The 72,089-nt window shown below is 34.2% G+C and overlaps 2 protein-coding genes and 1 pseudogene across 3 annotated transcripts in view; 2 read left to right on the top strand and 1 right to left on the bottom strand.

The window, feature by feature from the left end:
• Positions 1-19,187: 19,187 nt before the first annotated feature.
• Positions 19,188-31,639, bottom strand: LOC147391263 (uncharacterized). The gene is made up of 4 exons (XM_086458763.1): positions 31,177-31,639; positions 20,443-20,601; positions 19,847-19,955; positions 19,188-19,700 (listed from the first exon to the last, which is right to left on the bottom strand). The coding sequence occupies exons 1-4, from the start codon at positions 31,528-31,530 to the stop codon at positions 19,495-19,497; spliced, it is 828 nt and encodes a 275-aa protein (XP_086314889.1). The 5' UTR covers positions 31,531-31,639; the 3' UTR covers positions 19,188-19,494.
• An 11,670-nt stretch (positions 31,640-43,309) lies between these two features.
• On the top strand, positions 43,310-48,672 carry LOC147391262 (potassium transporter 7-like; annotated as a pseudogene). The gene is made up of 8 exons (XR_015182951.1): positions 43,310-43,366; positions 43,734-43,964; positions 44,322-44,402; positions 45,832-45,946; positions 46,024-46,117; positions 46,185-46,930; positions 47,604-47,661; positions 47,793-48,672. The product of XR_015182951.1 is annotated as a potassium transporter 7-like (transcript).
• A 13,056-nt stretch (positions 48,673-61,728) lies between these two features.
• Positions 61,729-72,089, top strand: part of LOC147391261 (peroxisomal acyl-coenzyme A oxidase 1-like) — a 23,027-nt gene continuing 12,666 nt past the window's right edge. The window contains exons 1-5 of the mRNA XM_086457243.1: positions 61,729-61,972; positions 62,474-62,582; positions 62,744-62,805; positions 71,686-71,895; positions 72,049-72,089. The exon at positions 72,049-72,089 is cut by the window's right edge and continues 47 nt beyond it. Of these exons, the coding sequence (XP_086313369.1) occupies positions 61,835-61,972; positions 62,474-62,582; positions 62,744-62,805; positions 71,686-71,895; positions 72,049-72,089 (560 nt within the window). The 5' untranslated portion in view covers positions 61,729-61,834. The remainder of the gene's footprint in view (positions 61,973-62,473; positions 62,583-62,743; positions 62,806-71,685; positions 71,896-72,048) is intronic.

Below are 72,089 nucleotides of genomic sequence, written 5' to 3'. Positions count from 1 at the left end.
ATTTTTTAGTTAAATTTATAATTAATTGTTACTAGAAATTATATTTGAAAAAATAATTAAAAATATTTTTTAATATTTAATTGTTAATAATTTAAATTTTTATTAGTTTTATAAATGAAAAACGTAAAAAAGATGTAAATATAATAATTATTAAAAATATAATTTTTAATTAATTATTTAAAAAGAAATAGTTAGAAAATTACTTATACCATTTTGAAGAGACGTGTCTACTTAAAGTCAGCATAATATTTAAAAATGCAATGTAATAGTAAACTATCAAAGGGGGTATTTTAGTAATTTCAAAAATAATTTTCTATGTGGTAAATGGTTTTGAAAATGACACTTTGCCTACTATGTAGATATATTTTCATAATAAATTGACCGTCAAAGTATCATATCATTTCAAAATTATTAGAAACCCAATGAATTTCACACTTTTTTCTACTTTTTTATTTTTATTTTTATTTTTTTTATTGATAACTTCTCTATTTTTTCTACTTTTTTGGTAATTAATTTGTCCTTAAATTTGTCATCCATTTTTTTAGGATTGTAACATTTTTATGTTTTGTGTTTTAAAAGATATTTCAAAAATGGGTGGTATGAAGAATTAAAAGGAGTGGACGAGCAGAATGGTCTGAAGAGGTCAACCATAATGGATCAATTGTGAGCTCAAATTTTGAAGGAAGAGATGCAAACAATAATGCTCCATTGATTAATGTCGAGCAACTACGACAACAAGAGCATTATACTGATGTTCAAGAAAACAACAAATCTGGTGTGATCTCAATGGAATTTTTTTACTAATGAAGAAGAGGTTTTGAACCTTTATCAAGCTTTTGAGTTTGCGGGGCAAAGTGAATTAGCAAAATTACCCTCATTAGGTTTTACGTGGTGAGTGACTTTTAATAGACAACTATCCAAAATATTGCTGAATTTTAGAAAATCTTCTTCTTAAAAAAAGTAAATGCACATATAAAATTTATAAGTTAAAATCTATATTTAGTAATAGTATTATTAATAATAATAGTTGATTTTTGAAATTGACATTGAAGTTTAAATATTTATTATCTTTAATTTTCGGAGAGCATCGACATTACATTTCAATAATCTTTCCACCTCCGTATCAAATAGTGTCATCCAAATTTTATCAGTATCATTAACAACATATAAACGTAACATATACCTGTTAAAATAATAAGATTAAAATTATATTATTAAATGATTAAAAATATATATAATTATATGAAACAATAACTCCAATATATTCTTATTTAAGTTTTATAAAATTTACCTATATAAAATATTAACATTCGTTTTGTTGTATTGTAATCAGAACAACTTTTTTATTGCAAATCTTGCATGCAATATACTACTAGCCTTCAGTGTTGTTCAATTCCATAATTTCTATCTTAACTTGGAATAAAATTTAAAAAAAATAAACTAATAAAAATAAATATAATAAATTAAATGAAAAAATAATTAAACTATCGTAATATTATTTTACTTATATGTTTTTCTCTTTCTTCTAAATTTAGATTATTTCATGATTGTCTATTTCCTTTTTAATTAATTTTTTATAAATAATTTTTTTTAAAGTATTAATATAATAATTATTAAAAATATAATTTTTAATTAATTATTTAAAGAGAAATAGTAAGAAAATTACTTATATAATTTTGAAAAAATCATTTTACTTTGAAAAAGTCTTGAAAGTCGGAATCACAAAAGATTTTTTTTAATAAATTTAAATTTAAATTAATTAATTATTACTTCAAAAGAAAATATAATATTTATTAAAATTTTATTTATAATTAATATTTTAAAATAAAATCATTTAGATAGCTTTAATTTTCTTATTTTTAACAACATTAAAATTTAAAAATATTTGTTAATACAATAATTATTAAAATTTTAATTTTTAATTAATTTTTTAAAGGAAATTCATGTCCATATCTTCATTTTTCTTATTTTTAGTAATATTAATATTTTAATATAATAATTATTAAAATTTAATATTTAATTAAAATTTTAAAGAAAAATCCGTCCATATCTTCAATTTTCTTTTTTTTATTAATAATAATATGTAAAAATATTTTTTAATATAATAATTATTAAAATTTAATATTTAATTAATGTTTTAAAGTAAAATCACGTCCATATCTTCAATTTTCTTATTTTTAGCAACATTAATATTTAAATTTTAAATTTTAATTAATTTTTTTTAAAAAATACCTCCATATCTTAACTTTTCTTACTTTTAGGAAATTTATATTTAAAAATATTTATCAATACAATAAATATTAAATTTTAATATTTAATAATTTTTTTAAAGGAAAATCGCGTTTATACCTTTAATTTTCTTATTTTTAGCAACATTAATATTTAAAAATATTTGTTAATGTAATAATTGTTAAAATTTAATTTTTAAGTAATTTTTTAAAATAAAATCACCTCCATATTTTCATTTTTCTTACTTTTGGTAACATTAATATTTAAAATTATTTGTTACTATAATAATTGTTAAAATTTAATATTTAATTATTCTTTTTTTTAAATCATGTTCATATCTTGAATTTTTTTAATTTTTAGCAACATTATTATTTTAAAATATTTGTTAATAATTAATTGTTAATAATTTAATTTTAAAAAATAGAAAACATAAAAAGTTGTAATTATAATAATTGTTAAAAATATAATTTATAATTAATTATTTAAAAACAAATAGTAAGAAAATTTCTTACACCATTTTGAAGAGACGTGTCTAGTTAAAGTCAACATCAAAAAAAGATTTTTAATAAAATAATTGTTGAAAAAATATTTTTTAATTAAATTTAAAATTAATTGTTGCTATAAATTATATTTTAACAAATATTTTTTAATATTTAATTGTTAATAATTTAATTTTTAATTAGTTTTTTATAAATAGAAAATGTAAAAAGGGTGTAAATATAATAATTGTTAAAAATAAAATTTATAATTAATTATTTAAAAAGAAATAGTAAGAAAATTATTTACACCGTTTTGAAAAGATATGTCTACTTAAATTCAGTATCAAAAAAGATTTTTTAATATAATAATTGTTAGAAAAATATTTTTAATTAAATTTACAATTATTTGTTGCTATAATAATTTTTAAAATTTAATATTAAATTAATTTTTTAAAAGAAAATCATGTTCATATCTTCAATTTGTTTTATTTTTAACAACATTAAAATTTAAAAATATATTTTAATATTTATTTGTTAATAATTTAACTTTTAATTATTTTTTATAAATAGAAAATGTAAAAAAGGGTCTAAATATAATAATTGATAAAAATATAATTTTTAATTATTTATTTAAAAATAAATAGTAAGAAAATTATTATTTAATATAATAATTGTTAGAAAAATATTTATTATTTAAATTTAAAATTAATTATTACAATAAATAATATTTTAACAAATATTTAAAAATATTTGTTAGTATTTAATTGTTAATAATTTAATTTTAATTTTTTTTTAAAACTAGAAAATGTAAAAAGTGTAAATATAATAATTGTTAAAAATATAATTTATAATTTATAATTAATTATTTAAAAATAAATAGTAAAAAAATTACTTACACCGTTTTGAAGAGATATGTCTAGTTAAAGTAAGCATTAAAAATTATTTTTTTAATATAGTAATTGTTAGAAAAATATTTTTTAATTAAATTTAAAACTAATTGTTACTATAAATTATATTTTAACAAATATTTAAAAATATTTATTAATATTTAATTTTTAATAATTTATTTTTTTTAAAATAGAAAATTTAGAAAATGTGTCAACATAACAATTATTAAAAATAAAATTTCTAACTAATTATTTAAAAAGAAATAGTAAGAAAATTACTTACACCATTTTGAAGAGACGTGTCTAGTTAAAGTCAACATCAAAAAAATTTAATATAATAATTTTTAGATAAATATTTTTAATTAAATTTAAAATTATTTGTTGCTATAATAATTTTTAAAATTTAATATTGAATTAATTTTTTAAAGGAAAATTATGTTCATATCTTCAATTTTTAACAACATTACAATTTAAAAATATTTGTTAATAATTAAAATTTTTAATTATTTTTTTATAAATAGAAAACATAAAAAATGTGTAAATATAATAATTGTTAAAAATATAATTTTTAATTAATTATTTAAAAATAAATAGTAAGAAAATTATTATTTAATATAATAATTGTTAGAAAAATATTTTTTAATTAAATTTTAAATTAACTGTTACTATAAATTATATATTTAAAAATATTTTTAATATTTAATTGTTAATAATTTAATTTTTAATTATTTTTTATAAATGGAAAACGTAAAAAAATGTAAATATAATAATTATTAAAAATATAATTTTAATTGGTATTTAAAAAGAAATAATTAGAAAATTACTTACACAAGAGACGTCTTAAAGTCAACATAAAAAAAATGTATTAATATAAAAAATTTTAGAAAAATATTTTTTAATTAATTTTTTAAAAATAAAACGTAAGAAAATTCATTTACTTTTTAGGAGGTAGAGGATAAGACAAGTCAAGAATAATAATCAAACTGGATGGATGGCCGAAGCCACTTTATGGAGTTTACGAGCTGAAGGAATGAAGCCAGGATGGAATTGCTTGGTAAGGGGTGATCTTAATACTATTTTTTTTTACCCTTCTAGTTAGATTGTACTTTTGACCTCAAGATTGGATCTCACATCGCACTCCATGATATGAAAGTGTATGGGAACCATAGATGCTTTTTCTTGGGATATGAATGAAAAAGCATGTATAATACCTATCCACTTTCACATCAAAGATGTGCCATATGAGATCCAATCTTGAGGTCACTCTAGCACAACTCATATTTGGTATTTCTGTATGATAGAACAAAGTTGGTGTGCAAGTATAAGCTTTCAAATTATTTGGTATTTCTGCTCTCACAAATAACTGCAGCTGGATATGTTGTGATGAATGATATGTTGGATGAATATTGAGATACCCATGTTTTCTAGCTAATGAATTCTCATTTGACCTTCGCCTTCTCTAATAGATAAATTGAAAATGATCTAGGTCAAAGCCTATTTTTTTAATTAAAATATTTTTAAAAGGGGCCAACTAGTTTCACACCACCAATCGTTGGTTGCACACCAACAGTTAAATTTATTTTTTATAACCAGTTTTTTATCCTACTGATTGCATTTCAATAAGTAATCTTTTAGGGTTTAAAGCTTATTCATCTTCCTACAACTGTGTTGTGTATTCTCTGTTCATGCCCTACTTTGCTCGTGATTTCTACTTGTGCTCTATTTTTCTTGTGATTTATTTTGCTCATGTTCTCTTTGGAATCAAAGTATTTCTTGCAAAATTATTTTTGAAATGTGCAACTTTGTAGCTATGGTTTAGAAACAACCCAGTATCCATCACAAAAATTACTAAACCAACAATAATTTCTATGAACATGACTGAGGAAAAAGAAAAAAAAAAAAAAAAAAGGAAAAGAGTGCAACATTTTTTAATTATTTTTGGAGTGTAATCATCCAAATGGAGTGCAAATGAGAAATTTTTTTAAGTGATGGAAGAGTGCAATTGATAATGGATGGTGTGCAACTAGTTGACCCCTTTTTAATATTAGTCATGAAAGGCCAACCATTAACTTGTCAGACTGCAAGAAAAATAACAGTGACAACATGCTGGTTAACTCAATAGGTAACTCGGCCGAGATTGAAATAGATTGGTGAGACATTTTAGTATTGGAGGCAACTTAACGGGAAAGTTAATATGAATTGCCGATCATATCATATTGACTCATTTGGAATCAGAGTCTCATCCAATATTTTCAAAATCTTGGCCCAACTTAATGTGATGTTCTCTACATTTTTCCCTTACCATGGAACTAGTGACATAATTCTGGCCCCGATTTCATTTTAGTCTAATATAGAAGATGAATTAAATACTCTTATTTTTAATCTTTACTAAAACATCTTTGGTTTTTCTTTTAAAAATCCTGCATTTTCAACCTCTTCAACTTATAGTTTAAATATTTTCTAATTTAGTAGACCTCATTTCCAACTCAACCTCTTGAACAAAACCCTTGATTTTTCTATTGGAAAATCCATTTTCTTCTTTCGTTTGAAAACAATCCATCTTAGATGCTAAATGTTTGGGATGCGATTTTGTTATGGTTGTTGAATTGATATTTGAAAGTCAAAGGATAGAATGTTAAGGTTAGAGAAACCACAAATTTTTACACTAAAAGTTGAAGGTGAGCTTTGGAGAGAGAAAATAACATTTTTTTTTAACTAGACATCATGGTTTTAAAATTCGTCTTACACCGAGATGACTTGTCAAAGTTATCTTGGTATAGTTTGTGAGCAATTAGGATATCAAATGGAGTCGTGCTATTGACGTTCACCATATATGCTCTCTACGCCAACTTAAGTTCTAGAAAAAACAAAAACAAAAATGAAAGTTACCCTAATACCCTCGTCGAAATTACTCTACATACCCACCATGGTTTTCATCTATCTATCTACCAAATGAAAATCCCAACCATCCACCTCTCTCTTTCTCAATTTTCTTTTTCATATTCATCTCCTTTTAAGTTTTGTGAGAGGTTAAATCAATGGAGATTATGTTTTAGGATTTTATATTTTTTTTTTCAAAAATCTTACTATTTTTGTTTTTTTTATAATCATCAAAGAAGATGAAAAAATCTACTATTAAAACCTTCAAAATGACGATTTCTAATCGAAGAACTGGAAGTTTTTCTTACAGATTTTGTTCGGTAAGTTCAGCCCGAACTTGTTTTAGTCGATTTGACAAGTATCCTACCGAGCATTACAAAATCAATTTAGTAGGAGTTTATTGAAACACTCGTTCTTCTATTCTTCCTATAGATACATGAGCTTCGAAATTTTTTTGGAGGTTTGAGCTCATCTACGTGGGTTTAGGAATCACCACCATTAAAAAAGTTTGGGTGTGAATGTACACCACAAAATATTTTAAAATTATATTTTTCTTGACTTATAGTGATTCACATATCCAAAAGATAAAAGGGATTTTGGTTTACCTAGAGAACTAAGGTAAGGAGGTTCGGTTGAGAAACAAGAGAAGTGTTAGGCACCTTGTCCTTCCTATCCTAAGATAGTTACAGATATATTGATTAATGGTGAAATGAAAACTCTTTCTGGATTTTGAAAGTAGAGGAGATTATAGTAGAAATTTAAGGAAAATTGACTATGATCTAATTTTGAGAAATGAAAAAATTAAAAAAATAAGCAAGCTAAAAAAGGAAAATAGTGCTTGCTGGAATTTTTTATGAGCTTGGACTTTGGTGGGAATCCACATGGATTCCACCATTTTAAGTCCTAAAACTCTTTTTTTAAGATTTATGTTCTCACTTTGAAGCATCTTTTTGTTGGTTTAGCCTTTAGGAGATATCCATGATTTAAACATCACCATGGAAAGACTAGGGACCTTTATACATGATTTGTGTCCTATTTGAGATTATTTTTGTGTTAGTTTAGAGAGTTAGGTGGGGAACTAAGAAAATCACCACCTTTGATTCTTAACCTCTTTGAAAAGAAATGGTGTAATGTGTGCAAATGTGTATGCATGAATGGACTTACAAAGAGAAGATCACCTCAAAGAGGGATTACTCATTAGCTCTTAAGCCATTGAAAAAAAAATTACAATTAAGAAATGTAAATTGTATAAAAAAGGAAATAAGCAAAATTACATTTATTAAAAATTAAGATGCTCTCAAGGAGCTTATTCAAGACTTAAAAGGGAGAGATTACGTCTCAAGGAGGAATCCTCAAGTTAAGGAAATTATAAATCTACATTGCATGAAAGTAAATGAACATAAAAGTAAAGCTACTTGAATGTAAAATAAATGGATTAGATGGAAGTGGGGGAGTGAGAAAGGGTTTCTACATTAAAAAAATAGAAAATAAAGTCTTTTACCCACCTTGGTCTCTTCTTCTTCTCCTTGGTTTAGGTTTATTGAAAGTTTAAGGAATGATTTTAGCAAAGTTTTGATAGGCAAAAGGGGAGAGACTTGGAAAGAATTTTGGATCACTTGAGTTCCTCTGTATTTGCCTTGGATGGGTATATTTATAGGATTTTGAGAAACCCTTGAGGATAGACTTGTCCTAAATCTTAGAATTCTTAATATTATCACTAAAACCTTAATGAAAGACACTCAATACCCCTTATCACCTAGGCCTTGATGGTCTTTAACACCTTTATAAGTCTAATCAATCTTTATAATCACAGAATAAGTTGGTAAAAATTCACTAGTTTTTAGAGAAATTTATGAGAGGGCTAAAAGGGTCATAGGGTCTTGGTTTTGGGTCAAATCCTAGATAACTAAGCTAGATGACATGTAATTATGTGGTGGGATTTTGGACTTTTTAGACATTTAGCCTAACTAGCTCTCTAACCATCTAGAGGTAATCTAGTCTTTGCACATAAATTTTAAAACATTCTCTTAAATGGACAAAATTGCCATAACCTCTTGAGTTGAGTTAATTTATATTGATCTCTCTTGAATTAAGGTTAAGGCTAATGACCATAAGAGTTAAACACCTTTATTTAAGCTAAATATGATGAGATTAGGGTGGTAATAACACTCATGTGGGAACAAACACTTGACCAGGAGTCCTTGTTAGAAGAACTATAAAATTGCTAGAAGACTAAAGTGGTGGGATTATTAGAAGGATAAAAAGGTAAAATGGTGGGATTTATTGAGGACAAAGTCATTAAGGAGAGGGATTAGGGGGTCATTTCCCTTAAGAAAATTATAGCACACATGGGTTTATAACTGCCCAACAGAATTGGCATGGGATGAGCCTTGACCTGCACAAATTTGTACCTGGCTGAAAATAACCCTCATTTTATGCAAATATTAACCTTGGCTGAAGGTAAAGATCGGCCATGCTTAAAATTCCCTTTGAAAATGGTCTTCGGGCCATGTGATTACTTGATTGATGGTCCTTGAAGCCTCTTTGAAAATTACCTTGGGTCAAGCCCATTTTCAAAATATTTTTGGTGATCTAGGGCTCGTCTCAAGCAAAATGGGATGTATACAACTGTCCCTCTTTCTAATAGTGCTTGCAGCGAATCACAAAGACGTAGACTAACTTTTTTTTATCTGACCGAGTTTGAGTTTGCTTGTTTGTTCGCATTTTACTTTAGTGAACTCAAATTAAATCTGTTAAAATGAAAAGTTGGTCTTCCCACACTTGAAGTCTGACAGGGATTAGACCTAAAATTCTAGGCTTCTTGGCTCGATGTATGGTTCTCAAAGCTTTTGAAAATAGCAAGTTTCTTGGTACAATGTAGGGTTCTTGAAACTGTTCAATAAAGAAAATGGTTTGAAAGTAAAAAAATTCAATTTGTGTTTAGTTTGGTAAAATTTTACTTCGCATTTAGAGTTGATAAATTTTCTATGACTGGGTTTAATTTAGGTATTATGTTGATGATCGAACGTCCATGGATGGATTCTAAATATTAAAAATTTGCTTGAAATCTTGTTATTTTCCTCTCTTTTGACTTTGGCATTTTAACTTTTTATTATTTTTGAAATTGTTCTTCACTTTTTTTTGAATTTTTTGGATATTCTCTCTTTTTTGAGTTTTTTATTTTGAATTTTTCTTTTTTTTAATACATCCATTGTAATAATTATTTTTTTGTGTACCTATAGGGGAAGATATTTTTCGTGTATCCTATATTGCTCACTTATCTCCCTTTTTTGTTCTTGGTGAGTATAATGTGCCTGCAAGAATAGTCATTTAGAAATTAGGAAGCTCCATTAAGAATTAAGTAAGACTAATTTGCAAGAATTTATTATGATCATTAATCGAAAAGTGTAAGTGATATTTTAAAAAAATCCAATTAAATGGTCATTCAAAAATTTAGGGAGCTCCACTAGGGATAACACGATTTTTTTTTTTTTTTTGAAATGAGCATTTACAAGTTCACCCGCAAAATAGGGTGCACTCACTAGGGATAAGATTTTGTGTTTTTTGCAATAAATGTTGTCAGGTTTGACACAAAAGGTAGGGGTGTGCTCCCTAAGGAAGAAAAATCAATTTTTTTTTTATAGAAAAGGGTACGAGGGATACTATTGGCACTTTGGTAAATCAAATACTAGTAGGAGCTTGTTCTAGTCTTTGAGAAGCCTACTCTAAAGAGTTTCTCAGATATATCGTAACATTTTTTGACGGCTGTGGTTAAAAAAAAAAGATAAAAAAGGGTGATCTTCCCATGTTTTGAGTCTAATAAGGAAGAGATCTATTGTAAAAATGATTTCCCAGGTGCGGAGTCCTACAGGGATTGAACCGCTTGTAAAGAAAGAAATGATCTCCCACGCACGAAGTCTAATAGGGATAGGATCATGTAAGGAAAACGATTTCCCAAGCATGGAGTCTAATAGGGATTGAACCGTTCTTAGAGGCAAAATGAGGCTTGCAGTCTGAGTGCGTTTTGGTCTGATTGATTTAGAATTTTTTGTTTTAAGCATAAACTAGCTAAAATAGGGGTAAATTAAAATTATTTTTCCAAATTTTCTTTTATTTATCTTTTATTTTTTTATTTTTATTTTTATTTTTACTTTTTGAAAAATAATTTGATTTTTTTTAACAATTTATACCCATGTTAAGGAGTGACATGTAGTCTAGGCTCGTGTTGAGAAGCTATCATGTAGTTTAGGCTCGTGCAGAGTACCAATCAAGCAATTTATGTCTCTTACTAAGGAGTATCATGCAGTTTAAGCTCATGTCGAGGAGCAACATGCAATTTAGGCTCGTGTTAAATAAACACATGCAATTTATGCTCGTGCTAAGGAGAAGCATGCAATTTAGGCTCGCGCTAAAAAACAAAAATGCAGTTTAGGCTCATGTCGATGAGCTATTGATAGAGGATTCCTTTCGAGGTATTTGTGATTTTTCTAAAGAATTCACTTGTAATCAGGTTGTCATCATGAGAGTATGCTCCACTAGGGATAAAAATACTCTTCTTTTCTACAAAAGTTAATAGGTTAGATCTGAAAACGAAATGGGACTCCCTGGAGAATTGAATTTGATCATCATATTAGGGACCAAAGATTCTTGGAAACCAAATAACATAGAGATGGTCCTTCGCGTGATCTTCGTCCCCTTGCGCACTTAAACAAATATGTGAAATTTGTGCAATGTGTGAGGAAGATAATTTTATATATTATTGGTCTCAGATATATCTAAACTTTGTTTGAAAATTATTGTTATAGATTTAAACTCTAGACTTTTCCTCATATGCCAAAAATATAGTTTTTATGATATATATATATATATATATATATTCTTATTTTTGATGTGAAATACAATGCTTAAAACAAAGATTTTTTTTTTTTGACAAGTTCGTAAAATTGCTCGAGTTAGAAAAATTTAGGATGTGGGTACGTGAGTTTGGCCTAAACATTTTGGAGCCTCGAGGTGGTGTGTTTCGTCCGAATAGATTGAATCAATTCTCAATCCTTTAGATTCATTCCCAAACAAAATTGTCTTTGAAAAGCGTGAAATGGTCAAGTAGGTTGGGGAATTTTCTTAGTAATTAGGTAGGCTTGAAAGAATGAACAAAAGGATGTTCCTGGACTTGTGGAGTTGGGATTCTAAAAATTTTGGACGCTTGACTTTTGTTTTTATTTTATTTTTTTTGTTTTAAACATTTTTACCCTTGGTGCTTGTTACGATTTTCACCAAGTCTGGTCTTCTACCCTTTTTGCATATCAATGCATTTTTTGGGATTTTCATCATGTCGGTAATTTTTTATCTTGCCATAGTTTGATTTTTTTTACTCAAAACACTCTTTCACGTTTTCACTATTCCCTATCAAACTATGTTTTATTTTTTATTTTTTATTTTTTATTTTTTATTTTTTTAATATCCAATCTGGACTCTCTTCTCTGTACCACTAACTTTCTCTATGATCTTGGGATTTGAGTTGAGCTACAACATTGAAGACTCTGCTTCTCTAATTGCCCATGCTTAAGAGCACTTCCATTATTGATTTTTCTTCTTTCTATGAATTACCTGATCTAAATTATTCTCTCGATATGACCAATGGCGTTAGAATTTGAGTTGAATCACGAGATCGAGAACTTCTGATTTTTTTGCTACCAAACTTGTTCAAATTCTGTAATCACCGATAAATTGATCATTAGATCCTACCTTCAAAGCTTCACCTGATCATAGGTCTTTATTGTGGGACGAAACGTAAGATGAGGTTAGGGTTAAAAAAATGGGATCAAAGGCTCAAAACTAATATTTAAATGAGATAGTTGAAACTGGAACATGTCCTTATTACTCCCCCTAATCTACCCATTTTTTTATTTCTTACTCTACCATTTTTTTATTTCTTATTCTATCATTTTATTGATTTTCTATTTTTTCCTTTTTTTACTTCTTACTCTTCTCTTTTTTCTTAGAACTATCAATCATGTTATCGTTTCGACTTTCTCTTGGTCTTCGAGATGCGAGTTAAGCCTAGGATTGAAAAATCCATTTTTTTGACTTTTTGACTTTTTTTTTTTTTGTATTTTTAGTCGTCACAGTTTATACTCGTGTGGGCTAGGAATTGACTAGAAATTTTTTGTATTGCTCTTTTTTTTACTATTTTCTTTTATTGAAAAACCTAACTATTCCCTCAAACTACCCTAGTGTATTCTTTGGCTTGCCCCAGTTCTGGGTAGTCAAAAAGAAATGATCAGGCTTGAAGGGGTTTGACTAAAGGTCATTTTAATAAAATTTTGAAAATGAAAAATGGCTTCTTGTCCTTTCAGGTGTTGGATCTTAGGCATAATACTTTTTAATTATGTTAATGTCAATCGATTCAAGAAAACTTCACTGTCCATTTCTGTAATAGTTGGTGCACCTTATGTTTCTCTTTTGTTCTGTTTAGCTTATCAAGCCTAGTTCAAATCCATTTGGCTTCTTTCATTTCTGTTTCTAGTAGGACTCGGAGAGAAGGAATTTCAACCTCGACTTGCGAAACAACTTCCAACCCTTAAATCAAAGATAATGGTACTGCACCAGTAGATGTTCTAATTGACGATTTGTATGCATGAAGAGTGAATAACAACATCTCATCACAATCTTTATTGGTTGATGTCATCTTCTATCTCAAGTAATAAACAGATTATTCTTGAAAGTGCATCCTCAAAATCAAAAAATTAATGGTCATCTCTTTAGAAAGGATGATCATTGATGCTAGAGTTGCAAGTGCTTCTATGAACTAATTTTTGGCCCTTGGCATGTAGTTGGAAGTGATGAAAAAGAAGTTGGGACTCAACTTTTCAATATACTTGTGGTACAATTCTGGTTTATGTTCATGTGTCTATCATTACCCGACAGTCTGATAGACAACTAAATGTTAATTATCGAATGGTTCGAACTCATCAACTCCCTTTTCTATCACTAATTTAAGATTCACAATGTATGCCCCACACCTTGCCTTGTTGTTCATGCATTGGAAGAGCAACCTAAGGGGGTGGGTACGTGGGATCCATCTTGCTTGATAGGGACTGTCCCAATCTCATTACCTTTTTGATTGACTGCTCTATCAAAGTATTGTTCCCAACCCTATTCAAATTTTTTTCTCATCCCTAGCTTAAAATAAACAACATTACTTCATCTAAATGAGGATGTTCTGTTGGGTGATCTACGATGACATCCCCCTAGATTGCCTTCTGTGTGACATAAGCAATATTGAGCTTTAATAGGAAAAAACAAGAACTTCAACGGATCCATTCTGGATATATGGAGATTGTTAGAAAATCATCATTAAATTGCTTTATAACATCATTTTTTTTCTTTTAAAATTTGCTCTGGTTTTATCGACGAAGCTTTTATTTGGTGGCTTGGATTCAAAAAGATAGGTCTTGGTACTGTTGCAAGAACTCAATTATTCTTTTTTTATTAGGGGATAGAAAGGTTTTGATTTTTGATAATTTTTTGTCATCTTTGGCTCCAAGATTAACTGATCTTGTCTCCTTAATATTCAATTGAACACTTTTCTCTTGACGTTTTACGAGATTGAAGTGTAGTCATACTCATCTTGCTCAAGTTCCGTTCTTTCTAGCTTGAATACTCTGCAAACTTTTGAATTTTCTGAATTTTTGTTTTTGGATTTTTTTTTTTTTTTTAATGAAAGTAGACATTCTAGATAAAGTCCTCTTGAGGACAAAAGTCTATTAGGATCCTTGGGAGGAATACAAGAATTTAACAAAGTTTTTATTTTTGAATATATATATATATATTTGGAGGCTACAGAGACCTCATAGGTGATCGAGACGATGTCCCAGTTGCAAAGAGCATATGTTTTCTTTGCATGGTCTAATATAAGAAAATAGAGCGTTCCCCAAGTCAGTAGTAACAGCCATTACTGAGTCGCAATGGTGATAAGATAGTAGTACCTCAAATAATGGTGGGGTAGTAGTAGAATCCCAGTCCACATTGGATGTGAAAATTTGGCCACCATGGCTAGCGTCATCCACTTCTATGGGCTCTCTTTCCTCGAATCCTGCCTTAAACAAATTGCCAATACCATCTTCAATTTTATCAGTGATTTGCACCAACAAAGAGAAATGTGTTGCTATGTGACATATGAGGTAAGTGTAATAATATTGCCCCAATGTCGAAATGAATGTTGCGTTCATCTCGATCTTTGTCGTAGGGGGTTTCACTTGTGACACCGATTCCCTCCATTTTTGTGTGTGTTCTCTAATAGTTTCTTTCAGTTTCCTCGCCATCTTGGCTATTCCCTGCTTGTTTATTGCAACATTAATGTTGAACCTGTAACTACCTATAAATATGCTCGTTAATTCTCTGCAGTTACGAATCTTATTGTGGTCTAGCCAAGTGAACCATCTTCATGTCACCCCAGTCAAACTCCTATGAAGTATTTGCACTAACAGCTTGTCATTTCTTCCAAACTGGCACATGATGCCACAATACAGATTGAGGTGAGTAAAAGGGCATCCAATGCCATCGTATTTTTCAAACTCCGGATACTTAAAAGTCTGGTGGCGATAGAAAATTCAAATAAAAGCACAGATCTTCAAATCCGAAGTTTTCTTGGGACTCTCCCTCTTTTAAGTGGTTTAGTTCCTCCATAATCGCATCCATACGACTTGATACTCTATCCTCAACATAATTCCTCTATGGCTTCTAACCCAATTTGAATCCCTTTCATGAGCCACCTCAACTTGTAGCGGAGGTTGATGTTGAGTAAGGATGAGATGAGGGTTCATAGGGATATTTGCAATTGATGCTGGTACATTATTTTTAGCTTGTGCCGATGTGGGGTCGAGAGTTGGTGCCACTGGAGGAGGTATGACCATTGGATTAGCTGTAGTAGGGGTTTGTTGACTCGTATGCCTTGAACTGGTTGCTTGATTCTAAATAGCCTGTGTTACCCCAGGGATTTGAATCAACACTGACAGTAGGTTCCCAATAGTTGTGACCTGATCATTTAACTTCTTGAAAGTTTCTTCACTAATCGGTAGACTGACAATTGGATTATCTATTGCAAATGAATTCTCTGTGATTGGAGGTTCTATTTTGTATGTCGGATCCATGATAGTAGTTATTAATCTGTGTTGTAGTCCCTTTTTTCATCCTTTCTTGTTTGATCACCCAATGTTCGCCATTGGATACCGTGAGATTTCTCAAAATGTAGATACCTTGATAACATGAATGGTCGGATTAGCATTAGTAACATCATATAAGAGAGAAATTTTCGTTTATCTTGGTAAAATTATAGTTAAGCTTGTGCAGTAGCCCCTCTCATAGTGGAATCAGAGGAGATCCTAGAAAGCTAAGTGGGTGGAATGAAGACCCTACTTGTGACCCGTTTTTAGGTACTTAAAGGAATGTAGAAGAACTAACCTAAAAGAATCTAAGACGCTCTACTAAAGGCCCTTAAGCGATTAAATTTCGAAATGAATAAGGGGGTCTTTAATAAACCTAAACTATGAGTAGGAAGACGGTCTAATTTGACCTTTAAGAAGTCTAGAGATCTTTAAAATATCCAAAACTACTAAATGAGAGACGGCTATGGTGACCTTTAAAAGGTCTAAAGATTTTTAAGAGATCCAAACTACGAAATGAGAAACGCCTAAGGTGGCCTTTAAGAGGTCTAAAGATCTTTAAGAGATTCGAACTACGATCTAAAATGACTTTTAAGAGGTCAAGAATATTAAAGAAATTTAAATTTGCAATATATGAAGAAAGGTCCATGTCTGAACCTTTTAACAATGAGTGTGTCTAATCTAGAATGACCTTTAAAGGGTTGAAGATACTTTTAATGATGAAGAAAGGTCCATGCTCGAACCTTCTAGCATTAGAACACGTGATCTTTAAGAGGTCGAGGATTTTTAAGAGATTCGGATCTACAAGTGTTTAAAGAAAGATCTTTGCCTAGATCTTCTGACATTGAAATGAATGTATGAGACAATGAGAGGAAATGAGTGCCTCATATGTAGGAGACATAAAATGGATTGCGTGTCTCAGATGTAGGAGACACAAGATAAGAAGGTCCTTTGAATTGGGTGTCTCGTGTGTATAAGACAAAACCCAGAAGACCTTGGAAGAGAATCGTTATATAGGTCACCTTGCCCTTAAACCTTTGAAGTGGGTGTCTTGAATGTGTGAGATTTGAACCTGAAAGGTCTTGAGAGAGGTTCGTTGTATAAGGATGTTTTGCCCTTAAACCTTGAAAACGAATATCTCGAATGTATGAGATTTGAACCCGTTAATGACGACCTAGGAAAAGGTCTTGGATTTGAATGAATTGCATAGCCCTTGTCGGCGAGGAGTTTTTGAAGTGGCCCATGAGTGGGGTCAAGCTTAGGAGGTTCTAACAAACTTAAAATAGGTATGATTTGATCACATGCATGCCCTTGCCGATGAGGAATTTTGGGATGACCCACGAGTGGGGTCGAGCATTGGAGGTTCTAATAAACCGAAAATAGATGTGGATTGATCACATACACAACCTGTGCCAGCAAGGAATGTTGGAGTAACCCACAAGAGGGATCGAGCATTGGATGTTCTAACAAACCTAAAATAGATGTGGATTAATCGTATTATGTTTCCTAACAATCTTAAGAATTCTAGGGAAAGGAATTGGGGTGCGAAAATTTTCACATCCCTTAGATTGAAGTGCTCTCTAGGATAACACATAATGAGATATATCTTATGGATTCGGATTGACTTGAGGGTAGAAGAATACTTTTAGGCCTATGAATACACCTAGGTCTAAAAACTTAGATGATATTAGGTCTAACTCGAAGAGACACCATGAGTTTAAGGGCTGACTCGATCAAAGATGCGAGAGCAGGCTCCTAACCCCCCTTAGGATCTTCTTAGATTAGATTATTGAATTGGGTCGACACGAAACTTCATGTGAGGATTTACCACTTGAACAGGTAAGGATTGACCTATTGTGATTTGGGTAATGACATTAAGCACTAATCCCATACTTGAGAGGAACGGGAAAACTTCAATGGACCTTAAGTTATGACCTAAAGATAAGGGTGACCTCCAAACCTAACAAATCTTCGACTTAGCACTAAGTGGGAGTGGCATTTGGAATGTGAAAACACACTTGATTTGAATCTAGACTCACCACAAGAAGTTAAAAGGGGAGGATAGTCAAAGGGTTCTTGTTCTGGTCCATGGGTCAGCAAAAGACCCTTTCCAAAAAGTCACAAGTATGTGGGTGAAGCGAGGACAGACCAGTGGATTGGCCATGGGTGAGGTTCCCATAGGACAAACATCACATACGCATGTACTTAGATTCATGTGCATATACATACATCATCGTTTTGTTAATTAAAAAAAGAATTTCAAAAAAATAGTCTGAGTCTTCACATTTGACCATAGCCTAGATAACCACCACCTTGGAGTGTAGGATGGGGTGCATAACACCTTCCACATCCTTCAACCGAACCTCCTTACCCGAATCTCTTAGTTAAAACTAGTTTGAAGTCATTTTCAAAAAAAAAAAATTTATAGGTGACCATTCACACCTTGCTTTTATGAATTGTGGCGACTCCAAAACCCAAGTATAAGTGAAGATTTCTTGAGTGAAAAAAATTATAAAAATATTCTTTTTTTCCCATGTAATCTTCAAAAACCAATATCTTAAAATACAAGTAAAACCTGTTAATACATGTGCATTTGCATGTATCACCTTCTAGTATAGATAACAAATATTTATAATTATTAAGAGTAGTAGCTATATTACCAAAGAATACAAAGCCCTATCACATCACAAAATCCTTCAAATTTGTTTAATAAATTTGTAGAATTCTATATATAAAAGACTAGCCAATTAAATAGGTCATTCAATCAACAAATTTATCAATTAATCATGAAATATGGTAACATTTCTATCCTTGACCCTAAAATTTTTAAATTTTCAATATTCAAATCTCAAGAACACTAAGGAGATTTTATGGAGGTTAAAGATGAAGGATTTTGGCAAGAAACACAAAAACATCATTTGTATATTCACTGAAATTATTCTGATTCTTTTAAGAAACTTTTTCGAATTTACACGAGTTGAACCCACATTGAATATTACCAAATTCAAACTTTTTTACTATGAACCCAATTGACCTAGACAAATTTTCTTCAATCCATTCAATATTTTTAAGATCGAACAAGTTATCTCAAATGTTGAAAAAGTCAATCTGATAGACGTTTCACCTTCACACTCTAAGTCTTGGTTTGAACCAATGGAGTCGGTTTTAACTCGACCAAGTCAATATCTCACAAATCCATTCAAACATCAGTCGATAAATGCTTGTCAAATCTATCTATTTAAGAAAAAAACATAAAAATGATTTTCTTGTGTAAAAAAAATGGCTTGTTCAAAGCACCCCATATACTACGCAAAATCTGTTGTAAATGTATAATGTCCCAGGACTACTTATATGCAAAATTTACCCAACCTTTCAAAATTTTGGTATATGATCTGGATAATTAAAAAGAAAATGAGAAAAAAAAATAAAAACTAATTTTTCTCCACGGCAACTACCCAAAGATGTAGTTGCTACTATTTTTTAACCCTTGTCATGTGCATTTTGGATTCAATGCATAGTAGTACAAGAAACGAGATCTACACGAACACTGTGATACAAAACTGTCAACATGGATACTGGATGAAATTGGTCATTGAGAAGTATTTTAGAGTTCAACAAGCGCATAAATTTTCACTCAAGCAATCCAAACAAGAAGCATAAGCAGCAAATAAACAAACTAATCCAATTGTCACTCCTAAAAATTTCCATTGTAAAAAAGTCAAAAACAAAAACAAACAATTGTGCGCTTATTGATGAGGAACTTCGACCTCTAGAGCCTTAGGCTTTAGGACTCGTCACCTTGTGAGTCTCAATTTAACGCGTAGCAGAAAAACATCACTATATCCCTGGTTTGAATTAGACGTCAGGGGTCAAAGCACTTGTGGGGCAAAAATGGATACCAGATTGGCCATTCTTTGTTAATACTTCGAAGTCTCCAGCAGTAAATTCCTTGTTAGGGCTAGATGAGATGCGTCTTTGTGAGTGTGAATATGCACAATATTCCACTTCGTACACACTTGTGTCCTCTAAGAATGCAGAAACTGCAATCCCAACTCCTTCACCTGCAGAGAGAGAGAGAGATAAACTTGGGGACAAAAAGACGAAGGACCGTATACCATTTAATGATCTCGAGTCTTGGGGTCCATTTTTATGATGAAAATGACATTGGTACTGAAATTAAACAATCTTCATAGAGGATGAATATTACCATGTGTAACTAGTAACAAGTTCTCATAAGGAAATTTATCTGCAAGTGCCCTAATAATGTATTCATATCGAGCTCTTGCATCCATCAGTGATTCCTCCCATGGTGGTAACTGCAATTTCCCACACACAATGTCAATAAATGTACTAACACACACACACACACACACACACACACACACAGATTTATGATAGACTAGAGTTCGCCCGTGCCTCTTTTGGGGTTAAGGGGTAAAAGAGGAAAAATAATAAATTGGAAGGGTATTATTAAAAAAAATTGGGGTTAAAAGGGTAAAAGAGGAAAAATAGAAGTTAAAGGGGTATTATTGAAAAAAGGGAGGGGGGAGGAGAGGAAATACAATAAAGTGGAAGGGTGAAGAGAGAAGGCAATACATTGGGGCCCACACAAAGGGATGGATGGGATGTTTAACTGTAGCAACGATGTGCCTTACTTGTGTTTTATTATATAGATATGTGATTTCCATCCAAATCAAGCAGTGGCACCAGATCATTTATGAAATCTCTCAGTGTGAATGTGCGCAAGTAGACATCTATACATAGAACTTCCTTTTAAAAGAATTGAAGTATAGATATACATACCTCTTGGTACACGCGTTCCACGGATCCATCCACAGTCCCAGCCGGTAGCAGAGCTTCAACTTGTGAGATATTGAAACCCCACTTCCCATCTTTAGGAACCAATTCAAGTCTTATAGCTTCCCTACATAATGCCTCACATAATCCATACTCAATAGAGACCTGTGCAATGGAAAAAAGGTACTACCATTCAAGCATGAACACAAAACGAATCAAAGAAAGGTAGACAAAAGGTGATACACGATCTAATACAATTCATTCCCAAATTTCAAGCTTGGTAGAAACCTAGTGAAGAATTGGTTCTCACTTTCCATGTGACATGTATCATTTCTGCAATTAGAGGTGGGATCATGCATCCAATGACTTAGCATTAACTTGAAAAAAATGAGGGTTTTTTTCCCTCAAGTTGTATTGTTCTTTAGTTTTATCAGGTAAATAAACAAACCTGCTACAAGAGAATCCTATTACCCTAGTTCACAATTTAGAGGGAGAGAGAGAAAGAGCACCAAAAATTCGAAGTTAAATACGAGCTCTAGTATGAAGGCCATGCACTACGACACCTAGAGTTAGGTGTAGCTTGCCCCGGAGTCACCAAGGAGCACCCATGTAAACCCATGCAAAGCTCACATATGAAGCCCTATTAGCCCCATGCCAGAGCATATCTCTTAGCTTAATGGCATTTTTGTAATAGAAGAGTATGACTGACCTCCACTTTTGATGTTTCCTTTTGGAAAACTAGGAAAGACTTGGCGTACTATTTGTAGGAAGGGTGTCTTTGTGCCCAATCCCCAGCTTACACCCACGATGACTTTGAGCTCTCGCCAAAGCTACGTGGCGTCCTGCGTGTACGAGATCACCAGTTGCTTGTAACACACCTTATTTGCTTTTGTAACGTGTTATTCCATGTAATTGCATATTATATCAACAAAGTTGCCTCTGGGCTTTGCCTTGTGTTGCCCCCATTCTCTTGTATTGCTAGCTACGTTTTGTGTTTGTGAACTATTTGACAAGTTTGCTTGTGGGATATCACCCCAAGCGTTACACCACCTCGCTTCAAAAGAACATAGCCGTGACAGTTGGTATTAGAGCTTAGCTCTTCCCCAGTTCAATTTAGTTTACACGAACAATGGCAAGAGGAGAAAAAAGCCCCCCGGACCAACCCGCTACAACTCCACCACCCTCAAGTACCAATAAATGACGTATAGAGCTACTCGAAGCTCAGATGGCCCAGCTATCGGGTCTCGTTGATGGTATTGCTCAACTAGGTGATCGTCAAGATACGTTGGATAATGAATCCGTGACCCTCAGCGCTAGATCGAGGAAGATACCCGAGGATCCCTAACACACGTACAGGAACAGATCACGGAGCTCACTACTAAGGTAAGTCTCCTGGTAAGAGTCATTGGTAACGAACGGAGTACCGGTGGTGAAGCTCCTCCCTTGCGTATGCGAGTCCCCAAGCCACGCACCTTTAGTGGTGTTCTTGATGCGAAAGAGCTCGAAAATTTCCTATTCGATATGGAGCAGTACTTCCGTGCTACTCGCCCGGATTCAAGAGAGGTAAAGGTCACCATGGCCTCCATGTATCTAACAGGTGATGCCAAACTATGGTGGCTTACCAAATACTCCAAGATGAAAATTGACTAATGTTCCATCGATACATGGAATGACCTCAAACGAGAACTGAAAAATCAGTTCCTACCAAAGAATATGAAGTTCATTGCCCACAGAAAATTGAGACAACTCCGCCAAACAGGTACCGTGCACAATTATGTCAAGTAGTTTTCCACCTTGATGTTTGATATTCGTGACATATCTAAGAAAGACAAATTGTTTTCATTCCTAAAAGGGCTTAAGCCTTGGGTTCAAATTGAACTCCAAAGGCAATGTGTGCAAAATCTTATATCTGCTATTGCCACAACCAAAGGGGTACTCTCAACAGTGTGAACACACCCAGGAGTCCTCCAAAAGTACGAATGGAGAACCCAATCCCAGTTCTAGCCAGGGATCCCAACGGAATTCCTCCCATTCGAAGAACATAGGTGCCTCGTCTAACAATCTCCACAACAAGTTTAAATGCATTTTGTTTGGTGGTCCTCATAAGACATTCAAGTGTCCATAGCGAGCCACGCTAAATGCACTATTAGCCTCCCAGAGTGACCCTAGTCACGAAAGTACAAGTGGGCAAGAGGATGAAAAGTCTCCTCACATGGGACCCTTGCATTTGCTGAATGCACTCAAACAGACCACTGAAACTCAGAGCCATCAACGGAATGGTCTCATGTATGTGGACATTGAAATTGGTGGTAAGAACTCTCAGGCAATAGTTGATACAAGAGCTACACATAGCTTCATTTCCCCTGTAGAGGCGAAGCGCCTCAATATTTGACTCGAGAAAGATTCTAGCCGCATGAAAACTGTTAACTCGTAGGCCACTTCTATCCAAGGGTCGGCCAAGGCCGTATCCATCAAGATAAGCACATGGAAGGGTAAGTTTGACTTGCTTGTAGTTCCACTCGATGAATTCAGAGTCATCATTGGGATGGACTTCTTGGGACAAAGCAGGACCGTTCCAATGTTATTCGCCAACACACTAGGCATGCTAGGTGAATGCCCAAACTTCATTCCCGTATCCACAGGCAATAAAGAAGGAAAGATGATATCAGCCTTTCAGTTGAAGAAAGGGTAGAAGAAAAATGAGCAAACTTACCTTGCAACCCTATGAGTTGAACCTGATGATCTGATCAAGACTATAGTTCAACTCCTACTCCGGTTCAACAAGTATTGAGAGAATTTGATGATGTGATGCCGAATGAGCTTCTTAAGGCCTTACCTCCGTATAAGTCGATTGACTATCAGATTGAACTAGTACCTGGTACCACGCCTCTTGCGAAAAGGCCTTACATGATGAGTCCCCCGAAACTAGCTAAGATACGCAAGCAACTTGATGGACTTCTGGAGTCTGGGTTTATCAAACCTTCCAAGACACTTTATGGGGCACCTATTTTGTTCCAGAAAAAACATGATGGGTCATTGCGACTTTGTGTTGATTACCGATCGTTGAACAAGGTCACTGTTAAGAACACGTACCCTATCCCACTAATTGTTGACTTATTTGATCAACTTGGGGCAGTCAAGTACTTTTTGAAGTTGGATTTGAGATCAGGTTACTATCAAGTTCGAGTTGCAGAAGGAGATGAGTCGAAAACTACCTATTCTACCAAGTATGGTGCCTATGAATTCTTAGTCATGCCCTTCAATCTAACTAATGCATCTGCCACATTTTGCACCTTGATGAAAGACCTTTTCAGATAGTACCTCAACAAGTTTGTTGTGATATATCTTGATGATATTGTGGTGTATAGCTCCATTCTCGAAAAGCACGTCCAGTATTTATGCAAGGTGTTCCAAATGCTTCGCGACAATTAGTTGTATGTCAAGTTAAAGAAGTGCTCATTTGCTCAAGAACAGATCATGTTTCTTGGTCATACTGTGGGCAGGGGACAAATTCAGATGAATATGGATAAAGTGCATGCTATTGATGAATGGAAGACCTCCTCAACCATCACAAAACTAAGGTCATTCCTTGGTCTGGTGAACTACTATCGACGTTTCATCCAAGGGTATTCCAAATATGTCGTACCTCTCACAGACCTGTTGAAGAAATATTGTACTTGGTCTTGGTTGGACTAGTACCATGAGGCGTTTGAAGGCGTCAAGTTAACTGTCATGCAAAATCTTATCTTAGCTCTACCCAACATCGCCAAGCTGTTTGAAATTCAGATTGATGCATCTAATTTTGTTATTGGTGGAGTGTTGTTACAAGAGAGACATCCACTTGTTTGTGAAAGTCGTAAGCTTAATGATGCCGAAAGACGTTACACCACCCAAAAGAAAGAATTGTTAGCCGTCATGCATTGCTTGAGAATTTGGAGACATTATCTACTGGGATCACAGGTTCAAGTGAAGACTGATAATGTGGCCATAAGTCATTTTTTGACTCAAAAAAAGTTAATCCCAAAACAGACTCGTTGGCAAGAGTTCCTCGTAGAGTTTGACTTGGCCTTGGAATATAAGTCAGGAAAGATCAATAACAAGGCTGATGCCTTGAGTCGCAAAGCAAAGCTAGCAGCCCTTCAACATCATGTTTCTCAAGTCACCAGTACTTTACAACAGAGAATTCAGAATGGTTTGAACAGTGATCCCCAAGTAAAGGCCATACTCGAAATGGTGAAGAAGGGGAAAACACATCGTTTCTGGCTCCAGGATGGGTTGTTATATACCACCAAGAGCCGCGTATATGTTCCACGAGCAGACAGACTAAGATAAGAACTAATAAGAGAGTGTCATGACACTCCATGGGCTGGCCATTCAGGCTGGAGCCGCACGTTGGCTCTTCTAAAACGAGGATACTGCTGGCCGAATATTCGAGATGATATGTTGGACTATGTAAGGACCTACTTCATTTGCCAGCAAGACAAAATCGAGCGGGACAAACCTATTGGGTTGCTGGAACCTCTTCCAGTTCCTCAAAGACCCTGGGAAAGTGTCTCTATAGACTTTGTCTCAAGTTTGCTAAAAGTTACAGAGTATGGTTCCATCCTAGTGATTGTGGGTCATTTCTCTAAATACACCACGTTTATCCTGGCATCGACACATTGCACAATAGAAGAAGCCATTCACTTATTTCTCAAGCATGTCATCAAGTATTGGGGTGTGCCCAAAAATATTATCAATGATAGAAATTCAAGATTCACGAGGAAGTTTTGAACCGAACTATTCAGATTACTTGGGTCTCAACTTGATTTTTCGACAAATGGACATCCTCAAACAAATGTGCAAACGAAACGATTTAATGATATGTTGAAGGAGTATTTAAGGCATTTTGTCAATGCCAACTAAAAGGATTGAGCAAATCTTCTTGATGTCGTGTAATTCTATTTCAACCTTCAGAAAAACTCTTCCTCCAACAAGAGTCCTTTTGAACTTATTACTAGCCAACAACTTTTAACACCTCACATAGTATTGCAAATTATCAAAAACAATGTTTAAGGGCATATAGGTTTGTTAAGCTTTGGCAAGACAACAATGAAATTGCCAAGTCTTACCTTGAAAAAATGTCCAAACGAATGAAGAAATGGACTGATAAACATCGTCGACTAGATCCTTTCAAAGTTGGTGACTTAGTTCTTCTCAAGACAGATCAGTTGAGAAGGTTCAACCGAATTTAGCGAGCACACAGAGGCCTAATACAACATTATGAAAGCCCAATGCTCATCCTCTCTCGAGTTTGCAAAATTTCCTTCAAGTTGAAGTTACCGCACTGGGTACGCAACATTCATCATGTCTTCCATGCCAGCTGTCTCGAGCTGTTCCATGCAGATCCCGCACGCAGCATTCCAACATGCACACCTTCTCATTCAGCAATTTCACCAGAGCATGTTGTTGACAAGGTCCTCGCAGAGCGTCAAGTAAACAGCAATTCAAGCAAGCAACAGTACATGAAGTACTTCGTCAAGTGGAAGAACATGCCAAAATGTGAAGCTACCTAGGAGAGTGCAGAGAACTTACTACCTTTCAAGCAGAAGATCGAAGAGTGTCTCAGGGATAATGCGACAAGGACGTCTGCAGAATAGGTGGGGGAGACTGTGAAGGTCATACACTACGACACCTAGAGTTAGGTGTAACTCGCCCTGGAGTCACCTAGGAACACCTATGTAAATCCATGTAAGGCTCACATATGAAACCCGTGACAAGGCATATCTCTTAGCTTAGTGGCATTTTTGTAATAAAAAAGTATGACCGGCCTCTACTTTTGATGTTCCATTTTGGAAACCTAGGAAAGACTTAGCGTACTCTTTTTAAGAAGGGTGTCTTTGAGCCCAATCTCCGGCCTACTCCCACGTTAACCTTGAACCCTTGCCCAAGCTACGTGGCGTCTCGCATGTACTAGATCACTAATTACTTGTAATACACCTTAATTGCTTTTGTAACATGTTACTCCGTGTAATTGCATACTATATCAACAAAGTTGCCTCCAGGCTTTACCTCGTATTGCTCTCGTTCTCTTGTATTGCTAACTACGTTTTATGTGTGTGAGCTATTTGAAAAACTTGCTTGCGGGATATCACCCCAAGCTCCACACAACTTTGCTTCGAAAGAACACGGCCGTGACATCTAAGCACCACATTTTGTGTGGCCTGTTAGTTTTGGCCACGCACACGCACGTGCCTTGAGTAACCGTCGATCTCTTATTCTCTCGGGAGTGACTAGAGTTGTGACCCACAACTTGGTAGCTTGTCTCCACATCTTCTTCTAGTTGAGGAACTTCACCAGCAACTACCTAGGAATGTGGCACAGCAACAACCGAAGCTTTGATGGAGAGCATCGATTATAAATAACTCCATTTTGGTCCCCAAGCTCACTCATCCGATTCTCAATCAATACACCATCTAATTGCAGTGAGTAGAGCTTGGAAGTACCAAAAGGAAACAAAGCCAAATAAGGATAGTGTTTATGCATCAATGGCAGGTTAGTTTTTGGGGCATTTCAAATTTCAATTCTTTTTAGGTTTTTATTTCCGCATTTTTGAGAATCGATTTTCAGATTTAACATTTGATATCAGAGCTTGAATAGCCTCTGCCTTGATATTTTTTAATCTCAACCCTTGTATTGCTCTGTTTTGGCCGAAATTTTTTTTTAATGCGTAATGAGGTCGAAAATCATTAGGATATTGGATTTCTAAATTTTTTGTGTTCTTAAACTATAATTTTTGGCATTAAAATGGTGATTTTCAGACTAATTTTGGCTGTTGGGATGCGTCGGATCGAAACCAAGTCGAAACGACCCGGTTGAAGGTTAAAGACAACCAATTGTTTATGTATATTTTTCCGTTTTGTGCAAAAACTTTTAGCGTCATTTCTAGGCAATATATTTGTACTTGAATTTATGGGAATAATTATGCATAATAATATGTTAGTTTTATGATATATATATATATATATATATAGTTCTCTTATTATGTTATTCTTTATGCTTAATATATTGTTTTTTGCATAATATTATGTTTAATTACGTAAATTATTAAGTTTTATTATGAGAATAATTAAATGTACAAGGTTAACATAATATACATTTAATTATAGTTAAACTATGCAATATAGGAATATTCTCATAAAACTTAATTTTTTATTCATAAAAGAAATAATGTCTAAGTGATCCATATAATTTTAGTTAATTAGAGAATAGCCACAGCATCTTTAATTAAATAAAACTATAATTAATTATGATCACATAAAAATTATTTAGACATTAATTGTAATTAATTATACTTAATATAATTAAAAAAATTCTCACAAGAATTTTTATTATATTTATATAATTAATTAGGATAAAATATCAAATTATTCATAACTTACCCACAAGAATTATGAATTAATAATTTGGTAGTTTTATCATAAAGTTTAATCTAAGATAAAATATATATTAAATTTATAATAATTATATACCCTTTATAATTATGAATTAAGTAAACAATTTGATAAATTCTATCATAAAGAATGATTGAATCTGTTTGAATTAAAAATTTAACTTACAGACAATTCTTTTGTCATTAGATTCAATTTTTAAGCATGATTTACATTGGTAAAACATTAAATTTTATTTAGGCCTCAATTTTAACATAAGCATGTAATTTTTAATTTATGTTTCACAAACTGCAAATTTTTCTGATATCCAATGTGATATTCCCAAATTAAAAGGTGATAACTATAAAGTCTGGAAAGAGAAAGTTCTCATTTATTTAGGGTTGAATAGACATAGACTATGCTATTAGGAAAGACGAACCACCAATACTTACTGATACTAGCACTGCAGCGGACGTCACGCTTTATGAATGATGGGAGCGATATAATCGCCTCAGCGTGATGTTCATTAAGACTAAAATTTCTGCTGGTATTCGTGGTTCTGTTGATCACCATGAAAAGGTCTAAGACTTGTTGAAAGCCATTGATAATCAATTCATCACTTTAGACAAGGCACTCACAAGTACTCTAATAATGAAGTTCTCATCCTTAAAGCTCACTAGTGTGAAAGGTATGCGCGAGCACATCATGCAAATGAGGAACATTGTGGCTCAATTGAAGAAACTCGAGGTTGAAATGTCAGAGTCCTTCCTGGTGCATTACATCCTGGACACTCTTCCGCACAAATACGGACCTTTCAAAATCTCATAAAACACACAAAAAGATAAATGGTCAATTAATGAACTCATGGCCATGTGTGTTCAAGAGGAAGGGAGATTGGTGATGGAACTGGAAGAAAATGCAATGTTGGCAATGCGTGGAAATGGCAAATCTCAAGCAAATCAGAAAGGAAAAGGTAAAATACCTCCCCAAGCTGAAATCAAGAAAAATTTCAAGTGTTTCTTTTGTAAAAAGAAGGGACATGTGAAGAAGGAATGCGTCAAATTTCATAAATGACTTGAAGACAAAGGTAATCTAATTTCGTTTGTTTGTTATGAATCTAATATGGTTAATGTAAATAATAACACGTGATGGATTGATTCTAGATCAACAATCCACATTTTGAATTCCTTGTAGGGTTTGCAAAACCTAAGGAAGCCAGTGGGAAGTGAGCAAAGCATCTTATCTGGAAACAACCTCTAGTGATGGTGAGCAATTGGTTTGCAAGCTCAAGAAATCCATATATGGTTTAAAACAAACATCCCGCCAATGGTATTTAAAATTCCATAATGTAATTTCTTCATTTGGTTTTGTAGAAAATATTATGGATCAATGTATATACTAGAAAGTCAGTGGAAGTAAAATTTGTTTTCTTGTTTTATATGTGAGTGACATTTTGCTAGCAACCAATGATAAAGGTTTACAGTATGAGGTGAAACAATTCCTCTCTAAAAACTTTGATATGAAGGATATGGGTGAGGCGTCTTATGTCATTGGCATTAAGATCCATGGAGACAGATTTCGAGGTATCTTAGGTTTGTCGCAAGAAACCTATATCAATAACGTTTTAGAGAAATTTCGGATGAAGGATTGTTCACCAAGTGTTGCTCTCATTGTGAAGGGTGATATGTTCAATTTGAACCAATACTCGAAAAATGACCTTGAGAAGGAACAAATGAAAAATATTTCATATGCTTCTGCTGTCGGAAGCCTAATATATGCTCAGGTCTGCATAAGACCTGACATTGCATTTATTGTGGGAATGTTGAGACGATATTAAAGTAATCCAGGCTTAGATCACTAGAGAGCTGTAAAGAAAGTGATGAGGTACCATCAAGGAACTAAAAACTGCATGCTTATGTATAGACGGACGGACAATCTGGAAGTAATTGGCTACTCAGATTCTGACTTTGTTGGCTATGTTGATTCACGTAAATCAACATCAAGTTACATTTTTATAATGGCCGGTGGAGCTGTATCATGGAGAAGTGTCAAACAAACCTTGACTGCAACTTCCAGTATGGAAGCTGAGTTCGTTTCTTGTTTTAAGACTATTTCGCATGGTGTATGGCTTAAGAGTTCAGATCTGAGCTTAGAATCATGGATTCTATCTCTAGGCCATTGAGGATGTATTGCAACAATTCAGCTATTGTTTTCATAGCTAAGAACAACAAAAGTGGAAGTCAAAGTAAACACATCAACATTAAGTATTTAGCTATAAGGGAATGTGTTAAAGAAAAGAAAGTGGTCATTAAGTACGTTAGCACTTAATTGATGATCGCTGATCCTTTGACTAAAGGCATGCCACCGTTGAAATTCAAGAATCATGTAGTGAATATGGAACTTGGTTCCATTATGTAGTTTTTTTATTGTATGTACAATGTTATTTAATGAAACTCTTATGATTGTGATGTTTTCTCATATTTATGTGCACCATAATTTATTTTAAGAAACCTCATTTGTGTTGGACAAGAATAAATATAGGATTTACTCATTAAGAAATTGTTGCTACATAAAGTATAATATTAAGAAATAAAATACATTGTAATACATGGAAGATAATAGTCATTATTTAGAGGACTTATCGTCATGATTCATGTATTTTGTTATTTAATAGGTGTTATTATTGGATTTAAGATGAGACATTAAGTTAAAAATGTGAGCCAAGTTGGAGAATGTTAGCTTTGGCCACGCACGCACACGTGCCTTGAGCAATCGTCGATCTCCTATTCTCTCAGGAGTGACTAGGGTTGTGGCCCACGACTTGGTAGCTTGTCTCCACGTGTTCTTCTAGTTGAGGAACTTCACCAGCAACTACCTAGGAATTTGGCACAGCAGCAACCGAAGCTTTGATGGAGAGCATCGGTTATAAATAACTCCATTTTGGTCCCCAAGTTCACTCATCCGATTCTCAATCAATACACCATCTAATTACAGTGAGTAGAGCTTGGAAGTACCAAAGAGAGACAAAACCAGAGAAGGAGAGTGTTTGTGCATAAATGGCAGGTTAGTTTTTGGGGCATTTCAGATTTCAATTTTTTTTAGGTTTTTATTTCTGCATTTTTGAGAATCGATTTTCAGATTTAACATGGCCTCCTCATTAAAATGGATCCCAAGTATAGTCAATTACTAATCTCATTAAAACTGATGGATTTTTACCTTTGATAAAAATTGTTTTTATTTAATAATTGTTCTTGCTATGTACTTCTTATATAAAACCAAGATCACATAATTAAAAAAAAACATTTAGAATAAAAATAAGATATGATCTAACCTTGATCTTGGAAGGATCGATTGTTACATTATCCCCAGTCATCTCAAGAGGGTTATCTTCGATGGCGCAAAGAGCAGAAATGACCTCTGAAGCAGTTTGGATGCATCGAAGGAAAGGCGAGACTAAGACTCTGTCGATCCGAACCCCTAGATGGTTCCTTAGTTTTCTTCCAGTACAGAACGCTCTCACTCTTCCAGATTCTGTTAATGGTGTGTCCCACGGTCTTGCAGCCGTTGTTACCCACAGAGGCTCGAAATGGTCGATTCGATCACCATGCCTCATCACAACTACGTGTTGTTGGAATTCGCTTTCATTTTTATGCTCATCTAACACTTTTCGTGACGACGAATCCATTTTTTCCGTTAACTCAAGATCACAACTTACAGAACAGAACAAGAGAGATACAGGCTTTCTTCCTCGCTTCGTTTCGTTTCGTTACGTTGGAGAGAGAAAATGAAAAATAAAACTAATTTGTGGAGATACGCTTTTATCGAAGAAGCTGACGTGACTTTTTAAATTGCTGATTGGGTCAACAGTCTGACCACCGTACTTTAGGTTCTTGAGAGAGAAACATAGTTCGGATTTTTCTTGGTTTCCATTGAAGAACGGATGAGATTTCCTATAAAATCTTAGACAAGTCCCCAATGGGCCCATAAGGATAACAAACCAGCTCGGTCCAAGACTATCTAATTAAAACTAAAGAATGATTGAATGGTTGAGAATAAGTAAAAGTTGTGGTGCCAATAGAAATTCTCTGATTTTTTGTTTTTTCTAGATTTTTATATTGAATGATGCTGAAGTGACCTTAGGCTGGATCCTCATATCGCACTTCTTTACGTAAAAGTGTATGGGAACCATAGATGTTCTTCATCAAGATACAAGTGAAAAAGGATCTATGATTTCTATCCACTTTCACATCAAGAAGTGCAAATGAGATTCTAACTTGAGGTCAGCACGACTCTTCTGTATTTTGGGTTAGGACTTTTTGAGGAGCCTAATTATAATTGTAAATAGCTATTGAATTTATTTGAACGAGTATTACAATGTTTTGTAATGTTGAGATTATAATTTGAGCCAATGAAGATTGAAGAGTGCATCTTAATCTTTAAGTGGAGTGTAATGAGTAAAAGTTGGGGTGCCAATAGCAGCTCTCTTATGATATGAGGAGTATTTGGGTTGAATAAGAAGCAGTCGACATGGCCAATTTATATGCTCAATGGATTTTACCCAGAATTTAATATCTCCCAATGTTTCAAGTCGGCCTCTCAATGGGCTGGGTTTCAGCCTGACCCGGCATGAGCAAGGTTAGGTAGATAATTAGGCCTTTCAGGTTTCTGGTAATGTTAGGCTTGGGATCTAGGCCCATTGGTACACAGCCCAATAACGTGTCTCGTCACTCATGCACATAATATAGGGGTCAGGTTTCAGCAACTCATGGAAAAAACACATGATCCCGATCATGTAGACATAAAATCCAATGTTGGAATTTATGGTATGAGATTTGCAAGGGCTTGAGGGCTTGGACTTAGATTTTTTTTTTTTTGAAAAGTTAGGATTTTGAGGCCCAATTAGAATTAGCCCATTTAAGGCCCAAATCTTGGCTAGCCTGAAACATAGACAGCCCTAGTTTCAACTTTCAAGGCAGATAGATGTACACATCTCTTTGTTTCCAAAGTTACATAGTTTAAAAAAGATCAAATCTTTAATGATTCCATCATACCTGATTGAGTTGCAAAAATTTATTGATAAATATCATACATCTAAATAGATTCTTTAATTAAGAAAAATAAACATTTGAATATCAATATTTTTTGTTGCACAATATGGATGTCTCACATTTTTTTATAGAAAAATTTGTTTTTTGATTTATTTGATTGGATTTGGTATGATACTTATGGAATCATGATAAGTAATGTTTATTCGTGATTTTTATTTTTATTTTTTATGATTGATTAAATTAACATGTTTTAAGTCCAATCCAGTCCATTAACAACCAATAACCCAACGTCAAGAATTAAATGATCTCATGACCCAATCAGGCCCACTAACCCTATCAATGCTTCAACCACCCTTTTGTTGACCTATATATCAAAGATAAACATGAATAATAGTATTTGTATTTAAAAATTTATCATCAAGGGTTGAAACTGGTTTTTTTTTTTTTTTTTTTTTTAAAGACTTTTATCTTGGTTCATGATGAAAAATGCTCAAAATTCAATGGTCAGAAATTGTTAATATGTCTGGTTTTTGGTGTGTGTAGCTCCTCCACATGGCACTTTGAATGTGGGCGAGTGTCATGACCTCAAAATTCTTTGCAATGTGTCAAACTAGATAGGGCAGGGTTGATCCTCTTAGGGCATTAATGGGCCAAACCTGACAAAAATCTAGTCTAGTCTAACCTGAAGAAATTGGGCTTGGATAAGGTAATTAAGCCCAAATCATTTTCCGGCCACACCAGTGCCAAAATCTAGAAAAGTGGCATGCGGGTGCGGGGGAATCAAGAATCACTTTAATACCAGCACTAACGGAGCCTCCAAAGCGCGCGCGCGCTCTCTCTCTCTCTCATCGGCTTGATTTAACTGCAAAGGAAATCCTAATAAGAATTTTCAAAGGGATCGACTAGTTGCACACTACTAACTGTTGGTTGCACACCAAATTTAAAAAATCCTTTATTTTTTATTTTTTATTTTTTATTTTTTATAATTTCTATTTTAACCTACTATTTGCACTCCAATACCTAACCCTTTTAGGGTTTAAGTTTATTTTAACTTGTAGTTTTATATCCATTTCTTGTGCTCTACTTTGATCATGTTTTGTGATTGATTTTATTCGTGTTCTTTTTTACTGCAACTTAATTAAGGTACTGATTTTCTAATCTTTATTTAGAATTTAATCCAAACCTATGTATTGCAAGATAACATAACTTTGTAAACATGGTTCAAAAACCAAAAAACAAAATATATTCCTCACAAAAATTACTGAACTAGAAATAATTTATTTGGACATAGTTGAGAAAGAAAAAAGAAATTTAAAAAGAAGTCCAATATTTTTTTAAATTATTTTTGAAGTGTAATCATCCAAATAGAGTGCAAAGGGGAATTTTTAAGTGATGGCTTTCTATTCCAATGCCTTTGTAAAACAACAACTCTAAAAGAAAAAATATCTAAACTTTTGAATTCAAAAAGAATCGGGAGAAGTGTGCTACCTCCCACTCCTTTGAAACTCAATTGCCCTTCTTAAATTATGGACTTAATACTTTAGTCTCCCTCAACTTTAACTCATTACAAGTAATCTAATGAGACCCAAGATTCAGCCCACTACCCAAAGGAAAGTCCAAATTCGATTTTTTTTTCTTCCCGATTTCTATATTGACGATAACTAAATTTGAAGAAAAATCAAGGATATTTTTCATCATCATTTTTTTAGAAATCTCCTTAAAAAATTCAATCATAATTCCATTCTTCAGAATCATATTTAAAATAGAGGTTTGAAGTTGGGCCAGCTTGAAGATGATTGATTTGTAAGATAAACAATCAACGATGAAGAAAATTGATTTTGAAGAAGAAAAAAATTAGAGTGTTTTTGATAATTGGATTGAAGATGTAGGTATTAAAGTCATTTTATATTTATATGAGAAGGGTGTCTCAAATATTTTTCAAATTGTGAAGAGGTATGTTTCAAACATGTATGCATAACTTCGCACCAAAGTCGCTCTTTATAGTCAACTAATATTAGTTCTTTGTTTTGTAAATCACCAACAAAAATGACTTGGTTGTGTAGTGGGTCCGCAAGAAGTGGGCAAAATATTCATGTAACACATAAAAGTGTCTGCCTAGGTCGGTGACATGAGAAGTGAATGGGTTACATCAAATTGACACTTATGACATATGGCATGTTAAGTTGGTTTCGTACATTTTTGACTTTTCAAAAAAGGTTAATGGTCCCCTCACTTTTCACCTATTAATCCTACTTTAACATCAAACCATGATATGTACTACAGGAGATATTTAGGTCACATGTTTTCTAACAGTATAGTTTTTTAACCAATAAGAACTATAAAAAAAATATATGTATATATATCTGATTTTGTTAACACTACAAAAAAAATGTAAAATTGGAACATAAGGGTAAAACGGTATTAAGACGTTTTTATTAAAAAACGGTATTAAACCGTTTTATTTTTAAAAATCGTTTTATCCGACCCATATCTGCTTATTTAGATGGAACGAAAGTCCGATCCATCTCTCTCAGTCGTCTCTCTCACTCGACTCACTCTCTCTCTCTCGTCTCTCTCTCTCACTCTCTTGTCTCTCATCTCAGTCGCTCTCTCATCTCTCTTTCTCAATCAATCGTCTGTCTGATCTCGTCTCTCTCTCAATCGATCGTCTCTCTATTTCAACTTTCAAGAGAAAACGCCATGAGAGGACCTCCAAAAGGCTCTATCGCTCACAAGAAGCTTAATCTAGCGTAAGATCTGCTTCTATGTTCTTCTAATGTTTCGATTTTTCTGATTTTTCTTCTCTTTCTTTCGTTTCGATTTCATGTTCTTCGTTTTCTAATTTTCTGGTTTTAATCGATATCGTCTCTCTGATCTCAGTTGCTCTCTCGTCTCTCTCTCACTCGATCGTCTCTCTCGATATCAGTCACTCTCCCTCGATCTCATCTTTCTCTCTCGCTCAGTCGTTAGCTCGGTCGTCTCTCTCGCTCAGTCGCTCGCTTGATCTCAGTCGTTCTCGCTCGATCTCATCTCTCTCTTGCTCAGTCGCTCGCTCAATCGATCTCTCGGGCTAGGTATTATCTCTAATCTCTCTTTTCTTTATCTAGATTGTATTAGGGATTTGGATTGAAGATTTAGGTTTTTAAATGTGATTAAACACAGTTTTGTTTGTTCTATTATCTCAAAGTTCAGATTTACATTGGAATTTCAACGTAATTATTTATCTGATATTCTTTGTATTTTGGATTAATGACAGATTTTATTTTTATTTTTTTTTGCTTTAAGTCATCTATTCTTAATCTCAGACCTTCCATTTAGTTAACCATCATGGTCCTACATCACATACCCAATAAATTAATTTTTTCTTTAAAATTGTGTTAGACATCAATCACCCCTTTGGGCCTAGACTTGTCTTGAAACATTAATTTCATTAGGAGACTCCATTAGGATTATTGATAGAAACTCTAACTAGCAGAAGATCGTTCTTTTATTGACATCCCTTCTATCGATGCTTAAGGAATTCATTATCGTAATACTATGATTACCTTACAATCTGAAGTAATTGCTTACTAGATTTTTTTTTTTATTAATTTAGTGTTTAGTTTATACTTTAATTCCTTTAGAAGATTATTCTTGATCTCAGATTCATCATTTAGGTAAAAGTATAAACCTGCATCATGTCTTGTACCATCCACATCATGTCTTATTAATCTTGAGAAACATCCAAAGGTATGATCATAAGATTGCATAAGGCACTTTTGATTTTGTGGATATAATAGGGACTCACAACCCTAAATATCTAGTAGGTAATTTATATTTGTCTGGAGTACCTCGAGTTAATTTCAATTTCTTTCAGACTATGAACAACATTTCAATATTATAAATGTTGGGTTTGTTATATGCTTGAAGCTTGATATTTGTAAGTACTTGTAGTATTCTTGTAGAGGAGTTGTATTTATTTATAAAGTATATCTTTTTTGAGTCATAAGTGAATTTTATTCACACTGATATGTTATCTCAACTTTGTAGAATAATGATATCAAGTAGCAAAGCATGGATGACTAAACCTAGGACAAGTACAGAGTACTTTGATGGGGTTCAATCATTTTTGGATTTTGTTATAAAAAATTCTGGTGGAAATACATTATTTTCATGTCCATGTACGAAATGTCGTAATAGAAAGGGAAAAATCTCTATTGAAATGATTTCGGAGAATTTGATCATAAATGTATTGATCAAACATATATTGTATGGTTTTTTCATGGAGAACATGAATCATTAAATGAAGAACAACCATCAACAGCAAATTCTGTAAATGACTTTCTTGATCAACATAACGATAACTATCCAAGAATGGGTGAACTCGTTAATGATGCATTTGAAAAAATAGGTGGAAATGTTGATGTTATTATGGAAGATATGGGAAAAAATGAAGATGAGTATGGGTTATGTTCAGTAGAATCTCATGACCATGAAGACCATGAAGTAAGACAATACAAAACTTTATGTGACAATGCAAGATAACCATTGTACCCTTCATGTCCAAAGGAATTAACAAAGTTGTCAGTTATTGTTGAGTTATACAACTTAAAGGTACGGCATGGTTGGTCAGATAATAGTTTTAATGAACTACTTGAATTGATTAAGAAAATTTTACCGGATGGAAACACATTACCTGATAAATCTTATCAAGCGAAGAAAGTGATCAAAGACTTGGGAATGGATTATGAGCAGATACACGCGTGTCCAAATGATTGTATCCTTTATTGGAAAGAGAATGAATATAGAAATAATTGTCCAATCTGTCATGTGTCTAGATGGAAATCAGATTATTTGGCACAGAGAAAAGGTAAACGAATCCCTGCGAAGGTGTTAAGATACTTTCCTCTCACACCAAGACTAAAAAGGCTTTACAGGTTAGTAATAATTAAGTTTCAACATATTTTTAATATCTCACTAAATAATAGATATTTATGATACGTAATTATGAATCGTAAAACTTTATTTTGTAGTGTACCATGGATAGCTGAGCAAATGACCTGGCATGCTGGATCGAAAGAATCTACTAGTGTAATGCGGCATCCCGTTGATTCATCAAGTTGGAGGGCAATAGATGTCACATGGCTACATTTTGCCGGGGAAGCACGCAATGTGCGTTTAGGGCTTGCAACTGATGGTTTTAATCCTTTTGGTCATCTTAGCAGTACTTATAGTTGTTGGCCTGTGATTATAGTACCCTATAATCTTCCTCCTTTTCTGTGCATAAAAAGAGAATTCTCAATGTTGACCTTATTAATACCAGGGCCGAAAGGACCAAGTAAGAATATTGATGTCTATTTAGAACATTTGATTGTAGAGTTGAATGAGTTGTGGGCTAATGGGGTATCAACATATGATTCTCAATCTAAGACAACTTTCAATTTGAAAGCTATCTTGATGTGGGAAATTCATGACTTTCCTGCATATAGGAGTTTATCAGGTTGTGTAACACATGGTTTATATGCATGTCATGTTTGTGCTGAGGGAACTTTTGCTGAATGTCTTAAAAGTAGTAAGAAGTCCTCTTATCAGGGTCATCGAAGATTCCTTCCTACTAATCATATATTTAGGACCCAAAAGGCACCTTTCAATAATAAAGTAGAGGATAGCAGATGTCCTGAACGGTTGAGTGGTGCAGAAGTTGAAAAGAAAGTAACTGGTATTAAGATGGAAATCGGTAAATCAAAAAGGAAAAAACGAAAAAGTTATGACGATGAGACAAAAGATTTAACAGTATGGTATAGAATCAAAGCTATTCGATTTGCCATATTGGAAGGTAATTTCCTTAAATTATAAATTAATGATCATTTACATTTATGTTGACGAATTAGAACTTAATATTACATCATAAATATTTTTGACAGGAATTTAATGTTCGTCATAACCTAGATGTCATGCACATTGAGAAGAATGTTATTGACCATCTTTTATCGACAATTCTTGAAGTCAGAAAAAATGAAGGATGACATAAGTGCACGTGATGATCTAATAGTGATGAATATAAGAAAAAACTTGTGGATGAAAGAAATAGATAGAAAAATAGTTAAACCCAAGGCTTCCTTTACTCGAAGCCGCAAGGAGAAAGAGTTGTTATGCCGTACTTTACATGATTTGAAGGTCCCTATAGGGTATAGTTCCAGATTGAAGCATCATGTGAACCTAGAGAATCTTGAAATAAAAGAACTCAAGTCGCATGACTATCATGTAATTATGCAGCAATTATTTCCTATATTGATACAACATGCATTTTTGAAGCATAAGATACTGTATACCGCTATTCGACGGATATGTATGTTTTTCAATGTGTTATGCTCAAAGGTGATCCGAGTAAATGATATCATTGCTATCAAACACAATCTTGTGGAAGCAATGTGTGTTTTGGAGAAGTTTTTTCCACCTTCATTTTTTGTTATCAGCATTTACCTTATGATACATCTAGCTGATGAAGCATTATCGTGCGGTCCAGTCAGATTTCGTTGGATGTATCTTTTTGAACGGTATATTTTATAATTTTATTAAAGATGTATCAATTCATGCATAAATTGAGAAGTATATTCATAATTGAATATTTTTCTGAACAGGTTAATGAAAACTTATAAAGGATACGTGAGAAATTTTGCACGCTCTGAAGGATGTATTGCTGAGCGTTATATCTATTTTATATTATATGGAATACATGCCAAATAGTGAAAAAGGAAATCATAAGTATATATGTAAAAGATTCTTAGACGAGGATGATGAATTCATCGATGAAAGACCTTTAGGCAAAGGCAAGGACATATATCTAACTCAAATACAATATCAACAAGTACGTAGATGGGTTCTACATTGTTATGGTAGAGTTTACGAATGGAAAGAGTAAGTACATAAATTTTACTTAGCATTATCAATTTGAACAATTAGATGAGCATTTAATTACAATGAAATATGTCTATTGTTAAGATAGGAAATATGAAACATATCTGAAATCAATCAATACAAAAGGCCTAAAAAAAAGGGATCTGAGTCGAAGGATAGAGATGGAGGTTTCATCCCTTGGTTAAGGAAAGAGGTAATCACTTTAATTATTATTATTTTTTCTAAAACATAGAGTGATATTTATTTATAACTATGATACTAATATCAAATTATTTAATCTTTTGTAGTTGGAACATATTGATGGTAAGTCAATATTGAAGTGATTAGCAGATGGACCAACATTCAAAGTAAAAAAGTTACAATAAATATCGTGTAAATGGTTTTTTATTCACTCCAAGTGAGTATGAGATCAACAAGACGACACAAAATAGTGGGGTCTCCATGAAAGCCATCACTAAATACAGAGCAAGTGCCAAAGACAAAAATTATAAGGAAGAAGAGACCACTTATTATGGAGTTGTGAAGAAGATTATTGATTTGGATTACACTGATTTTCGTCAAACTGTATTTTATTGTGATTGAGTTAGAGTAGAAGATAGGACTAACGGATGTAAAGTTGATCCTGACACAAATTTGATATTGTGTAACATGGACAAATTCAAAGGAATTGACAAAGAAGAGAATGAACATTTCATTCTTACATCTCAAGCTAGTCAAGTATTCTACTCAAAAGATCAACTAAGGCCTAGATGGTCCATTGTTCTAGCGGCCCCAAAACGATTGACGAAAGAAGTGGATGCACTTGAAGATCCTATTATATTCTACTCAATTGTTGATGAAAATGCATACATGGATGATATTGTAAATGAAAGTGATAAAAACTATGATGATGATGATTTAGACACGATTTTGTAGTTGTGTGTTGTTTGCGATATAGAAATTGAATGATAAACATCTTCTATTTTTTTAGATTTTGTATGATTAAATTTATTTTATTTATTTATGATTTCATTATTTAAATAGACAAGAAAATTGGAAAATCAATTATAATGGCTAGCACGAGTACTCAGAACTCACAATTAGGTAAATTTAATTTTTCCCTTATTTTATTATATTATCATTAAGTTGTCCAATATTAATAGTTTTATATTAACTATTTTGTATGGGTTAGGATCTGTAAGCTCATCGACAGATAATAGGATAAGAATCAGTTTCAATACAAATGGTCTACTGATTGGCGAGCATTCAGTAAAGTTTTTTACACGATGTGGAGAGATTGTTCGTACTCACATTCCTATTTCGATAGAGGATTGGCGTTTAGTGCCAGCTAGAAAGAATGATGAGATGTGAAAATTACTACTTGTAAGTTGCAATATAATATTACAATTGAAATAATCTTAGTTAATTATTACATATTTTTTCTTTGTGAATACTTATCTTTATTTTTTTTTAAATTTCTCATGTAGGGAGAGTTCATCCTTCGTCCATCCTACAAGTACCAATGCCTTAGAAGCATGTCCGAGACATTCAAAAAATACAAGGCTAAGTTGAGGACCAAGTACATCGATTGTTATAATAATATGGATGATAGATTGAAAAATTGTCCTCCAAATGTTAAGCAAGAAGATTGGGTCGCATTTGTTAATTGTACTCCTGCACCCAAAATTGTAGAAATGAGGAAAAGAAATGTGACAAATAGGAGCAATTTGAACATCTATCATACTACTGGTAGGCATGGCCACGCAAGATTAGAGGAGCGAATGGTAAGTACGTGTCATTAAATTCAATATAAATACGTTGAAATTATTTTACTTTGAGTTATACCTTTCATAATTAATACCTTAAAATTTATGCAAGTATAGAAACGGGAAAGAGGAGATGGTAGCGATCCCCCTTCGAGGACTGAGGTGTGGATTAGAGGGCATTCAAAGGATGACGGTGCTAGCTCGAGTACTGTCGCCCCTTACTTGGTATAATCATCATCTTAAACATATGTTTATTGAATGTTATATAAAATATATAGTTTGCATAAATATATTTGTTTGTTTAATATTGTAGGATAAACTAAAAGAAATCATGAAGAACCAATCAGAAGATAATGGTTTCGAAGACCTTCTCAATGATCCCTTGACTAAAGTGTTTGGTCCGGATAAAAGGGGATGTGTTCGTGGTGTTGGCACTAATGTTTCGAAAACACGGATTCTCGGGTCAGCCACTGCGAAAGAAATGTTGCTTGGGAAAGATAAGCAAATTATTGAGCAAACTAAGAAACTAACGAATATCAAAGTTGAAGTGAAAGATTTACGGGAAGATATTGGGGATGTACGTGGAAGTATTCGGAACATTGAGGTATATGCTATTACATTTTCTTGTTTAGTCATACATATATAAATATATATATATATAGAAGTTGATATCAATCTTTATTATAGCATATACTTTCAAGACCCCAAACAGTTGATTCGTATTCAATTGCACAACCACGATTTTCTACAAAAGAAATGTCATGCGAACTATTGGATTGGGGAAGAAATGTTGTTGCAGTTGGAAAAGCGATTATGGATACTACCCCTTCTACTGTATATGGGTATCCTCTGGGTGAAGACGACGTTAAGGTTCTTATTGACATCATTCATATAGCAAACACCCCTCTTACCCAACGAACCAGTTTTGCAAGGACTCTAGGAGAAGTTGGAATAGGCGGGTTTACCGTGTGGCCGAAAATTTTTATTAGGGTTATCTCGCAATAGTTTTGTGTGTGGTTTTATGTACTACTTGCAATGTGAACTGGTTATCCTTCTTTTGACATATGTCTAGATACTAAGTGGTACTACTAGTTGTATTTGGATAACCCTTCTAAAGTTTTACTATTACTAGTCATGTTTCTTCTCACTACAAGGTTCTTTATCAACAAAGTACTTTTACTTTTTAGTTATATTGTTTAACTAATAACTGACTATGTTTTTGTGTCAACTAACCCCTTTTTAATTCCGCCATTGTAAAATTAATATTTTACACTGCCGGTCCCAAGTCCGGATAAAGGAGGAGGGAAAAGGATGATCCAAAGATTATTAAAGTGCTAACAGGTATGTCTTTATTTGCATGTTTACATTGGGAGAGCTACCACTGTATGAGTGGTTTAACACTTTTTGATATCGATGAGAACATGGTCTTGCATGTATGAAACACAACAGAGATGTGATTGAGCCACATTCCACCCAAAGATTGAAGTCTTCATCATATTCATTTATTGTACAATATTATACAGGCAATGCAGAAGAAGAAAGTGACAAAACCATATTCACCAAGCACTGATGGTGCCTGTTCTGATTTCATCCCAAAGGAAGGTGTTTGTAACTGGAGTCCCCAACATGTGCTAGTGTCTGTTCCTTTGAGTTCTACTTTCGGCAGCAACACAACTTGATTGAGCAAGGGAGTGGATTCACAGTGAAATGTACAGTGATTTTTGGGAAAGCATTTGTTCTTGTCAAAATCTTATAGCTATAGGTATTTCCAGGAATGCTGCTATCACACTCAATCATGCCACATGAAAGGTACTCATATGCCACTTTGAATGTCTCTTGCAGTATCTTGTAGTTTCTTTATCTAGATCAATTGATTCAGTTTTTGAGGAGCAATAAAAGGCCTTGTTGATGATGAATTTTCTGTTTCCTCCAACTATTGTAGGATTAATAAATTTTATATCCAATTTTACCTAATAAATACTTCCCTATGCTTTATTTCATTTGAAATCAATAAATATTTGAGAGAAACTCTTAAGATGCATTAGATGGGGTCCATCCTTGCTAGGTCTTGTATGCCCCAGTAGAATCCACTCAATCTTGCTTACCATTTGATTGCTCTGGCCAAACTATAACTCAAGGCTTCCCCTTGCGCATTTTTCCTTTATTGGGTTTTGCTGATATTTTTGGGTCGCATACAGGTGGTACATGCAAAGCTAAGTTTGCTTCCCAATCAACAAGCAGCAGATGAAGAGCTCTCTACGTATTATAACCAGGGTCACTTAAATAGGTGCATAGCTGCTTCTCCATTGAAAATATTTCTAGAGAAGCATAAAAGACTGAGAACTGGTTTACTTCTTATAGTTTTATTTGGTTCTTGCATGGTGATAGGTGATGGTGTTCTCTCTCCTGCCATTTCTGGTAAGAATGCTGTATTTTTCCCTTCTATCTCATACATTTTCTTCTTTAAGAACTAACATTGTGGTTCCTTTTGCCATTCATTATTTCTATATAACATATGAAGAAAACAAAGAGAGAATGTTCATCTGTTAGTTCTACTAAACCTACATATTTGGTCTTTTGTAGTTTTGTCTTCCATTTCAGGACTAGAAGTTCATGTGGAGAAATGAGGTACCTTAATAACTCTTTTGGATGCCTGGGAATTTATTTGCAGATTGGATGTTTAGGATCATCTACAGTGGGATGAGGTACCTTTAGAACTCTTTTGGATGCTTGGGAATTTATTTGCAGATAGGATGTTTAGGATCATCTTTAATATTTCTTTGCAGGGTTTTGCGTGTCTTCAAGGTGGTATCTGTCTTTCGAGCATGAGTAGGCCGATCTCCTACGAGAGAGCAGTGGCTTGGAAGGTACTGAACGAGGAAGAAAATGCCCACTGCATTTGCTTCATATTCGTCAACTAATCCTTTGTTTGAGATTTCAATGTGACCAATAATTCTACAAATCAAGTAAAAGAACCCTAAACCCTCTCTGTTTTTTCTACTTATTCCTTTTTGGAATGGGGACCTTGGAATTGCCAGAACATTATTAAGGGTGAACAGTCTGACAGTTGAATCTTAGGCCCATTATTTTTGTTATATCACTTTGATTATTTTACTGCATGCTTTTCCCTGCAATCTATGCTGTTAAGGATGTTTAGGATCATTTGATTGACAAGACTCTTGGATTATGGTTCGTGCTGGTTTTCAGAGATTTATATATGCCCTAACCTTGCCATGAATCTGAATTGCTTGCCAAATATTGCAATATATTTTTGCATGTTTAATGTAGTTAGCATCTATGGTTTAATCTGCCCAATGTTTTTCAAGTAGACAAATGTCTTATGTCGTCCCATACTCGATTGATCAATCGATGTTTCAAGAGCTAGTGGTACAAACCAACCTGCTCTGGTGGTGCCAGCTCGAACCATAATGGAGATGTGACCCTGCTAGTCCGACTGATAATATAACTAGTGAGTGTTAATTTATTCCAGTTCTCATTGTTGGTTTCCGAGTAGTATGGTTGGAGAAATTAGTTGAGACACACTTCTTTAGCACTAGTCATGTTATTGGGAATTTAACAAAGGGGTTGGCCTATTGACAAGTTGAGCCTTGATAAGTTCCTCGGGAAGGGTACGTCAAGTGTTTGAAACCCCACGAAACAATGGGGGGGTCCGGTTGACCCTCGACTCAATCAGTTGCAATTAGGACTTTCCAAGGGGGTGATACATGTGACCGCGGGACTAGTCTCACCCGAAAGGGTGGGGATTGTGTTCTTCCTCTCAGTTTCCATGCATTTCAATGCGAACAACATAAAATATTGAGGAATTGCGGATCTCTTATTATAGGAGTTTTGAATATAATGTCCCAATCTCATCTCCCTTTTGTCTGCCATGTGGAATACTCTTTCAGATTAGATTCACTGAAACATGAATGTTTGGCCATTCTTTAGTTGTTGATCTAAACATAAAAAATAGCTTGATTGGTGATTCTAACCGTATGCGTGATGATCATGTTTCTATTAGTTGTTCAATGAATTAAATGAACTCTAATGGGATTTATATAGAAAATACATAGCAATAACAAAGAAGATGAAGGATTTACCCCGCAGACCTAGCTGTTTCAATTTTATTACAAAAATTCTCTTGCTTTAACAAATTGTTTGAGATAGTTTTATGCTTTAATTCTTTTCGGCACCCTACAACTGAACTTTTTTGTTTTTAAAGTAGTGGTTGTTATGTTAGTTTAATGGCTTGTATCATCACTTTAAGTTGTTTATTATGTTCTGTTTGTCATGCAGATTAGGTTTTCTTGCATTATTTACCCTTGTCTAGTACTTCAATACATGGGTCAGGCCGCATTTCTCACAAAGAATTTCTCCCCTATACCTATTAGCTTCTATGCATCAATTCCAAGTAAGCTTCCCTAAAAACTTGATGAAGAACATTTTATCTGATCTACTTTGCTTAATCTACTTGTTACTTTTGTGTAGAACCTATGTTTTGGCCAATTTTTGTGGTAGCAACCCTTGCTGCAATTGTTGCTAGTCAAGCTGTCATCTCTGCAACATTCTCAATTGTCAAACAGTGCCATGCTTTAAGTTGTTTCCCGCGTGTCAAGGTTGTCCACAAGTCAAGGTCGATATATGGTCAGGTCTTCATTCATTATTGAACGCTACCTCATTGGTCAGATCGGCCCAAAAACTTATCGGATGTACAAATGCATTATTAGATATTGTTACAAAGATGTCTCAAAGGCAGATGAAAACTTTGAAAACAACCTTGTGATGAGCATAGCTGAGTTCATACAATTGGAAGCTGAGGATTTTGGCACATTTGAAAGGTTTGTTGATGGCCGAATGACAGTCATTCGAAATTCTGATAGGGCTCAAACATGGTTGGTGATGTCAAAATCCTCCAATACCTTTGAAGGCAACAACGAACCTTTACTGTGCAGAGCAGCAAATCAGGCACACTGCAGAACTTGCAATCCTTATATGAGTAGGAATCACCTATGCCAAGGCAGAGAAGGCTTATTCGGTATGAGATACCAAATGCAGAATATCTGGACCTTCAAGTCAAGGAGGAGCTCCAAGATCTTGTGGAAGCTAAACAAGCGGGTATCACATACGTGATGGGCCACTCTTATATAAAGGCAAGTAGAAATTCATCATTTTTAAAAAAGTTTGTGATCGACGTTGCCTATTCTTTCCTCAAGATCATTCCTCACATTAGTCTTATTGAGGTAGGAATGACCTACTACGTGTAGAGGTGCAATGATCTTGCTGTGATTTTGTTTTCTAGCAATAAAGCTTGGCTAGTACATGTTGGCTGTAATGCCAAACTTCAAAGAAAGACTCATTACTTGAATCTGCTCATTTGCAACTCTTTGATGCAAATGTATGTTATCAATTAATTGCACTATCTTTATTAGTGATATGTGGGGCCTTTTAATAATGTGGTGTCATCATTAGTTCTTTTCATCACCAATTGTAGATGCTTCTAAATTTATAGCAGTTTGTGAGTTTTATTGAAACTGAGATGCATTTAACAGCCTCTGAATTAGTTTTGTGAATTTCTCCATGGGGTTCATATTGTTGAAATCTCCTTAATGGCTTTACCTTTTGGACCATGAGAATTATTACCAATTGTACAAGGGGGCACAATTAATCCTTGATTAGATAAAAACATCAACATTAGTTAACTAATGTAAACTGTCTACATCCCCTTACATAGCTCTTTCAATCACATTGCTTCACATTTCAACCAATATGTTTATTTGTCCTAAATCACCATTATTTAGTATAAAAAAAGAAGATCATTCCAAAGAGAAAAAGTTACTTAAAGGACCCTGTGATTGCAGAGGGACTTCTTGTTATATAGTGCTTAAGTTTTGGGCGGTTAATTAATGGTCCATTTAGTAAAATTTTCTTTCCTTAATTGACAAGACTGGGACTTGTACTATCAATATCTTAAAATATTGCAGCTCTATGGGTTATCATTTTAATGTTTGTTCCTCAGACTTTCTCTGCTAAAAGTATTTGTGTCTCTTTCTGTTTGTTTTGTGCAACAGTCTGGTTATGGTGATGCTGGGGGTCTGTATGCACTTCAACCTCTTGGGGCCAGGGCAGGTGCTTATTTATCTATTTCCTTCGTGAGAGTTATATATATACATATGTTTATTAGTTTTGCAACATCTAACTGATGTAAACATTTTATTAGTTATATCTATTATGATGCTTGAAAGAAAAATGAAACACAGGAAAGCAAGTTTCTCATGAGATCCACTGAAGATCGATCAATCAGCCCGCACTGGAGAGTCCCTACCAGTCACAAAGAACACTGGTGATGAACTTTTCTCTGGGTCCACTTGCAAGTAAGGTGAAATCGAGGCCATTGTTATAGCCACTGGAGTCCACACATTGTTCGGTAAGGCTGCATAGGTTTTGACTATTTATAAACTTTGTTTTAGTCTGTATTTTCAATCCACATCACATCATTAGTTGTGGCTGTCACTATATTTCAGTTTTGGTGAACATTAATGTGGGTACATAGCACAATCTTACCTGCCTTCCATGAACTAACCATTCAAACAATATGTAATGGATGCAAATGTCTACATAGATCGAACCTATATTTACAACTAGATAGTTGAAGGTTGTGCTGTTTGGTTTTCCTTTTTGACCATTTTTCAAGTAATATAATTGGATCTGCTTAATTGGATTAGGCTTCCTTGAAGCTTAATGTTCACTATTTTCGCACTTTTTTTAATTGCAGATGCTTGGTCCTATTGAGGAATTGGAAGCTGCAATTCAAGATAAGGAGCACTTGTTTCAAACACTCTTTTGAAGGTGCGGAAGCTCATCGTTAGAGTATGCAATGTGGTGACACGAAAAAATTCTTTTATTGGTAGCTACGGGCATTGTGGGGGTCTTAAAGAAGATAGGGAGGGATGGGAGTGATGGCATTGCTTCCTTGTAAGCACTTATGCTTGTGTAATGATTGTGAATGGTTTATCGATGCATTGTAATTTTGGATTTGTAAATTATGACTCATTGCAACTCTTTTTGTGTATAAATTAATGTGATAGAGAACCTCGATGTTCTCTATTTGGATCTATTTTAACCGTGGGTAATAGGCAAGTAGCAATAATAATAATAATAATAATAATAATAATAATAATAATAATTTTAGATATCAATTTATAACAATTTTAGATATTGATTTATAACTGATGTCTAAAGTCTCAGACGTAGGACATCAGTTCTATAAAATCCGATGTCTCAAATCTTTTTGGGTTGTTGTATGCTGTTATATAAAGACGCAAATTAGGAAAGGTTTTAAGCCGTTCCAAATTCCGAGATCAGGAACGGTTTTTAACCGTTCCAAATCATGAAATATAGAACGGCTTTCAGCCGTTTAACCTCATTAACGACACCTCGATTAAAGACGGTCTGCAAGCCGTTTCATAGTGGCTTAGGAACGATAATAAACCGTTCCTAATTGCCATATTTGTTGTAGTGTAAGTATAGGATGTAAGCAAAGAAAAAGACTTAATAGAGAAGAAAATGAATAATAGATTTGTAGAGGGATCTTTTTACTTGTAAAGACTCAAGGTCCTTTTTACCCTTTTCAGCATGATTTTTTCAACCCTCTCTCAGTCTTTTGAGAGGGGGTTTTTTTAGTTCAAACTCAGGAATAGGTGTCATGTTAATTAGGAATGAGTTGGATTAATCTTTCCTTGAGATTTGTGTTTATGTCTTATTAATATCGATACTTGAATTTGATTAGCATTGTCTCAACATAATTAATGTTGAGTTCATGTGATTCATTATTTGAGAGTGGATGAGTCAAACAATGTCACCCATTTTAGATTTTGACAAGTACTTGTAGATATTGCACTTAAGATTTGGCGTATGGCAAGAGCTTTTATCTCATTAAAATATGTCTTATTAACATTGCATTCTTGAGTCCGAGCTTTTGAATCAATCGATCCATGAGAGTTTTTCAAGTTATTATTACCTTCATATTTACACTCGGCTTGCATTTTGAATTATACTATCTACCTTGTCGTAAGGGTACACTTTCCAATTTTACCATCTTGTCTGCCCAATCTCTTGGTCAAGGTTAAAATCACATTTTTCCTATAATCGTTTATCATTTTATTCAGGTCTTACACCGACCTCAGTAAATACTATCCTTATTAGCAAATGGTGATTCTACAATATTTGCAGTTAGTAACACAGTATTTGGCTTAATGATTGTTTTCCGAAAAAGACATGTGCTAGTTGTGAGTCACTATAGACTATAGCCTCAATTACCCCCAGCCCTACCAATGAATTGAGGTCGAGTAGCATTGTCTCATATTCCGCTTCATTGTTCAATGCTCTGAATCTCAGTCTGATTGTCTTCTCTATCTTGAAATCATTAGGAGTCATTAGCACTATTCATATTTCTAATCCTTCCAGGTTTGAAGATCCATCCACGTAGATTCTCCACCATGGATGGTTGTTCGCTTCTTCAACATGTTCTAGCTCTTCATCCAATAGATATACTTTTTCCTCTACTGGAAAGTCTGCCAAGAAATTTGCCACTACTTGGCTGTTTAACTTTCCCATTTTTCTTTGGTACTGCTACGATATTCGTTGTCCAATCAGGAAACTACACTTGCCTGATAAATCCTACTCTGATCAGCTTGCTCACTTCTTCGTTTACTACTTCTCTAAACCATGGTGCTTATCTCATTAGCTTTTATTTTACTAGCTTGATAGCTGATTCCACGTTCAAGTTGTGGTTGATCACTTTTGGGCTAATCCCCAACATCTCGGTTCCTCTTCTATGGACCAGGTAAAAACATATCGATTCCTCTTCAGACAATCTGTTAGCTCTTTTAACTCTTTCGATGTCAATTCTGCTCCTACCCCGATCTGCTTACCTTCCCCTATATCCACCATCTAAACGTTTTTTAGGCATTGGGATCATCTAGGCTTGGATTCCCTCTACTGTAACTTTTATTGTTGGATATTATCTTCGAATAGTTCTTCTTTATCCAACGTACACACTTGGGCTGTCACCTAATCCCCTCGTATATCCCACATCCCTTACGATGTTGAGAACCTCATGACCTGGTAGTATGTTGAGGGAACGACTCTCATCTCATGGGTCCACCACCTATCCAAGATGGCATTGTATGGGGAATTTGCTTCGACGACCATGAACCTAGTCATCAAGGTTGTTGGTCGTACCTGCACTAGCAAGACTATCTCTTCACATGGTTAGCTTGTTCTCCCATTAAATCCAATTAAAGGGGCTCTTGCTAGGGTGAGCACGTTTCTACTAAGACCTATATTCAAAAAGGCCGAAGCATACAAAATGTCGACAGAGCTGTCGTTGTCGATCAACACCCTCTTGAGAGTGAAGGTGCCTACCTAGAAGATTACCACCAGTGCATCATAATAGGACCTCACTACCTCCTCCAGATCCTTGTTCGTGAAAGGCACGATATGTTTTTCGAAGGGTTTTGTCTACTTTATAGGCTCATTTCTTATTGTGTAGACATTAGCAAGATGCTTTACTCATTGCCTTTTGGTTCTTTCGTCAATCCTGTTCAGGCCTGACCTTCTACTCTCCTACTTTAGGACAACATGTATAATTGCTGCCCTTCCATCCTGCCATTCAACAAGTAATTGATTAGGCCTCTAATTCTTATCTCAGGGTGGATTCTCCCTTTGTCTTCTAGGCAGGTCCCTTAGTCTGCCCTGCTTTGCCAACCTCTAAAGAAACCTTCTCTAAGCCTGGCATATGTTGGTGGTATGTGCTCGTACCTTATGATACTCGTAGTATCACTTATCTTGATTTATCTGATCTTGAAGAAGTGAAGTTGGCCACTCAAAGTCAAGCTCATTCGCAATGACGGTAAAATCTCGCTAAGGGGGCATAAAGAAATATATCCCCTCTCTCCTCCGCTCCATGTCCTGTTCGAGCGGTCTCTTCTTATTCTGTTGTTGTAATTGATGCTACTTGTTGGGCTTCATTACAGCATGTATTACTTTGCTCTTTTTGATCGAATTCCGGGAATCATCTTCTAATCTAATATATTTTTCTACTCTTTCGAACAGCTCGCTTAATTTTTCTAGTCTCTTCTTCACAAGAGACCTATATAACCTTGAGCCAGATAGCAAAGAGTTTATGAACCCCACTACTATCGTTCTCTCGTCGCAGTTTTCTAGGAACATCACTTCTTCCCTGAATCTCCTTATAAACTCTCTAAGATTTTTCCTAGACTGCATCCTCATGCTGAGGAGAGTGTCTACGTCTCCATCACTCTTTCTATTGTCAATGTACCATGTTACAAAGGCAGTAAAAAACTCATCGAAAAAAGCTATTGATCCACATGGTAACTTGTGGAACCATGTTAATGCGTTATCCTGCATACTAGAAGGGAACAGCCTGTACATTAATCATTTGTTTCCTTATCACAAAGTAAGCATCTGTCGGAAGTGGAATAGATGTTCCACTAGGTCTTTTGTCCCTGAATAAGGGGTGAAACGTGGCGGCATAAACTTCTTCGGACTTTCTCTCGTCAAAATCTCCGTTGTAAAGGGAGACCTCTGAATTCCCTTGACAGCTTGCATTGCCACTATGCCAATATCTGCACTCTTCATCGTCTCCTTCTCTTTTTGGATCATTTCTCTAATGTCCTCTTGAGTCAGACCCATTAGAGGTTCTACTCGATTAGTTGTAATAGTAACTTTTGTCTCTCCTTCTCCTGTTGGGATCAACGGTTGAGAATTTCCTTCTATATTTGAAACCTGATCATTTCCAATAAGAAGCTGAGGGTCTCTTGGTGGGAGATCTTGTCTTGTTGGCTGCTAGTTCTTAAGACGATGACTAAGGTTCTGATTTTGTTCGGCTAAGTCATCCATCTAAGGTTCTGATTTTGTTCGGCTAAGTCATCCATCTTCTTATGCATTTATTTTTGTTGTTTCCTCATGGGTTCTAACATTGCTAAGAGTTGAGCATCAGCGACTAGTGCAACAGATGGGGTGCATTGACTTCGGTGGTTATTGTGGATCTCACCATTGTTTTGATTGAAATTAATGTGTTATTGGTTTTCCACGGATGACGCCAGATTTGTGTGCTCAGAATCTAGTGAACGGTGTTGATGGAATCTGTCTCACGAATCCGAAGTTAGTTCTGTCGCTTCCATCCTTGTGCCGGCGTGGTACCTACCCAAAACTCTCCGACACTCAAGTTAGAGAAGCAGAGGAATAACCTCATAAATTGTTTAGACCTCCAATCCATCAATAGATTCATTTATATATATTAATCGTGTTATTTATGGATCTTTCTTACGAATCAGGATTTCCCCTTCTCACGAGGAGGGATGATCCTAGAGAATTCCTTGATTCCTTGGATCCCAAAATGGAATGAGAATCTTCTAGATTGGATATATTATACTTAGGAGATCTCTTTCGAGATCTCTAGGCTTGACGTGCGCATATCAGGATTACAGGTATCCTTTGACTAGGCATGTCCTGCTTAGTAGACCAAGTCTTATTTAATGTTGTGCTGCCCTTCCAGCCAGACCAGACGCTCTCTGATTTGACCTGCCCTGCTATTAGGTAGCACCCGCATGCTGATCTGCACATGATACTACTCAACCAACCTGGACACGTGTATGGTCTAGATAATTGATCAGTTATTTCCCTCTACACCTTCTAGTTCAAGTTTTCTTAATTTTCAAATTTAGTTTAGTTTTTATTCAAAAATCCTTTTAAAAAATTCTTTTTAGAAAATTAAATAAAAAAAAGTAAATATTTTTCCTAAGTTAGATTTTATTTACTGTGAAACTTTCTCCCCGTGAATCAATCATTGTCCTATCAAGTGAAGGAATTTATAATTATTTTTTCAGAAAATCATAACGAGCTACAAGCGACTAGGCAACAACAACAACGTGCGAACATGTTTTGTCCTATATGGGCTAAAAGTTTCAAAATGACCTGATTTTGTGAAGATGATCTCTATAGTAAAGAGATTTTCCTCACAAAAAAATCAGCCCATTCTGAAATTCCTAACCCTAGTTTACAAGTAGAAAAATCGTGGACTGTCAATTTTTACCTTTAGTTTGTAAATCACTTTTTCATGTGGTTAGAAGTTTCAGAATGGGCTGTTTTTTGTGAGGATGATCTCCTCACCATAGAGATCACCCTCACAAGAAATTATCCCATTCTAAAACTTTTTAGCCATAAAAAAACAAAATTTTGCCTTCATTTTTGTTTGTCAAACGTTGTCTAAGCCTAATATAATCAAAGGTCATTTTGGTCAACACCAAGAAAATTTCGATAACACATTCATAAAGTCATGTTAGTTAGTTTTCAAAATTACAAAAATATCTTTTCTTTTTATTATATAATATTCAAAAATACTATTTAGTTAATATTTTAAATTACAAATAACTTTTAGATATCTGTGTCTGCACATGCCACACCTTCTAGGATATAGTAAAAAAATGAAACAAAGTTTCTATTGGCACCAACTTTTACTTATTTTAAATCGTGTGCTTATTTTCTTTAGAGATATTTCCCAAAACGTATGCTACTTATATCAAAATTTCAATTGTCATACATTGTTCATTTTAATTTAAAAAACATGTTTTTCTAGTGAATTAGTCACTTTTATAACAACGAATTCACTGATAAATTACCAGCAAGATCATTGATATGGCAAAATCACTACTATTTTATTAGTGAATTCGTTAATTATAAAAGTGAAGAATTCACTGAAAAAACATGTTTTAGGAATTACAATGAATAGTGAATCGGACTTGGAGTTTCATCATATTTGGCGCACGAAAGATTCACCCTTTTCTTTATCTTTAAGTGGGGTGTAATAAGTAAAAGTTTGGGGGCTAATAACGAATCTCTATTTTACATGAGTATTGTTGGGGGTGACATTGGGATTTACTCTGAGTCTCACATTTCTAACGTGGAGTTGTGCACATAACATTAGATGATTTTACTCATACCTCGAGGAAATCTGTCTATGGCTATGTGCACACCTCCACAACAAAAATGTGAGAATTGCAGTAAATCCCAATGTCACCCCCAAGATTTTCAATTTTAAATTACAAAGAAACCTTTCTAATTAGAGCGAGGATCGAGAACAGTGACCTGTTTTTAAGTATACGTTAGGTGTCTACATGGCATTTGATAATTGGGCTTTAAATGACATTAAAAGATATTGGGCTGCCGTAAAGAACTCCCACTCTTTCATCTAAATATATTTATTTTTAATTAATTAAAGCAAGTGTGAGAGCTCCATTTGACACACTTCCGCATTTAGACATACCCCTCCATGTCTTTGTGAATATTTGAGATACCCCTATCTTTAAAAAAAAAATATGACATGTCCCTTGACCTTTCCTTATAAATTAATAAAATGACCTAAATGCCTTTATCTTTCAACCCTTCGTCTACAACTTATTGGTAATATTTTTACCCCCATCTTCCTTTAAGATTTTATTTTTTTATCAAAGGGAAATGGGGAAGTGGATTCCTTAAACATTACATTGACTTGGTAGTATGTAGAGAACCAAAGTTTTTTTGTATCTCAAGGAAAAATATATGATTCTCTGCATATTGCCATGTTTACGTAGTGTTGATTGTGATGTCGAAGGAACTCACTTTAGGGCAACTCTTTATCAAATTTTGTGTATATTCATAACTTCATCTTACTCATATACCTAGATTCTAATTATCAAAATACCCCTCAAAGAATTCTTTTTATAATCTTGGAGAATTTTTTTGCTTGAAAACCATGTACTAACACGTGTTTCATAAGTTTTCATTATGATTAATAGAAATTATCTCTATTTGTTTATAATTTATCTTTTCTTGGTGCTTTTCCCCTTCTTCATTTTTTTGATTTCATTTTTGAAGTACAACATCATTAACATTACCTCCATGATAGTATTGATTGATAGATGGGAGAATGGATTGCTAAATCCTAAAAGATGGTTATTATGATTCATCTACCATTCGAGTAGTAGAGGCAGAATAATACTCTTGGCATAGTAAGCCAAATTCATAATTGCTCTGTAAACCAAATTGATAGAGATAAAATTAATACTTAATATAAAGCAATTTGTATAAATTATTGAAATATTATTTGAATTTTTTTTTTTTTCACTTGGATTTTGTTAGGAAGGTTAAAATACAAATAATCTTAAGATTAAAGATGAGTGACTTTTTTGAAGGTTAAAATAGATAAAACCTTAATCAAACACAAATTTAAAGGGAATATAGTTAGTGTAAGGTAATAAAATTTGATTGAAAATTAAGCTACCAACCCAATTTGCAAAAATGTTGAAAATGGCAATTTGTAAATCATGGGTATTTTGGCTATAATATTAATTAGTGTGGGAAATTATCTAATTTTATACATCACCTATCAAGAGAAGAGTGGTTAAAAGGGGGAGTTTCAACATTGAAATTAAACAAGTCCTTAACAAAATTCACCAAGACAGACACCTAACACCATTCTGTATCCCCACTCTTGTAAGGGGAGTTCTTTATGGCTTGGGTAGCACTTAGCAGCCCAATAAGTTTTAGTCAAGTCAAGCACCATGTAGACAGACACCTAACACCGTTCTGTATCCCCACTCTTTTAATTAACATGAGTTTGCACATGCCCCACCTTCTAGTTCTAGCTAAAGATAAACGTGGTACCGGGGAATGGACAAAATCAAATTGAATAGCTTGCCTTTTAAAAGTCAAAAGTATGACAGCCACGATCCACCCATTGGTAAAGTTAATCTTGCCAAAACGGGTGGCCCGCAGTTTATGTTCACACCAATCCTTCTCCTAAAGCTTGGAGCAATACATATTTTAAACGTGCATATTTTATGAGTACCGTTGGTCAAGGTCTTCGGTTGAAGACTAGAGAAATGACCAAAATACCCTAATTTCTTGTCAAAATTAGTGATTTTTATTTTAGAAAACATCCCTCTTTAATTTAGAGTTTTGATGACAAGGTTGCTTCTTTTACTTTGATTAATTATTTAATTTTTTTCTTACTATAGAACAAGGAGAAGAAAATAATATATATTTTATCAATCCGACTAGTCTTACTAAGTTAGTATGAATCCCACCCTTACTAAGGGTTCTTGGGCTCACCTTATGTTGTAATTTCTTTGAACTTAAAAGAAAAAATTCAAAAAATATATATTTTTCACTATTGAATTTAAGTTTTAAATTTAGGAGTTCTATGGTAGCTGTCTATTTTCAAACCTTGGATGAAACTCAATTTATTATTATTATTATTATTATTTTGAATATGCACTTTTCTATGAAATCTAGAGGGTTGTGGTGTTGGGCTACCAATGTGATAATTATTTTAATAAAACTACCTTTAATATCAAGGCTTAAAATCGTTCTAAGTTGGTAAGAAAAGTTTTTTTTTTTTTTTCCTTTTTTTTTTCTCTTGATTACTTTTCTAAATAAATAGATAGATCTTTTTTGAAAAAATAACCACAAGTTTTTGGGGTGATGTTAAAGATAAGGGTATTTTGGTCAAAGATATGTTGTTATTTAGATATGTGTAAACCCCGACCATTGGATTTCGGGTTTGCATGGTCGGGCACATTTTGTAAGTCATTTTTCATGCAGGAGTCTCCAAAATCATCCTTATAATCATTAGAACCAACTCTTAGAACTTTAAAGAGTTATTGTAGTTGTATTTATAATTTTCATGCTTAAACCATATATATGTCCACAAGCATGGTTTTAAAATTAGTAAGGCCACAACTTGGGCGGGTTAAAGGGGTCAACCCATGCTCAATCCTAGTTGTAGAACCCTCAACTCGAGTTCAACTCAACCCGACCATCGGCTGGTTAGAGCTCATTAACCCAAGCTCATTGAGTTTCTAAAATTTGATTGACCTTGGATTAGTCCAAGTTAGGTGATTTTCGGTGGGTTGGACGGGTTGGGTTCATTGAGCAAGTCTAATTTCATTTTGATCAATACATAAATTTTATTTTATATTTTAAAAAATAAAAAAATATAAAAAAAATCACTAATAAATAAATTTACACACAACCTCCAAATCCATTAATTTTTATATTATAATTTTTTTCTGTAATTTTACAAATATATTTAAGAGGATAAACTAATATTTTAAATACATATAACATTGGGTTCGAGTTGAGTCAAGTTGCCTGGAGCCTCAACCCAAATTCAATTCAGGTTGAGATTTTCTAGTCCAAGCTCACCTCATTTTCATATAACCCAACCCAAGCTTGCCCATCAACAGGTTGAGACTAAGTGTAAACATCCCATTTTGCGACCGCTTAATTCTAGAACTCGTCACCCGATTGTTGTAGATTCCTAATAATGAACGCATAATATATGCAAGAGTTGAAAACTAATCCCTTCCTATTTTTTATTTTTTCTATATGCTTAACTTAAAAATTACACACGCTTAAAATCATCATCATTTTATGCTTGATGTAGCAAATACATGCACTCATGATCGCTAAATAATTTGATAACCTAGAGATCCCGCAACACTAGGAAAATACGATGTTGAAACTTAGAATAATCATATTGCAACCAAATGAAATCGTCTGTTAAATTTCACATAAATTGACAAAATGATCAAAATACCCATAATGTTAGACTCTTATTTAGAAATCCAAAAAAACATGATTTTGACATAAAAAATAATCTTTCGATGATACTCACGCAAATTGATAAAATTTAAAGACCCCTATGCTTAGGAAGATAATAAATCTCAGATGAAATAACACCATCACTCACAAAAAAGATAAAATTTTCACATGGAATGTCAGTCCTGGATCTCATAAAATGATGAAACTTGAGCCATATATGATTGAAACATTAACTTTAAATAAAATAAATTAAAAGAATTAAAGTAGGAAAACTAATTTGAAGTTTAAAAATGGAAACGTTCAATCGCCAATTAAAATAACCAATTAATACAATTTTAAGCCAATCAAAAAATTCATTGTAAACTAAAATCATCAATTAACCTAATTACCCACTCAATCTTAAAATCATTTACCAATCTAACCACTTAATACATTAATGCCCATAAGCAAGCTAAATTTTATTTTGATATTAAAATCTTGAATTAAAATATTTTTCTTTTTACGAATTGATCGAACGGATAATATCTAACATAAATTAAAAATCTTAAGTTTAACCAATCAAAAGTGGGGAGGAAGTAATTTAAGGTGGTGTGAGTAGCATGGGATCATCAACCCATAAGTTCGGCCAAAGAGGAATGCACGGGATCATTGCCTTGTGTAATAAAAATAGAAAAATTCAAGAGAGAGATTGAGTTCCACTTGACCTCTACAAAAAGGTACCAGTCATGTCTTCATGGGAGATAACTCAAACAAAAGAAGAGAGAGTTTGAAAATAATTCAAAGTCTTAGCTTATAAAGGGGGTTGCCTCAAGTTCGTTTGGAGGGGAGTCCCATCGAAATCATTCAGAGATAAAATTCGGAAAAAAAAAAAATAAGAGAAAAAAAAGAATAGCAACCGAACCATCTTCCCCAGCCGAACTACATCTCTGCACTTCATCCTCCTCAGCCGAACCACATCTCCATTCTCTCCATTATTAAAACCAGCCATAGAAGCAAACTTATTCCCTCTATCATCTCAGTTTTGGTTTCTTTTAACACCACGACATCACACTTATCTCAATCCTTCATACCTCAACCCATTAGTGTCGATTTACCCATTGTAGCACCTCCGCTAATGATCTCTTAGTCGCCATTGACACCATAACAACTTCTTTACGAACAAATCACCCACGATCATCTTATTTTCTTCAAATCACGCCCATCATCCTCATCAACCTTAACACCCAATAACAACAGCCCCAACTCCTTTCTCATTATTCATCTTCCTTCTACGTTTTTACAGCTCCACATTCATCTTCATTCCCATGTTTTTACTCCCCACATTCACTTTCATTTTTAGCCATTATATAGTCCTCCCCCAGTTTCATTTTCTACCATCAACGCCCTCACTCACAGCACATACCTATCTCAAACTTGCCCACAATGCTCACTTCTCTCGGTTTCACATCTCAGCTTTACCATCATCTTGTCATATCTCAATCTCTTTCAATTTTTTTTTTGTGCGCAATAACAAAGATCATCACGTTCTTAATTTTTCCCCACTACTCGAAACCTTCAAAGAATCATCTCTTTCTTATTTTATTTTCTCTTTTTTTTTTTTTAACCCAAAAACCTTCACCCTTTTTGTTGATCCCACGACCTTCACCCTCAGTGTTGCGATTGCAACCTCTTTCCTTTTTTATTTTTATTTTTGACGCCATGCACTCCTCTTGCTACACACGAGTACTCTACAACAATCCTATAAAATTTCTCTCCTTCTTTTCTCGACAAAATTAAATAATAAACTCTTAATCAATGAAGGGTTCCTCTTGGTGATAGCTCCCAATTCCTTTTTTAGATCCCCCTTTTCACGTGGTTTTCATGAGTGTTCATCCTTTGTTCCCCCATAGACGACACCAATGGTAGAGGTCGACTTCGATCACGATCATATCATTAAACTAACGAAATAATAGAGAAAACATGAAAAAATAAAGAATACGAGAGTTTTTTTAAGTGGTTTGGCAAACGTGCCTATATCCACGGGTTCAGGGAGTTGTTCCACTATACTCATAATTTGTTACATGACCTCTTCTCCTTAGTTTCCCTCTTTTCTCCTCTCCTTTTCTCTTCCTTTTTTTACAATGGCCACAATGACCTTTAGCCTTTTAAATAGAAAAATCATAAAAAGAAATTATAATCCTAATTAAATTATAATTGTCATTTTTTACTCCTTATCCAAATTAATAATCGTAAAAAAGGAAAATAATCATTTTAAATTGAGATTCTTCCTTAATAAGTTAGAGTCCTTTTAAAATGATACCACGTGTCTACCTTAAAATGTGTGTTGATGGTACAAATGAGCGATCCTAGGAGAGAATTTTATCCCTCCATATAAACCACGTACAAACCAATAAAATAAAAATAAAAATAAATAACACACCACAAATAACGAATCAAAATTTGAATAAGGGAGCTGACATAATATAAATGATTTGTCAAGGATTAGTACATATTCGAACAAATATTTTACTCTACAAATATTTTGTGCTAAGTTGATGAATTAATGGCATTAGGTCCGGAAGCAAATTCTCTCTAGCACATGGTTCTTGTAGCACCCTATAACATAAATCCAATGGTTAAAAGAGAACCACATCAGCCATATAATTAGATCCCACACTTAAAATATTGGGTGTTCAATAGCCATTCATTTCAAAGACATGGGTTTGGAGGAAAAAATTGTTTTTTGATTTTTCTTTTCTTAAATTAAATCTAAATCCTGATCATAAGAAGTTGATGCGATATTTTTTTCAAGATAGTTCTTTCTCATCCATTGGATCTATGTTATAGGATACTACATGAATCGTGTGCTACAGAGGATCAACTTCCATTAGGTCATGCATTAAGTCATATATATTGATGGGTCACATTTATAGGTAATTTAACCAAAGTGGCCACATTTATAGGATTTCTCTCTAGGGACCCACTAATCGACCCATCAATATACATGACTTAATGCATGACCTAGTGGAAGTTGATCCTCTCTAGCACCCTATAACACATATATAATAGATGAGAGAGAGCTATCTTGAAAAAAATATCCTATCAGCTTCTTGTGATCATGACTTAAATCTGATTTAAGAAAAGAAAATTTATAGGTAGTCAAAAAAATAAAAATGGGAACACGAAGTACTTGTTTTCCAATCTTTAGTGGTGATTTGAAGAAGAATCTCAAACGCCTTTTGAGCGAAATGTTTCCCACTGTTTTATTTTTATATTTAAATAGAAAAAATGAAGAAAAAATGACGTGGAATTTTAATATCAAACGTCGTCGTTTGATGCATACGACTGAATTGGTATGAGAAACAATAATAATAGTAAGTTTTCTAAAAATAAAATATATACTTTTGAAACTTTAGAGAAAACCCTCTCATCTAATCCGTTGGTTTGATGGTGATCCTCCAAGATCGTTGACTGATGTTGGGGAATGGGACGCGTAATCTCTTCCGGATAGCTTTTGTTTTGTCTTTTTTACCATATATAAATATAATATAATAAAGAGAGAACACGATTACCCAAAGCGAGTCGGCCTGAATTTTGTTCTTCGATTAGCTGTTCTTGCATGTTGGGATTTTCTGTGAATTTTATTTTTTAGAAAATGGAGGAAATTGATCACTTGGCGCACGAAAGGATCAAGGCTCAATTCGATGTAGAATCCATGAAAATCGTTTGGGCTGGTTCTCAACACACATTTGAAGTCTCAGATCGGATTTCTAGACTTGTTGCGAGCGATCCTGTAAGTATTTCCCAATTTAATTTCGTTTTCTAGATCTAGGTAGGGTATTGATCTACTATTGTTTTTTTTTTTTTGATTTTTTCGAATTGTTATTTTTTTCCTCACCAAGTTACCATTTTCAATGATATTTCTGCAACAGAGACTGTAATTGATGTATTTCATGAGTTTATAAACCAAAAATTACAAATTTTGGTTAATAAGCATTGGAATTAATATGGGTTTCAGGAAGCCTATTAGGTTTGAATTTTTGTATCCCTAATTTTAGCTTAATTAGCTAAAAGTGGAAGAAAGTTATCCGAAATTGAAGCTTTCAGGAAGATTTCTGGGGTTGTCTTGCCTTCTTATTTACCTGTAAAAGATAAAAGACCAAGAAGGAAAAAAAGAAAAAAAAATACATTTGGGTGCTGTTTTAAAATTATGGTTGTTACTATGATGATTTTTTGGTAACATTGTATTTTTCTGTGAAATTTGATCTCTATATTGCCTCATTTCATGGTTTAGGCTTTCCGTAAGGATAACAGAGTGATGCTAGGTCGGAAGGAGTTGTTTAAAAATACTCTGAGAAAAGCGGTTTATGCATGGAAACGAATCCTTGAGCTCCGTCTCTCTGGTACACACACCTCCATAGCCTTAAAACATTATTCTCTTTCAATGATGATAATTTCTCACTAGTGTTTAAATATTGGCTTCAGTTTATATTAAACTCTGCTATGTTTGGTTTCTTTTTTACTGTTCTTACATAATCTAACTATGCAACTTATATCATTACAGAAGAGGAAGCATCCAAGTTAAGGTTTTATGTGGATGAGCCCGCTTTTACAGATCTGCATTGGGTGAGTAACTTTTAGTCTTAGTCTTACTGTTGTTGGAGTAGCTTTTAGAGTTTTCCTTCTTTTCTTTTGGTAGGCATGGCATAAGTAGTTTGTGAGTTAGTGGGTAAAGGTGGTTTTTTCAAACTGGTGTCAATGACACCAACTTTAATATGATTTTTTTTGTTGGGTAAGAATTCTGGCTCTCATTAACAAGCTGGCAGGCGGGTACTTATATCTGTGTACTTCGAGAGTGGGAGGTTACTATTTGTAGATAATCCTACTATCTTGATCATATGCATGAAGTTTTGTGCCCTTTTCTTGAATCATGATATAGAAGAATTTAAAATGTTGATCAAGCAAAAGAACGACAAATAAGAAAATACTCAATCAAACATGGGTAAAACTTGTTAGATAGGGGGTGATTTGAATTTTATTAGTCAAATATGAGAATCACAAACTCACATGGGCATATCATCTCCTCATGCACGTTTTAACAGAACTTCTGTTCTTTAAGAAATTACTTGGACTGAAGAATAATCATGCTTATCCAAAAGAGAAAAAAGGAAATTAAATTCCTGTTCCAAAGTTCTTTCAAAAACTAAATCTTATGCCAATGAATCTGTTCACCAAATTATCAATCAAAATCTATTTTCCCCATATTTGTTTTCCAAAAGGAAACATTCATTAAACCCTAAAATTTTCAGACAATCTCAAGTCATGGCAACTTTTAGTAACAGTCCTGACTAAAAAAGAAATTAGTTTACCTGTAATAATCAAGCTCTTCTCCCTAAAGTCCTTAGACATAGTAAAAAAATCTTATATATCAACCTTAGATACATAGAAAAAATATCATAAATCATAATCTTGGGAGGAGCATTTTTCTAGTCTTTCCCAATCGGAGGTTCGTAAATCGACATTATATCATATGCCCATTTCTAGCTTGTGATGCATTATCAAGTAGACCAATTTCATCGTGCTTTGAGAATATCTGACTACAACATTCATATCTTATTGAAACATCTCAGTTTATAGGCCCATAAGTTTGGTTTGATGTTTGTATAAAATCAATACGAAGATTGGCTGAGGCTTCATGATCTCTTATCAGTTGTTATTTCACCTGTGCAAAGGAGACCTTTGTTCGGGGTAGATAGATGCTAAATGGAGTTTTGGTTGCTAACTAGTATATAGATTCATGAATCTGATAAGAGATTGTTTGCTAAATGTATCGGGAAAAGGAATATGATCACATCAATCGGGGCTTTCTCTACTTTTTGTTGAGGAGGATAAGATTTATCTTGAAATGTTGATGACATCTTAAAAAATGGATTTCATCCGCTTCATTTTCTATCTTTGATCAAATGGGTCTAGTTATGGGTAATTTTTTTTTTGATATATAAAGGAAACAAAAATTACAAGCGGTAGATCGAGATGCTCTACAAAAGATAAAAAAGAAACATAAGAAAAACAATAAAAAAGAACCACGGCTCCAAATGAAGCTACGACACCAAAATGTTACAAACACTATCCCAACGGACTAGGAAGTCCTCAAAGAAAACCCCTTTGAACTCCTTGAAGATCTTACACAATAAAAAACTAGAAACCCAATGATCGACAAGAATAACTCTTGATTGGATTGAGCCTTCCCTTCAAACAAAGTTAAACTTCAAAGCCTCCTCTTAGAATGACGAAAACTCATCCCTAATTGGGACCATTCCCCAAAGATATCTCTCACAAAACTTGGAATACAACACTCCACTCTGAACAAGGAAAACAAGTGATTGCACACCTCCTTTGCCACGGGACAATGCACAAGAAGATGATTAGCCGAATCCTCAGACCGCAAAATCTCCTTCTTTTCAATTGATCTAAAGTAAGAATTCTTTCCTTAACCGCAATCCACACAAAGAGAGACATCTTAGATGGCATCCTGGTACCCCATACAACTATGTGGGGGAAGGAAGCATCACCACTCCTATTCAAATCTTCATAAAACTCTCTCATAGAGAACAAACCTTTCCTGTTTGTTACCCAAAACCTAAGATCATCTCCAATCGGGTCTCCAGGATCATTATCAAGGCTTTCCAACAACTCTGAGTTCCCCAACACCTCCCAATCGTTTAAGGGTCTCCTGAAACCTAAGTCCCAAGTGCAACCTACAAGACTAACTCCTCAAAAGCTTGCTACTGGAAGGTTCCTTTTTCTTGAGATGGCAAACAAAGACAAAAAATGCTCCTTCAAGGGACCCTCACCACATTAGAATCCTCTCAAAATCTAACTTTATCTCCTCTTCCAACCTTAAAGGCCACCCTATTTTTGAATTGAGGAAGGACCTTTAAAATACCTTTCCATACCTTGCATCCATAAGGATTTTTAGCTTCGCCACTTTCCCACCCGAATGAATCTTCCCTGAATTTCATCACAATCACCTTGCACTACAATCCTTCCCTTTCCCTGCCAAACATCCAAATGCACTTTTCTAACAAAGCACCATTCAAAGAACTCAACTTTCTAAACTTGAGACGCCCTAAACTCTTAACTGTACAAACATTTTGCCAACTAACAAAGTTTAGAATTTCAAGTGGCGTGAGACATGGCCTCTAGGGCCCTCCCTCTATCTCTTCCTTTTTATTGTGGTAATAGAAACTTTATGGAGGTTGATTTCTAGAGTGGCTGAGGAAGGAAACCTAGAGTTTGGGTGTGGATAAACCAACTTCTTACTTCATTTCATGGATGGTACTTTGTTAGGCGTTTCCTAAGTTTGGGTGAGATTTTTGAGGGGTCTTCTGTGTTGTATTGAGGCAGTTCCTCACTAAGCATTAACATTACAAAAAACAAGGTATTTTTGGAGGGCGGTTGATAATATCGAGTCAATGACCAACACACTTGGTTGTCTTATAGATAGTTTTCCTACTTCATACTTTGGCTCTTCACTAGGTTCTTATTGTAAATCCAAGGTCTTTTTTTTGATAACTAAACCACAATTATATTAAAAGAGGTGGTTGAGATGACCAACCACAAAAACAGAGACTTACAAAGAAAAGGGACAAAGAAAATGGGAAAAACAAACACAAAACTCGCGGGAACAAATGGTCTCCCACTTGAAAACAAACTCTTCAAAGAAACCCCTTCGAAAACATCCAATTTACTTCAGTAAAATAACAACCCTAAAATTAATAAAAGCATGTCTTAATGATCCCTTTCAATCCCCGAGAAGATTCTTTTATTTCTTTCCAACCAAGTTCCTCAACACATTGCAAAAGGAAGCAGGGCCCAAAGCTTTTTTTTCCTACTAGAAAAACTAGTGGCACTCTAGCTAGAAAAGAGAGACACATGAATTAGGGAGCACCCAATTAACTTTGAATAAACTGAAAAAATGGTCCAAAGATTTTCCACAAAAGAGCAATAGATAAAAAGGTAGTTTATGGATTCCCTACTACCGTAACAAAAGGTACAGAAGTTTGGCGTAGCAAAACCTCTACTAATGAGATGATCCAGAGTGAGTAGCTTACCCGAGATTGCTAACAAGCAAAAAAAATGAGACTTTTGATGGGACCTTCGCCTCCCCAAATGGTGGCGACTGAAAAGGAACCAACCTCATTATTCTAGCATGTTTTTGATAGAGCTGGCAGAAAAACATCTCTTCTTGTTGCTGGTCCATTCCCAACAATCACTCCCAGAAGGCTCAAAGTGTAAAGACTCCAATTTAGAGGATAGGTCTACTAGTTCCTGAATTTCCCAATAATTGAACGCTCTTCTGAAACCCAAATCCCAAGAAGTTTCCATCCCATTTTGATTCACAAAGGCATAAATTGCCATGTCCTTTTTAGATGAAAGCTCGTTGAGTGAGGAAAAGAACACAGATAAAGAAGTTTCACCATCCCACTTATCTTTCTAGAAACGAACCCTTTCGCCGTTACCCACTTTATATGCAAAACACTTTTCAAACTTTTGAGAAGTGTTGACAATACCGTTCCAAAAACCGCAATTGAAAAAAGTTCTCACCTCCCCACTTTCCCAACCGAATCTCTTCTCTCCAAGCTTGGCCTTTATAATCTTCCTCCATAGACTTGTCTTTTCCATGCCAAAACGTCATAGCCATTTGCCGAGCAATGCATTGTTAGCCAACCTAAATCCTTTGATCCCCAAACCTCCCTTTTGCTTTGGTGAGTACTCCACTTTCCACTTAATTAAATGGTATTTTCGATTTCCATTTTTATCATTCCACAAGAAATCTCTGATCAACTTTTCCATTTTGACCTCAACACCCATTGTAATAGAAAACAAGGACAAGTGATAGACCGAGATACTTTTCAAAGTATTTCTAATTAGTTCAACTTCCTTCCTTTGGTCAAATATTTTACTTTCCAGGAGCTCAATCTCTTAGCCAACTTTTCAATCACAAGCTTCCAAATTAACTTACTTTTGTACGCTGCCCCAAGAGGTAACCCAAGATAACTAGAAGGGAAAGATTCCACTTGACAACCAAACATCTCTGCCCATCTAGAAATGTCTGGTACCAAACCTATTCCAAAGAACTTACTTTTCCTTATGTTAACTCTAAGGCTTGAAATCACTTTAAAGTAGCAGAGGAGACCCCTCAAAAAAAGGACTTGATCAAGCGAAGCATCCAAAAAGACAAGCATGTTGTCGGCAAACCGAAGAAGAGTTACATGAGGACTCCCTGGCTTGACCCTAAACCCTTCCAACTCTCCTAAACTTGACGCTATCTTGACCAATTTACAAAGATTTTCTCTACTAAAGCGAACAACAGTAGAGATAAAGGGTCCCCTTGTCCTAACCCTCTGAAACTCCTGAAGTGGCCCACAGGACTCCCATTGACCAAAATAGAGAAAACAGTTGAAGACATGCATTTCATGATCCACCCTATCTAGCGCGTGCCAAACCCCATTCGAATCATCAAATAGCTCAAAAAGTCGTAGTTTACATGATTATAGGCTTTGTGAAGATCGATTTTACACACTAAACCTGGGGTCCCCTTTCTCAATCTCGAATCAATACATTCATTAGCAACCAAGATCCCATCCAAAAATGGCCCCTCTTTCACAAAAGTCCCTTGCTCTTAGCCTATAATTCCTGAAATCACTTCTTTCAACCTTGTCGCCTAAACCTCTGAAATGATTTTATAAGTAGAGTTCAACAAACTAATAGGCCTGAAGTCTTGATTAGTCCACCGCCCTCTCTTTCTTCATAATCAGAACCACAAAAGTATTATTTAGCCCACATCCAATAAATTCTTCTCTTGAAGGTCATGGACAACTTTTAGAAGGTCAGCCCCCATTGTATCCCAATAACTTTTGTAGAATTCCATAGAAAAACCATTAGGCCCTAGAGATTTCTACCCATTCAACTCCAAAACCGCTTTCCACACCTCATCACTCTCAATTGGTTGCTCTAACTAAACTTGCTGTGTTTGAGAAATTGTGTCGAAATCTAACAACTTCGGATGTGGCCGATTTACATGCTCTTCCATGTAAAGATTTCTTTAGAATCCACAATACTCTCTTATCCTTCTCCCTTTCCCATCCTCGATGCTCTCTCCATTAATAACAACCCTATTATTGATCAAAAAATTAATAACAACCCTACACCAATTATTGAACCTTCTTCTTGTGTTTTCCATTTTATGGAAGAACTAAGTATTATTGTCACCTTTTTTCAACCATTTCACTTTTGCTTTTTTGCTTCCAACAAAGACAAATTATGAAATTCAGCTTGAAGATTGATTCTTTCTACTTTCTTCTTCTTCACATAAAGGTTTTGACTTTCTTCCTTCCTGTCTAAGCACTCAATTTCCATAATAATAGCTCCAAACCTTTAGTTTATCCTTAAGAGCCTTAATTTTATGTCTAAACATTGAACTTGGATCCCCAGCGAAATCGAACTCCTTCCACCGCTCATCCACCTTCTTGATAAAGTCCTCATGCAGGGGGCCACTTATTCTCAAACCTTAAAGGCCTTGGTCTACTAATCTAATTCCTGACCTTAAGGATTATTGGAGTATGGTCGGACAAGGGATTTGATGCGGAAAATTGTGAAGCTGACCCAAAATGTTCCTTCTATTCCCCAGTGAACAAAAATCTATCCAACCTTGACATCTTAGCCTCATCTTGATTGTTCGACCACGTGAACACCTTCCCTTCCAAGAGAATATCTTCTAACAACATGCAATTCACAAACTTTCCAAAAGCCCTCATACCTTTTGAGATAACACAACTTCTTTTCTTTACATGTGAGAACCTCACAACATTAAAATCACCTCCAAGACACCAAGGTTTTTCACAAAAAGTGGCAACATCAAACAACTCCTCCAAAAATTGCTCTCTTTTACTACTTCTGTTTGGATCGTATACTCTTGTGAAAACCCATTGAAACTCATTCTGGACATCCCGACAAAGAATAGAAACCGCAAAATCTCCCAACAGAGAATCTAGGTCCTTCACCCTATCTTTATGCTGCATAATTAGAATCCCTCCAGACAAATCAAAAGCCTGAATCCAACCTACATTGCCCCCCCACAGTTGCTTAATAGTTTTCTCATTACAATCCTTCAATTTTGACTCCTGAAGCGTAACTATTAGCGCGTTAACCAAACGAATTACTGCTTTAACCAAATATCTTTTCTTCCTACTTCCTAAACCTATTACATTCCAAGAGAGAAGCTTCAACATTCACCACTATTAGCAAAGCCCCTACTTTTCCTTCCATCACAGAGAGTGATGGTAGAAAGTTTTCATCATGGAAAATCTGTTACCTTTCAGAAGTTGGGAAGCCAGTATTATTATTATTATTATTTTTGATTTATAAGTTGGGGTTAATCCTCCCTCCCAATTCAATAAACTATTGAAAATAATTACATTATAAATCCTCCACTAGAATTCTCGACGACCCTTGAGGTATAAAGCTAGTACTAATAAATTTTATCTATATATATTTTTTTTGTATATGGGGAAGCTGGTATTAATTAGTAGTACATTGTTAATCATTTTTGTACATCTTTTATTATCATTATCCATCTTGAGACGTTAGAAAAATTGATTGGAGAGTTTTTAGGGAATGATATGGAGGATAATCAGAAACATCATTTGGTGGTTAAAAGACTATTTATTTATTTATTTATTTTTTTTTGGGGGGGTGGGGGGGTGGGCAGGCATGGGGTTTGGCTTAGAAAACTTAAAGTTGTGAACTTGACTTTTTGGAGAAGTTGTTGTTGGGATTTGGTGTCAAACACACTATTCTTTGGAGGAGGATTATCCTGGCCAAGTATGGCATCATGACTTTGGGTTGGGATGGTAGAGAGGTATGTTCTATGTATGGACCTTTGACCCAGGAAAATATCAACTATGATTAGAGAGCCAATCCCTCCTCCATATAAGATAAGCAGGTCGTCGTCAGGTAGTGATGGCTATTTCATTTCTTTGAGGTCCCAAAATTCCATCCAACGTCTATGGCCCTTGATTTTATTCATTGGGTATTTAGTAGTTATAAAGGAGTCATTGTCGATTTCCATTCCATATGAAAGTTAGTTAATCCTTTATTCATTCATTGTGCCATTGCTAGGGAGGTTTGGGTTTCTTTTTTCAACTTGTTTGGTGTTATTTGGAGTTTGGATCTTGTCCCCCGGTGTTATGTACCACTTCTGAAGCTGGTATATCTTGGTTTTTCATCTAGAGAGTAGTAATTGTGGAGATTGTTACCTTTTGTGGTACATCGGGGCCTATTGAAGGAACGTTACAAAAGGTATTCGAAGGAAAGGTGGAAGAGGCTTAGTCTATTGTTTTGTAGTCTATGTATTTTTATGGGATGTTATCGTAGGTGGATATGTATACTGCTTCATCCTCCATTCATTGTTTTTCTGTCCCTTAGGCTGGGATCCTTGACCTCCTAGGTTTGGAATTTCTTCTTTGCCATTTTGATAAAGATCTTTATCTATCAAAAGGAAAAAAATGGCATAACTCATGCAATTCCTGTTGGTTCCTGTTGCATTTGCTTACAGTTGGGTTCAAAGGAAGGCCAATCATGCGAACTCTCAAGAAGTATCAAAACGTGGCCTAAATAAAACGACAAGATAATATGATGTCACATTTTAGTAAATATAAAATTTATTTATTCTGGGAATATTTTCTTTGAAATATCGAGCATAGAGATCCATTAATTACTAAAAGGAAAAATAAAATAAAAACCAAAATCAATTTTTAGTTCTCTTATAGGAGTCAAAAGACCAAGGAGTGTTTAATTAAGAATTGATGTGAGACTACACTTTTTACCAGACTCCTATCACTAAGCTTCTTGTCCTTGCTGAACGACTAAACTCTTTTTGGACTTTTTAGTGCATGGCCTTTTTACGTCTTGGAGTCCACTTGAAATAATAATTAGTTCAAGCCCTGGGTTAAAGATCTCAGTCGTAGAAGCTTCAAAATTGGATTACTAAAATAAACCTATGAACCGAATGCTAAGTAAGAATTGGGTCTTTCTGTATTTCAACTCCCGAACCTCACTTAAGGATCACAATCAAGAAACTGTCATCCCAAGCATTCCACATGACAAGAACATCAACCCTGCACCACTCCCACACAGTTTTACTTTGATAGGTGAAGATATTGAGAAACAATTGTAGAAAGATCACAAATACTGTGGACAAACTCGCACTGTGCAAAGCGAAATTAATTCATCTACAATTAGATCTTAAAATGGCCTAGAGTTTATTTACTTGTAAAACTAAATCCCCCATTTCAGGTCTATGCAATGTCATTGAGTTTGATCACATAAACTAATAGTACAAATTTTGAATAATTACACACATACATGTTTGCACCTGGTTTCCTTCTACCTACCTTTCCATGCATGAATTAGTTATTATAAATTTTTTTTTTTTTCCTTTAGGGCATGTTTGTACCTGCTATAAAGGGACAAGGCACTGATGAGCAGCAACAAAAGTGGTTGCCATTGGCATATAAGATGCAAATAATTGGCTGCTATGCACAAACTGAACTCGGTCATGGCTCCAATGTTCAAGGACTTGAAACCACTGCAACATTTGACCCCAAATCTGACGAGTTCATCCTTAACAGTCCGACATTGACTTCTAGCAAAGTGAGTAATAATTTAAAGAATGCGCCACTCAATTTTCAAATAAATAACTTCTATTAGGAACTAAGGTACCCATTGGTCTAAAATTATATTGATTACCTTTCTTGACTATGGATCTGATGATACATACTCATTTTCTTGCAATCTTGTGAATAGTGGTGGCCTGGTGGTCTGGGTAAAATTTCAACACATGCAGT

Source organism: Akebia trifoliata, chromosome 11 (assembly GCF_017979445.1).
Source record: "Akebia trifoliata isolate Shusen 1 chromosome 11, ASM1797944v1, whole genome shotgun sequence".
NCBI lineage: Eukaryota > Viridiplantae > Streptophyta > Magnoliopsida > Ranunculales > Lardizabalaceae > Akebia > Akebia trifoliata.
Note: the sequence above shows the minus strand (reverse complement) of the source record. Positions and strands in the feature narration are given on the sequence as shown.

What these genes read in the sequence shown, in the direction of transcription:
- LOC147391263 (XM_086458763.1), bottom strand. Translation starts at nt 31,530, where the DNA reads ATGGATTCGTCGTCACGAAAAGTGTTAGATGAGCATAAAAATGAAAGC. An exon ending in TCGATCCTTCCAAGATCAAG is followed by an intron (nt 20,602 to 31,176) that starts GTTAGATCATAT and finishes TCCATTGCACAG; the next exon opens with GTCTCTATTGAGTATGGATT. An exon ending in CTTGTTACTAGTTACACATG is followed by an intron (nt 19,701 to 19,846) that starts GTAATATTCATC and finishes CTCTCTCTGCAG; the next exon opens with GTGAAGGAGTTGGGATTGCA.